This window comes from Procambarus clarkii, chromosome 31 (assembly GCF_040958095.1).
Source record: "Procambarus clarkii isolate CNS0578487 chromosome 31, FALCON_Pclarkii_2.0, whole genome shotgun sequence".
NCBI lineage: Eukaryota > Metazoa > Arthropoda > Malacostraca > Decapoda > Cambaridae > Procambarus > Procambarus clarkii.
Window position 1 is genome coordinate 10,020,500 of NC_091180.1, and position 72,089 is coordinate 10,092,588.

General features: G+C 44.9%; 2 protein-coding genes and 1 non-coding gene across 3 annotated transcripts; 2 read left to right on the forward strand and 1 right to left on the reverse strand.

Annotated features, from left to right (window-relative positions):
• The first annotated feature begins 14,720 nt into the window (after positions 1-14,720).
• LOC138370133 (uncharacterized) lies at positions 14,721-17,163 on the forward strand. The gene is made up of 2 exons (XM_069334122.1): positions 14,721-15,833; positions 17,110-17,163. The coding sequence occupies exons 1-2, from the start codon at positions 14,721-14,723 to the stop codon at positions 17,161-17,163; spliced, it is 1,167 nt and encodes a 388-aa protein (XP_069190223.1).
• A 598-nt stretch (positions 17,164-17,761) lies between these two features.
• Positions 17,762-29,846, reverse strand: LOC138370134 (prophage side tail fiber protein homolog StfR-like). The gene is made up of 2 exons (XM_069334124.1): positions 29,052-29,846; positions 17,762-17,989 (listed from the first exon to the last, which is right to left on the reverse strand). The coding sequence occupies exons 1-2, from the start codon at positions 29,844-29,846 to the stop codon at positions 17,762-17,764; spliced, it is 1,023 nt and encodes a 340-aa protein (XP_069190225.1).
• A 31,049-nt stretch (positions 29,847-60,895) lies between these two features.
• Positions 60,896-60,968, forward strand: TRNAT-AGU (transfer RNA threonine (anticodon AGU)). Its single transcript has one exon. It is a non-coding gene; the product is annotated as a tRNA-Thr (tRNA).
• The last annotated feature ends 11,121 nt before the right edge of the window (positions 60,969-72,089 follow it).

The following is a 72,089-nucleotide window of genomic DNA, read 5'->3' on the forward strand; positions in this document are numbered from 1 at the left end:
GCAATCAACAGCCAATTATTGCACAACTATATTCTACCCACCTCAAGACTCCGCTCCAATATAGAAGCATCAAGAAATATGGACCAATAGGCTTTCTACAAACACTTCTATTCAATATCCATTGTTTCGTGTTATGTCTTGTGTTGATGAAATTAATACCCTATTAATACTCTTGTTCTGTCTTGTGTTGATGAAATTAATACCCTATTAATACCACATTTTGTTCTGTCTTGTGTTAATGCCACATCACCCCTTCCACCTCACTCAAATGTAGATATAAAATCGGAGATGCGTAAGTTCTATTCAGTTGTGTATTTGTGAACTAAAGTCTTTGAAAATGTAATAAGTTTTACGAAACGCGCTCGTGTCGCGTCAGACTAGAAATAAAAATGAATTTTGGAGAATTGATTTTTGATTTACCTCCAACAGTGAAGCGAAATGTACGAAAGATTGAGAAAATTCGTGTTAGAATTATTAATTTTACTTTTTCGGTCATATTTAATAATATATGTCTACAGGAAAGACTGCTACCAAAATATACTAATATATATATATATATATATATATATATATATATATATATATATATATATATATATATATATATATATATATATATATATATATTATTAAATATGACCGAAAAAGTAAGATTAATAATTCTAACACGAATAAATAATTCTAACACGAGTAATTCGTACATTTCTTTTCACTGTTAGTGGTAATTCAAAAATCAATTCTCCAAAATTCATTTTTTTTCTAGTCTGACGCGACACTTGAGCGCGTTTCGTAAAACTTTTTACATTTTCAAAGACTTTAGTTAACACATACACATCTGAATAGAACTTACACATCTCCGATTTGTTTATATCTACATTTGAGTGAGGTGGATGGGGTGAGGTGGTATTTAATAGGGTATTAATTTCATCAACACAAGACAGAACACGAAACAATGGGTATTGAATGGAAGTGATTGTAGAAAGCCTATTGGTCCATATTTCTTGATGCTTCTATATTGGAGCGGAGTCTTGAGGTGGGTAGAATATAGTTGTGCATTAGTTGGCTGTTGATTGCTGGTGTTGACTTTTTAATGTGTAGTGCCTCGCAAACGTCAAGCCGTCTGCTATCGCTGTATCTATAGATGATTTCTGTGTTGTTTACAAGGATTTCTCTGGCGATGGTTTGGTTGTGGGAAGAGATTATATGTTCCTTAATGGAGCCCCTGTTGCTTATGCATCGTTAAATGCCTAGAAAGAGATGTTGTTGTCTTGCCTATATACTGGTTTTTTTGGAGCTTACAATCCCCAAGAGGGCATTTGAAGGCATAGACGACGTTGGTCTCTTTTAAAGCGTTCTGCTTTGTGTCTGGAGAGTTTCTCATGAGTAGGCTGGCCGTTTTTCTGGTTTTATAGTAAATCGTCAGTTGTATCCTCTGTTTTTTGTCTGTAGGGATAACGTTTCTATTAACAATATCTTTCAGGACCCTTTCCTCCGTTTTATGAGCTGTGGAAAAGAAGTTCCTGTAAAATAGTCTAATAGGGGGTATAGGTGTTGTGTTAGTTGTCTCTTCAGAGGTTGCATGGCGTTTCACTTTCCTTCTTATGATGTCTTCGATGAAACCATTGGAGAAGCCGTTGTTGACTAGGACCTGCCTTACCCTACAGAGTTCTTCACTCACTAGGCAATAGTTCTTCACTAGGCAGGTGTTAGTCAACAATGGCTTCTTCAATGGTTTCATCGAAGACATCATAAGAAGGAAAGTGAAACGCCATGCAACCTCTGAAGAGACAACTAACAGAACACCTATACTCTCTATTAGACTATTTTACAGGAACATTCTTTTCCACAGCTCATAAAACGGAGGAAAGGGTCCTGAAAGATATTGTTAATAGAAACGTTATCCCTACAGACAAAAATCAGAGGATACAACTGACGATTTACTATGAAACCAGAAAAACGGCCAGCCTACTCATGAGAAACTCTCCAGACACAAAGGAGAACGCTTTAAAAGAGACCAACGTCGTCTATGCCTTCAAATGCCCTCTTGGAGATTGTAAGCTCCAAAAAACCCAGTATATAGGCAAGACAACAACATCTCTTTCTAGGCGTTTAACGATGCATAAGCAACAGGGCTCCATTAAGGAACATATAATCTCTTCCCACAACCAAACCATCGCCAGAGAAATCCTTGTAAACAACACAGAAATCATCGATAGATACAGCGATAGCAGACGGCTTGACGTTTGCGAGGCACTACACATTAAAAAGTCAACACCAGCAATCAACAGCCAACTAATGCACAACTATATTCTACCCACCTCAAGACTCCGCTCCAATATAGAAGCATCAAGAAATATGGACCAATAGGCTTTCTACAATCACTTCCATTCAATACCCATTGTTTCGTGTTCTGTCTTGTGTTGATGAAATTAATACCCTATTAAATACCACCTCACCCCATCCACCTCACTCAAATGTAGATATAAACAAATCGGAGATGTGTAAGTTCTATTCAGTTGTGTATGTGTTAACTAAAGTCTTTGAAAATGTAATAAGTTTTACGAAACACGCTCAAGTGTCGCGTCAGACTAGAAAAAAAAAATGAATTTTGGAGAATTGATTTTTGAATTACCACCAACAGTGAAAAGAAATGTAGGAAAGATTGAGAAAATTCGTGTTAGAATTATTAATCTTACTTTTTCGGTCATATTTAATAATATATGTCTACAGGAAAGACTGCTACCAAAATATACTAATATATATATATATATATATATATATATATATATATATATATATATATATATATATATATATATATATATTTATATATATATTTATATATATATATATATATATATATATATATATATATATATATATATATTTATATATATATATATATATATATATATATATATATATATATATATATATATATATATATATATATATTTATATTTATATATATTTATATATATATATATATATATATATATTTATATATATATATTTATATATATATATATATATTTATATATATATATTTATATATATATATATTTATATATATATATATTTATATATATATATTTATATATACACATATACACATATATGCGAACAATCTTGAATGATCTCCAAGCATAGATGCAACTGAAAACTGCACACATCAGAAGTGACTCGAACCCAGACGGACAGGAGCACAATGCAACTGGTGTTCATGGTACCTTATCCACTTGACCATCAATGACCGTACCAAAGATGATGATATCTGAGGCAATTTGACCACCGTCCCGATGGCACTTTAATGGTAATCTTCTTGAGGTTATCTTGAGATGATTTCGGGGCTTATTTTTTTTAGTGTCCCCGTGGCCCGGTCCTCGACCAGGCCTCCACCCCCAGGAAGCAGCCCGTGACAGTTGACTAACACCCAGGTACCTATTTACTGCTAGGTAACAGGGGTGAAAGAAACTCTGCCCATTGTTTCTCGCCGGCGCCCGGGATTGAACCCAGGACCACAGGATCACAAGTCCATCGTGCTGTCCGCTCGGCCGACCGGCTCTTAGGCACAGTTATTTCATCAAATCACCTCATTTTGTTGGGCCACGTGAGCAACACAAATGCAAACAAGCTTGAATGGTCTCCAAGCATATATGCAACTGAAAGCTCCACAACCCAGAAGTGACTTGAACCCAGACCGCGAGGAGCACAATGCAACTGGTGTACATGTTTAGGGCTTCGATCCCTCTGACTAGTGCTCTTGTCTCTTAGTTTAATTGGAAGAGGAGTTCTCCAATTGTCATCTTTGAATGAGGTGAAGAAAAAGAAATAAATAACTGTTGAATGTATTACACCTATTATAAAATTTACACAACGTTTCGAACCTATATGGTTCATTCTCAAGTGATAAGAAAATACAAGGCGTGTTAGACTTATACCAATAAGGGGTCAGGTGAAGACAAGTAGACTTATACAAATGGATCAAGAATAAGGCAAGAAGAAGGGAAAAGGAAAGGCATAAAAGAAAAAGGCGAAAATAGGAGACAAAGCACATACAAAGTTTAATCACGTATAGTAGGCCTAGTATGTTGAGCAGTGTCTTCTATGTTGAAATCTTCATTTTCTGGTCTTGTTCCTACTCTCATGGCGGATAAAGTGAATATTTCCGTAATTGGAGTATTTATGGTGGTTTGTTCTATTTTTATGTGGATTGCTTCAAGAATTTGTAATCTTATTACATCTTGGGTTTTGTCTATTATACAAGTGTTTTTATTCAACATTTCTCTTGTTAGGGTCATGTCATGGGCTCGTCTCTTGTGATTTTTGGGGGCACCTGATTGAAGATGACAGGTCAAACGCCTCGTCAGCCTGGTCGACGTAATACCTATGTACTTAGATTGACGGCTACTTCCTTCATGGGGGGGGGGGCAGGTGTAGTACTTCCTTCATTGGGGGGGGGGGGCAGGTGTAGTACTTCCTTCATGGGGGGGGGCAGGTGTAGTACTTCCTTCATTGGGGGGGGCAGGTGTAGTACTTCCTTCATGGGGGGGGGGCAGGTGTAGTACTTCCTTCATGGGGGGGCAGGTGTAGTACTTCCTTCATGGGGGGGGCAGGTGTAGTACTTCCTTCATTGGGGGGGGGGGCAGGTGTAGTACTTCCTTCATGGGGGGGGCAGGTGTAGTACTTCCTTCATGGGGGGGGGGGGCAGGTGTAGTACTTCCTTCATGGGGGGGGGGGCAGGTGTAGTACTTCCTTCATGGGGGGGGCAGGTGTAGTACTTCCTTCATTGGGGGGGGGCAGGTGTAGTACTTCCTTCATTGGGGGGGGGCAGGTGTAGTACTTCCTTCATGGGGGGGGGCAGGTGTAGTACTTCCTTCATGGGGGGGCAGGTGTAGTACTTCCTTCATGGGGGGGGCAGGTGTAGTACTTCCTTCATGGGGGGGGCAGGTGTAGTACTTCCTTCATGGGGGGGCAGGTGTAGTACTTCCTTCATGGGGGGGGCAGGTGTAGTACTTCCTTCATGGGGGGGGCAGGTGTAGTACTTCCTTCATGGGGGGGGGGCATGTGTAGTACTTCCTTCATGGGGGGGGGCAGGTGTAGTACTTCCTTCATGGGGGGGGGGGCAGGTGTAGTACTTCCTTCATGGGGGGGGGGCAGGTGTAGTACTTCCTTCATGGGGGGGGCAGGTGTAGTACTTCCTTCATGGGGGGGGGCAGGTGTAGTACTTCCTTCATGGGGGGGGGGCAGGTGTAGTACTTCCTTCATGGGGGGGGGCAGGTGTAGTACTTCCTTCATGGGGGGGGGGCAGGTGTAGTACTTCCTTCATGGGGGGGGCAGGTGTAGTACTTCCTTCATGGGGGGGGGGGGGCAGGTGTAGTACTTCCTTCATGGGGGGGGGGGCAGGTGTAGTACTTCCTTCATGGGGGGGGGGCAGGTGTAGTACTTCCTTCATGGGGGGGGGGGGCAGGTGTAGTACTTCCTTCATGGGGGGGGGGCAGGTGTAGTACTTCCTTCATGGGGGGGGGGCAGGTGTAGTACTTCCTTCATGGGGGGGGGGGGCAGGTGTAGTACTTCCTTCATGGGGGGGGGGCAGGTGTAGTACTTCCTTCATGGGGGGGGGGCAGGTGTAGTACTTCCTTCATGGGGGGGGGCAGGTGTAGTACTTCCTTCATGGGGGGGGGCAGGTGTAGTACTTCCTTCATGGGGGGGGCAGGTGTAGTACTTCCTTCATGGGGGGGGGCAGGTGTAGTACTTCCTTCATGGGGGGGGCAGGTGTAGTACTTCCTTCATGGGGGGGGCAGGTGTAGTACTTCCTTCATGGGGGGGGGCAGGTGTAGTACTTCCTTCATGGGGGGGGGGCAGGTGTAGTACTTCCTTCATGGGGGGGGGCAGGTGTAGTACTTCCTTCATGGGGGGGGGGCAGGTGTAGTACTTCCTTCATGGGGGGGGGGGCAGGTGTAGTACTTCCTTCATGGGGGGGGGGCAGGTGTAGTACTTCCTTCATGGGGGGGGGGGCAGGTGTAGTACTTCCTTCATGGGGGGGGGGGGGGCAGGTGTAGTACTTCCTTCATGGGGGGGGGGCAGGTGTAGTACTTCCTTCATGGGGGGGGCAGGTGTAGTACTTCCTTCATGGGGGGGGGCAGGTGTAGTACTTCCTTCATGGGGGGGGCAGGTGTAGTACTTCCTTCATGGGGGGGGGCAGGTGTAGTACTTCCTTCATGGGGGGGGGCAGGTGTAGTACTTCCTTCATGGGGGGGGGGGGCAGGTGTAGTACTTCCTTCATGGGGGGGGGGGGGCAGGTGTAGTACTTCCTTCATGGGGGGGGGGGCAGGTGTAGTACTTCCTTCATGGGGGGGGGGGCAGGTGTAGTACTTCCTTCATGGGGGGGGGCAGGTGTAGTACTTCCTTCATTGGGGGGGGGGGCAGGTGTAGTACTTCCTTCATTGGGGGGGGCAGGTGTAGTACTTCCTTCATGGGGGGGGGCAGGTGTAGTACTTCCTTCATGGGGGGGGGGGGCAGGTGTAGTACTTCCTTCATGGGGGGGGGGGGGCAGGTGTAGTACTTCCTTCATGGGGGGGGGCAGGTGTAGTACTTCCTTCATGGGGGGGGGGGGGCAGGTGTAGTACTTCCTTCATGGGGGGGGGGCAGGTGTAGTACTTCCTTCATGGGGGGGGGCAGGTGTAGTACTTCCTTCATGGGGGGGGGCAGGTGTAGTACTTCCTTCATTGGGGGGGGGCAGGTGTAGTACTTCCTTCATTGGGGGGGGCAGGTGTAGTACTTCCTTCATGGGGGGGGGCAGGTGTAGTACTTCCTTCAATGGGGGGGGGGGCAGGTGTAGTACTTCCTTCATGGGGGGGGGGGGCAGGTGTAGTACTTCCTTCATGGGGGGGGGCAGGTGTAGTACTTCCTTCATGGGGGGGGGGCAGGTGTAGTACTTCCTTCATGGGGGGGGGGCAGGTGTAGTACTTCCTTCATGGGGGGGGGGGGCAGGTGTAGTACTTCCTTCATGGGGGGGGGGCAGGTGTAGTACTTCCTTCATGGGGGGGGGGGGCAGGTGTAGTACTTCCTTCATGGGGGGGGGGCAGGTGTAGTACTTCCTTCATGGGGGGGGGCAGGTGTACAAATATAGCACGTTTGACTGCTATAAAGGTTTCTCCGTTGGCTTCAGGCTGTTTTTAATAAGGAGGTCGGTAGTCTTCTTTGTTTTAAGGGACATTATTAGGTTCACGTTTTATTACGAGTTAGGCCTTTAACTCCTTTACGGATTATTTTCTTCACAATTCGTTCTTCTTTTTTATGTTCACTGTACATGGTTGATTTAAAGGTAATATTAGAGTTCCGGTAAGGTAAGAGTTGAGCGTAGACAATGGTTCAGCTAAGACAATGGTTCAGCTAAGACAAGGGTTCAGCTAAGACAATGGTTCAGCTAAGACAATGGTTCAGCTAAGACAATGGTTCAGCTAAGACAATGGTTCAGCTAAGACAATGGTTCAGCTACGTCAATGGTTCAGCTAAGACAATGGTTCAGCTACGTCAATGGTTCAGCTAAGACAATGGTTCACCTAAGACAATGGTTCAGCTAAGACAATGGTTCAGCTAAGACAATGGTTCAGCTACGTCAATGGTTCAGCTAAGACAATGGTTCAGCTACGTCAATGGTTCAGCTAAGACAATGGTTCACCTAAGACAATGGTTCAGCTAAGACAATGGTTCAGCTAAGACAATGGTTCAGCCAAGACAATGGTTCAGTTAAGATAAGGGATATGTTGGAAATTTCCAACACTTAAATACTAACAACTAGTACGTTAAGATGTAATTCTTGTACTAGGCATTATATTTTACTAACACTACTAACCAGTAGTAAAGCAAAATTAATTTAATTTAATTAAGGTATCGTACCGCCGGCTTTCTCCCAAGAATAATGGCTGTATTGCGTCAGCCAACCAGCCAGAGATAATTTCTACTTATTTGTGAATAGAATTAAATTCCGTCTAATATAGTATTCTTTATTAAGAATTATCCACTGGCTATAGATTCACTTACAGTTAATTAATATCTCATCGTTTACTGGAAATAATTTATATAGCTGTAATCAGCTGATCCGGTAAATAAAGTGACAAGCTAAATTTCCACTCTAAATATTTCTCATTCATTTAGAATCATCTAAATTAATTGACTTGCACTACGAGAAATAAAATGTTGCTTTATAAAACCCCTTATTATGACGTAAATATTTGTCAACAACACCTCCATCCATTCGGAACTCTGTTTGAAATATTGCAAATTATACCCGGAATACTAGCATTGGCGCGAGTGTGCATGCGCCATGGGATGGAGGGGGAGAGGGGATTCACCATCTTATCAACTTGGTATCTGGGTGTTCTGGAGCTGCCCAACAACAATCGATCTAATCTGAGAGCAATCCTACTTCTACGAGCTTCTGATCGATGGTGCCGCTTTCCCAACATACGAACACCACGTTCGGCAGTAATGTATTATCTAGGTTTGTAATAATGGCCATTATTCACAGATCTATTTAATGTGCTGTCGTTATGTAGCCGGCAATACAATAAACCCAAGTAAGTGCTGATCTTACCCTCCAATTTCTTTAGATTATTCAATTAAATGCACGAATACCAGCTTTGGAGTGGAAATTACATAAGATTTGCCTTTCATTGTGGAATTAAAATCGAGAGAGATGTGTTTCTGCATCCATGATCACGTGCTCCAAGGAATAGCTAACTTGGACTGGAATAAACGTGTTGTAGAGGCTGGACGCGATCTACGATCATCCACGGCAGCTAAGCCTTTTCCAGTATTCCTATTGTACATAGGTATTTATCACTATTGATAATCAAATTATTATCTATATATATATATTATTTCATTAATAGATGTGCATTAACATCTCAATATTTCAACCCCCCCCCCCTCCCCCCCAAAAAAAAATATGTGCAAGGATTAGATCTAAAATTAATATTAATTAATTTTCAAATTCATTTATTTAGATTTATTTGATTTCATTCATACATTTATTATAGGAGATCCATAAGTCACTGGTTCTCTAATTCTATAATATATATTATTTGGTCCTTTGAACATTTAATATTGTTGTATTGTAGATCTAAATTCCCCACATATATTTATGTTCCTTCGAACCAGATCTTGTCTGAGATCCAACAAGGAATCAGTTTAAATTCAGAAATATTTCATGGTCCAGTACATCAAATTAAATTACTGGTCCTATATAATCCTACAATTCAACTAACCAATTACTAACCCTGATCATATTATACTCCTAATTAAGCAGTATTGTCAGGTATTAGGCTATATATTCATTATTATTTATGGCCGTCAGTAGACCGCCACACACATATACTATAGCCTAACCCAATTATTTACACATTAATTTACTAGGCTGAAATCTAATGTTTAAAGTGCCATTAGAGGGTCATAGCCAGCTACATACAATACTTACACCTATACTCTGCACAGAAGTGAGAATATTTAGGTCATCAGAAGCAACAGTTCATAAATTTTATAACTATCTTGTATTAATGCATGCATTAGATTGGCCACACCACTTAACCATTATATATCTTGGTGGTAATGATATCCAACCAACTCGGCACCCAGCTGAAGTCATAAATAATCTCAGAAACATTATTAATTCCTTTAAGGAAAATAATAGCACTGTTGTTTTCACATTAGTGGAACCTCGCCAACCGAGGAGTAGTAATCGTTGGGGAGCGAGTCCTGAGTATTATCAACATGCAGCAAAATACATTAAATTTCGGCCGAGGAAAAGAGTGAGGCTGGATGCCACATACATTCACTTTACTGCAAGACCATATTGTGAATACTTGGCTCCGGACGGAGTACACCTGTCACGAGAGTCTAGGGCATATGTGGTCAATAAACTAAGTAATACCATTAATCACCACAGGAGATTGTGGCTAGAAAGCCAACCTTAACTGTATATAGTTAAATTTCTTATAAGTGTATTTCTTATAAGTGTATTTCTTATAAGTATTTCTTATAAGTGTATTTCTTATAAGTATTTCTTATAATATATTTCTATCCTAAACTATTATTAGTTACTGTATTAGGTAGGATTAATACCAAACTAGTACTGTGCTAAATAGCACTGATTAATTACTATTATCTTTACACAAAATGTGTATTTATTTTATTGTATTTCTTAGTATACACCTTTGAGTGCTACTTGGTGTCACTATACTAACGGAAGGTGATAATGATGAGTTAACCCTAGGTACAATCATAGTGGCAACCAATTAATACTCAAATTTAGCTATTTCGTGTTTTGGTAGGTAAGCTAACCTCCAGACAAGGTAGAATCACGTGGCCTAATCAAGGAATATATTAGGCTATTATCAAGATACTTGCAACTAAATGAACAAGTATTCAAGTTACAACAGTTACAGCTATTCGAGCCCTACAAAGCTTGAATATATAGTCACAATGGCTACTCCCGAAAAATTGAAGAGATCACTGATAGGCCTTAAAGGTCATCTTACAAGATTGCTCAATAAGTCAGAGAACTTATATAAAGCAACACCAGTTGATTACCATTAACTTGAAATTTCTCTAATTATCTCCAACCGTAAATTTGAACAAGTCAAGACTATGGTTGAGTCTTATCTCAGTGTGTTGAATAATAGTGACACTGATCCTGATGAAATAGACCAAGTCATAGCAGAAACATCTCAGTATGAAGGATACACCCAAGATAAATTTAATCTTCTACTTAATAATTTAGTAGATACACATAAAGTAACTCCGAATGTCACTGTATCTCAACACAGTACAGTACAAGCAGAGGCATGTTTACCATCTTTGGACTTGCCCACATTTGTTGGACTGGATGAAGAAAATTGGGATACATTTTGGACTTCATTTAATGCACATATACATTCTAGAGCCTCTATAGATAAGGTAACTCAATTTTCTTATCTTGAAAGTCTCCTCAGAGGGGGAAGCTAAGAAGGTTATAGCTAATGTATCTCTTGCAGATAATAATTATGATGTAGCTATACAACTGTTGGAAGTTAATTACTGCAAACAAGAATTGAGTGTAGCTAATCTATTTTATCAACTAGTGGATATAATTCCACCTCGTAACCGACCAGACTCCCCTCAAAACTTCAGGTTGGAAGTAGAGTCCCTTGTGAAAGCATTAGGTACCAAAGTAAATGTATCAGCTTCAGAATGGTCGTTAAAATTACTCCTTCAGTTGAAACTTCCTCGAAACATTCTAGCAGAAATCTGCTCTCATTACAAGACTGAGATCCTTTCTCTTGATCAGATATTTGAGGGAATGAGAATTACTGTCAATAGGCTAAAGACTCATTATAAAATTAAATCTGAACCTAAACAGCCTAATATTGAGAATTCAGTAAAGACCAAATTACCTTCGGTAAAGTCAAATAAATACAAATCTAAATCAACAACTCCCACTTCAAGAGTTAATAGGAGTAACATAGGTACTTATACTGTGAATCCCTCTAACACTGTAGTTAATATGCCTACTAAGACGACTAATCCTACAGGAGAGAGAAATTGTTTGTTCTGTCATCAGGAACATTTAACCTACAAATGTAGTACCTACTGAGACCATAATTCCAGAATTAAATGTCTTCAAGAATTACGCACATACACATGATCCTCATAATTCTACAGTTGTCTTCCATGTGTGCAACAAGTGCCACAAGAGTCGACATCATTACACACTGTGTGGAGAAACATGAACGAAGTCTCAAAATCGTCAAGTGGAACCAAGTACTTCCACCACTGTGCAATATTTCAAAGTACATCAAGAAGTAAATGTGCTTGCTACTAAGTCAGATAATATTACTACGTTACCTGCAGCTCAGCTAAGGTTAACCAATAAGAAATCAAGTATCACTACTCGCGGTCTTTTCGACCAAGGTTCTCAGAAAACGTTTATTACACAACATCTGGTTGATCAGTTGAAACTAAAAACCTTGTGTCAAGTGAAACTCAACATTTCAGAATTTTTGACTAACACCGGACCTTGTGACTACAAGGTTGTTATAATTTTGGTACAATTGGGAGGCTATGCTAGCCCAGTACAGGCCATAGTTGTTGACAAAATTCCATCTGACATATGTTTCTGGTCTAGGGAATAGGGCTAAACTTATTAAACGTAATGGGATGAAGTTGGCTGATTACAAAATAAATTCTGACCGTCTCCCTGTTGTAGGTATACTTGTAGGGGCAGATTATTATTACAAATTTATAACTGGATGCACCAAGCAACACGAAATGAATTTTTGCCGTCAGCTGGAGGCAAATTGCTTACCGGACCAATGCTACCCCAGAAAATTTCTACACCAATAAATAATCAACAATTCAACTCAATAATGGTTGCGTGACTAGGCTTGGAAGTCACCACTCCAATTCAGAGACATGGCTTTGATCCAACCCATATATAAATTATGGGATTTAGATACTTTAGGCATTGTGCCTGAACAACTGAATCCAGACGACACTTGGACTTATCAACAGTAACTTAACTCAGTTATTTATAGAGATAATCAATACTAGGTTAAATTGCCATGGAAATTAAATCATCCACAGTTACCAGAAAATCACTTCATGGCATTAAATCAATTAAAGTCACAGGTAGCTAGATTAATCAAGCAACCTGATAAACTGTAATTGTATCATGATTTAATACAACAACAATTTGCCAACAAATTTATTGAAGTAGTTAAACATGATGATACTAAGGAAGGACATTACCTGCCTCACCACGCTATCCTGAAAGATTCGGTTACTACACCTGTTAGAATTGTATTTAACTGTAGTGAAAAGGTGAAGGCAAATAGTGTGTCACTCAATGATTGCCTACAAACTGGCCCGAGTCTAACTCAATGACATATTATTACGGTTTCAATTAGGACCTTACGCCTATACGGCCGACATTAGTAAGGCTTTCTTAAGAGTAGGTCTACAAGAAGAAGACCGTAATTTCACCAAGTTTCTCTGGCTGAATGATCCTAATAGTGAAATTATAACCTATAGATTTGCATCAGTCTTATTCGGAGCTACTTCTTCACCATTTTTGCTTCAAGCAATATCAGACACACATTTGAAGAAATCTGATGGTCCATACAAGACTGAAATTAGCAATAATATATACGTTGACAACTTCCAGGGAACTACAAGTAACAAATCAAAATTAATTGAAATTTTTCATGAGGCTAATCGCGAGTTACTGGGATCTAATATGCCTCTACAGTTGTGGGCTTCAAATAATAAGCAGATAAAATAAAATAATAGAAAGTAAATTTTCAGGGTACAAAGTACCACACAATTTAAAGGTGACATGGAAAGGAATACTTCCACTGATGAGCTAAATATTAAATGAGTGGAAACTAATAATTCTCCCTGAACCATGAGAAAATTATTGTCTTTTGTCAGTAAGCCATTTGACCCTTTAAGCTTACTTAGCCCCATACACATTCGCTGTCCTGGCACGCATGCTGCAAACTTTAGAGGTCACTTTCCCAGCGAGCGCTCGATGACACCGAAATGTGTATACTCATTTTAGTTTTCTCACCTTAATTCTCATGCTACGTCGTTTGTTTTGGTATCATTGTGTTTGCAATTAAATTCCCTGCAGGTATATATGCATATAATGTCCAAAAGCCAAAAGCATGACTCCCCACAGCAAAGCCTAAAGTTGCCCGTGAACGAGCACCAATTTGCACACAGCGGCCTAATGTCTATACTCGTTCAGTTTGATAACATCAATTTTCGTCTTACGTCTTTCATTTTGGTATCAAATTATCGCAATATAAAGGCGCGTATGTTACAACTAGTCCTGCAATAATAGAGCAATATCTGGAATTTTACCAAATATTGTAAGTTTGGACGCTCATCATCGCAAAATTATTTATATCTTACCAGTGTTCTGACATAAATATTCATGTTATATCTTTCATTTTAGTATCAAATTGTTCACAATTAAAAGGTGCGCATTTTAAAACTAATCCCATAATAATAGCACAATAAATAGAATTTTACCAAATATTTTAAAATTTTACAAAAAATGTATTTATAATCTTACAAGTGTTCTGACATCAAGTTTCATGATACATCTGTCATTTTGGTATCAAATTGTGCGCAATTTAAAGGCGCTCATTTTGAAACTATTCCAAAATTGATCGGATACAAATTGAATTTTATACAAATATTTTAATGTTGGACGCAAATGATGTCACGAGATAAGACTCAGCAGAATAATTGGTGATGCATTATGTGTCACGAGATAAGGAAAGTGTTATTAATTAATGGTAAACTCCTCATGCAGGAGTGCTAGCAAACCAACATAAGGTTGGGATGATCCATTGCCTAATTACTTGCAAGATAAATGGCAGCAATTCACGACAGATTTAAATATACTTAGTACTCTAAAATTCCCTCTTAATGCTTTAGGACTAAAACAACCCACTAATTTGCACATGTTTTGCGATGCCTCAGGCAAAGCATATGGCGCAGTAGCCTATTTAGTAAACACAAGGCAATCAATGTTACTTCTAAAGCTAGGGTGGCCCCCAATCAAGAAAAGGTCACTGCCCCAAATGTATTTACCAGCTTTGTTAGTAGGTGTTCGATTGGCTCATTACCTGACCAAGACACTCAATAATATTCACTTTGGTGAGATAGTAATGTGGTCAGACAACGAGGCAATCTTACAATGGGTAAAGAGCAATAACAACAAAACTCTTTACGTTAGTAATAGAGTTAAAGAAATTAGAGAATTGTCAGCTGAATATAAATTGAGACAGTTCCCTGCCAAGGACAATCCGGCTGACTACCTCTCTCGAGGATTAACTTTGAGACAACTAGTAAAAACCGAGATGTGGTTTAAAGGACTCCATTGGCTGGTCAGTGGTCAGTGGTCTCAACAAAAGCCAGAAGTCATAGTGACCAATATCACTGTCCGCACTGAGAAACCGAAACCCCCTCGAATTTTAGCTATTGATCCTAATCACTATTCTAGCTTAAGTAAATTACTAGGGGTTACCCAAGTAATCTTTGCTTTCCTTAACAAGATGGGAATCAAATACCAATTCCCTAGTCCAATTAAATATTGGGTCAAGCAAGCCCAGATGGAGATCTATGGGAGAAATTATGAACGTCTCTCTGAGAAACTAGTAAGGTCTTTAGGCATATGGTTTGACTCTGACAATTACAACATCTTAAGATGTGGAGGACGTCTGCAACATGCAGAAATTGATTTGGAAGTAAAGAATCCCATGCTTCTTCTTCGTCACCACATCATTAGCCAACTCATAGTCGTACATTGTAATGAACATGGCACATTACATGGAGGAGTGTTAGACACACTCGTTGATTTACGACAGAAGTTTTGGCTTCCTCAAGGTCGCCAAACTGTCAAATCTATTATTAAATCTTGTGTGATCTGCCAGAGGTATGACGCTCGAGCGTGTCCTTACCCAGGACCTCCACCGTTACCCAAAGAACGAGTCGTAGACCTTCGTCCCTTTGAGACCACTGGGGTAGATTATACAGAACCTCTTATTTTAACAGGCACTCCGCACAAGGTTCCGGTGAAAGCCTATAATTGCCTCTTTACGTGTGCAACTACAAGAGGTGTACATTTAAAAGTAATTTCTGACATGAGTGCAGAAGCTTTCCAACAAGCCTTTCGAAGGTTTGCAGCACGTCGATCTTTTCCCAAATTGATGATCTCTGATAATAGGTCCAATTTTGTGGCAGGAGAAGCTTGCTTAAGAGAAATATGGAATCTTCCAGAGGTATGTGCAGTCTTAAAACAAAGACAGTGCCACTGGAAATTTATACCTCCTAGAGCACCGTGGCAGAGAGGATTTTACGAATCCTCCCTGCCTAAAAAGTTTTACGAATCCCTAAAAATGGGATTTTTATGTTCCCATAAGGACTTAGTTTCTCATCTGTTTCACAGACACGGGACATCCGTTACGTACATACTAACGTACTAATTTACTAACATAATAAATATAACTTCTGGAAGAGTAATAGGTCTGTCAGTACTGAATCATGAAATGCGACCCGCAATTTCTCGCCCCGGAGTTATGTTGGAAATTTCCAACACGTAAATATTAACACCTAATATGTTAAGATGTAATTCTTGTACTAGATATTATATTTTACTAACAGTACTAACCAGTAGGGTAGCGAAATTAAATTCATTTAATTAAAGCATAGTACCCCCTGATTTCTCCCTAGAATAATGGCCGTGTTGCATCAGCCAGTCAGCCACAGGGATAATTTCCACTTATTTGTGAATCAAATTAAATTCAGTCTAATATAGTATTCTTTATTAATTAAGAATTATCGGTTGGGTATAGATTCACTTCAAGTTAATTAATATTTAATTGTTTACTGGAAATAATTTATACAGCTGCGATCAGCTGATCCGGTAAATAAAGCGACAAGCTAAATTTCCACTCGAAATATTTCTCGTTCATTTAACGTCATCTAAATAAATTGACTTGCATTACGAGACATTAAACATTGTTTTATAAAACCCCTTATTATAACGCAAATATTTGTCAACCACACCTCCATCCATTCGGAACTCTGTTTGAAATATTACATATTATACACGGAATACTAGCAATGGTGCGAGTGCACATGCGCCACAGAATGAAGGGGAAGAGGGGATTCGCCATCTAATCAACTTGGTATCTGGGTATTCTGGAGCTGCCCAACAACAATCGATCTAATCTGAGAGCATCCGTGCTTCTGCGAGCTTCTGATCGAGGATGCAGCTTTCCCAACTCACGAACACCACGTTCGGCAGTAATGTATTATCTAGATTTTGTAATAATGGCCATTATTCGCAGATCTATTTATTATGCTGTCGTTATGTAGCTGCCAATACAATAAACCCACCTAAAGTGCTGATCTTACCCCTTAATTTCTTTAGATTATTCGATTAAATGCACAAATACCAGGTTTGGAGAATAAATTACATAAGATTTGCCTTTCAGCGTGGAATTAAAACCAAGTGAGACGTGTTTCTGCATCCATGATCACGTGTTCCCACAGATAGCTTACATGGAGTGGAGTAAACATGTTGTAGAGGCTGGACGCGACCTATGATCATCCGTGGCAGCCAGTATTGGTATGGCGGCGTCCGTGGTTCCAGTATTCCAATTGTAGATAGCTATTTATCATTACTGATAATCAAATTATTATCTATATATATTATGTCACTAGCAGTGCCTGGCCACGCATTGCTGTGGCTCAGTAACGCATGTGCGTTGCTGAGCCACAGCAACCTTTCCTGTCCCCCAGTCCTCCCCACCATTCCCCTCCTCACCCGTCTCCTCAGACTTCCAACCATTCCCCCCTCCACCATCCCCTCTTCTTTCCCACCACTCCCCTGTCCCCTCGTCATCCCCACTCCCTCATCCGATGCCTGTCCAAATGGTCTGATGTTCCCATCAGAAAATTGGGAACATCAAGTGATCTGATGTTCCCATCACTGATATATAAGAAAAAAGTTAAAAAATTAAATAAGAAAATGAAAAATAAGAATATATGCTATACCCACAATATGAACGGTATGGTAAACAACACAGCTCAATTTCAACGCAATTCACACAAAATAATTAAATCAAAATGAAAATATATCAAATTCTATGAAAATTCCATTTACCAATACAATCAGAAACATTGAAATGTAATTGTAACATATTTAGTAACTGTTAAGAACCAGTAGAGTAACTGTTGCTTCACCTGCTGGCAGCGCTGCAGCTGCTGCTGCTGCTTCAGCTGCTGCTGCTTCACCTGCTGCCAGTGCTGCTGTTTCACCTGCAGCTAGTGCTGCTGCTTCACCTGCTGCCAGTGCTGCTGCTTCACCTGCTGCCAGTACTGCTGCTACTGCTGCTTCACCTGCTGATCTTATTGTGCAGGAGGTGTCCTCCTGCACAATAAGATCAGAAAACTCAGAAACTCAGAGATGAGAGAGAGAGAGAGAGAGAGAGAGAGAGAGAGAGAGAGAGAGAGAGAGAGAGAGAGAGAGAGAGAGAGAGAGAGAGAGAGAGAGAGAGAGAGAGAGACAGAGAGAGAGAGACAGAGAGAGAGAGAGAGAGAGAGAGAGAGAGAGAGAGAGAGAGAGAGAGAGAGAGGGGGGGGAGAGAGAGAGAGGGGAGAGAGAGAGAGAGAGAGAGAGAGAGAGAGAGAGAGAGAGAGAGAGAGAGAGAGAGAGAGAGAGAGAGAGAGAGAGAGAGAGAGAGAGAGAGAGAGAGAGAGAGAGAGAGAGAGAGGGGGGGGAGAGAGAGAGAGAGAGAGAGAGAGAGAGAGGGGGGGGGAGAGAGAGAGAGAGAGAGAGAGAGAGAGAGAGAGAGAGAGAGAGAGAGAGAGAGAGAGAGAGAGAGAGAGAGAGAGAGAGAGAGAGAGAGAGAGAGAGAGAGAGAGAGAGAGAGATGGAATTTAAAGGATGGAATGTATTCGACACGCGTGCTGGCCGCGTGTCGGATACATAATATTGTCAAATGGCTGTCGATCGAGCGCCATAAATGCTTGAAGGAGGTGTTAAACAGCCGTTAAACAAACATGAAACAAGAATCAAACGGGCATAAAACGAGCATCAACCACGCGTCACACAGACGGCTAACACGCAATAAACAGCTCCTTGTTCTCATATCCCAGCTCCTTGTTCTCATATCCCAGCTCCTTGTTTTTCCCTATCCCAGCTCCTTGTTTTTCCCTATCCCAGCTCCTTGTTTTTTCCTATCCCAGCTCCTTGTTTGTTCCTATCCCAGCTCCTTGTTTGTTCCTATCCCAGCTCCTTGTCCCTCATATCCCAGCTCCTTGTCCTCATATCACAGCTCCTTGTCCTCATATCCCAGCTCCTTGTCCTCATATCCCAGCTCCTTGTCCTCATATCCCAGCTCCTTGTTCTCATATCTCAGCTCCTTGTCCTCATATCCCAGCTCCTTGTCCTCATATCCCAGCTCCTTGTCCTCATATCCCAGCTCCTTGTCCCTCATATCCCATCTCCTTGTTTTTTCTTATCCCAGCTCCTAGTCAATCCTATCTCAGCTCCTTGTCCTCATATCTCAGCTCCTTGTCCTCATATCCCAGCTCTTTGTCTTCATATCCCCACTTTGTCACATATGCCAGCTCCTTGTCCTCATATCCCCACTTAGTCTGTCGCATATCCCTTCTAAGTCTTAAATAATTATACTGTCTTAGAACTTTTTCCTCCTAATTAGCTTATCGTTCTAGAAGTTGTGACAGTAAAGCGTTGGTGTTCGGCTGTTTCAAAAGCTAGGGGCAGGGCCTCGTCACATAATAGAAAAAAAAAGAGAAAATCTGGAGCTTTCGTCTGTGGTAAGGTAATGGGAAGACACACAAAACACAAGTAAATTAACAATGAAATTTTAATTACTTTAGTAAAACAAGACATGAATAAAGTTAAGCACATAAAATATGAAAGACAAGTCAACAAACAAAATAATATGAATAATCACTGGCAAATGAAAAGTTACGTTAAGGCAAGTGAGTTACAGCGATAGCAAAATAAAATATTAGTGATGCTGGAATATTGGCTTCGAGCTGCCACCTCCCTTAGTACACGAAAGCCAAGCCTTAGTCTACCAGCGAGAGATGTCAACTGCTTGGAGCACTGAGATATTCTGACGATATTAGCGCACTGCAGCCCAGACGTCAACTTGTGGCGGAGGCGGAGGGCAGGTGCGACGGGACACCAGCCAATCAGCGACAGGCAGGCAAAGGATGAGCAGTTTGCTGGTTACGGTGGCTGGTAGCAGGTGACACTGTGTGCTGGGTACGATTTGCTCTCTGGGCAAAACGTTTGGCGATACTTGGTGGACGTATCTTCTATAGCATCTTGTATATTGACGTACTTGTGTAGGGAAGAGCAGGCTCAATATCTCTTGAAAGAGATTATCGTCACAAAGTACATACTAACAAGGCTAGTTTTTAACAATTAGGATCCAGTCCTGTTTAATTTGGGATCCAGTCTAGTTTAATGAGTTGCACTTGAATCGTGGCACTGAATCCTTCTATGATATGATTCGATAGGATAGAACAGAATATGATCTTTAGACCATGACTCGAATTAATATTATTCAACCAAGAATTATTTTTTTAACTTTACTGGTTATGTCGAGGGACTCTGGCAGTTGTTTGGAGTTTTCTTCTTGTTTGATTCGTGTTTAACACCTGTTTCGTTGCACTTAAATGCCTGTTGACAAAAAGATAATGAACGTTCGGACCATACCAAGTATCTGTTGGGTTCCTGTTAAACTTCTGTTTTGTTCCTGTCATTCGCCTCTTCAATTCGTGTTAGACGTCTGTCTGACATCTGGTTGATGCTTGTTTTAAACCTGTTTGTTTCCTGTTTCATGCTTGTATAATATTCATACAAGGTTATCCATTCGTCGAATTAATGTTATCGACGTGTAATTAATGCTATCAGCGTTGAATCAACGCTATCAACGATAAATTAATGCTATCGATGTTGAATTGACGCTATCGACGTTTAATTAACGACATCAACGTTGAATTAACAACATTGACTTTGAATTAATGCTATCGACGTTGAATTAACACTATCGACGTTGAATTAACACTAGTGACGTCGAATTAACACTAGTGACGTCGAATTAACACTAGTGACGTCGAATTAACACTAGTGACGTCGAATTAACACTAGTGACATCGAATTAACACTAGTGACGTCGAATTAACACTAGTGACGTTGAATTAACACTAGTGACGTCGAATTAACACTAGTGACGTCGAATTAACACTAGTGACGTCGAATTAACACTAGTGACGTTGAATTAACACTAGTGACGTCGAATTAACACTAGTGACGTCGAATTAACACTAGTGACGTCGAATTAACACTAGTGACGTTGAATTAACACTAGTGACGTCGAATTAACACTAGTGACGTTGAATTAACACTAGTGACGTTGAATTAACGCTATCGACGTTGAATCAACGCTATCGACGTTGAATTAACGCTATCGACGTTGAATCAACGTTATCGACGTTGAATTAACGCTATCGACGTTGAATTAACGCTATCGACGTTGAACTAACACTATTGGCGTTGAACTAACGCTATCGACGTTTAATTATTCTAACGACGTTGAATTAACGACATTGACGTTAAATTAACGTTGAATTAATGCTATCAACGTTGAATTAATGCTATCGACATTGAATTAACGCTATCGACGTTTAATTAATGGTATCGAAGTTGAATTAATGTTATCAACGTTAAATTAACGCCATCGAAGTTGGCGGTAACGCGTTGGTGTTCGGCTGTTTAAGGCTAGGGGTATGGCCTCGTCACATAGTTATAAAAAAAATAGAAAAAACTGGAACTTCGTCTGTGGTAAGGTAAGGAGAAGACACACAAAACACAAGTAAACTTTAACAATGAAATTTTAATTACGTTAATTAAATCAAAACATGAATAAAATGCACAAACAAATTCTTATAATAAAATCAATGAATTAAAATAATAAGAATAATTAGATGACACAATGAAAAGTTACGTTAAGGCAAAATAACAAGAAGTGCAATACAAAAGTAAAAATGGGAGGTGCTGGAATATTGGCTTAAAGCCACCACTTCTCTCAGTACACGCTAGAGTCTAGCTGGGAGGAGTGGTGACAACGAGAGCACTGAACATTCTGAAGTCCGAGGTTGGGGCGACCCCAGACATCAAGTAGTATGGGGGGGCGAGTGCAGGTGCAGCCAGACCGGCGACCAATCAGCGGAGCCGGCAGCGATCAACATGTAGTTTGGTGGTTTGGGTCCGAACAGGTGGCTGGCTGCATACGTTTTGCTCACCCTGGCAAGCCTTGCTGGTGTTGTTGTCATTGTTGGACATGTCGTCCATAGTCGTTTTATATAACCACAACGACGTAATTGTGGAGGGAAGAGCAGGCTCAATCTCTTGAAGGAGATTATCGTCACAACTCTCCCCCGAAGCCTGCGGTTCTGGAAGAAGTACGTCGTTATGTGGTGGAGTAATGGATGGAGTCGCTTCTACTTCATAAACTCTGGAGAGATCAGGGCTAAGATGTTGTCAGACTCTTGGTATAGCGTGTCTCCAGGTTGAATTTCTGCAGTTAGCAAGCCCATAGTAGAAGACGTTGAGATGAGAAGGGGGCGTGCTGCAGGAGGTGTAGGGTGGTGTGGTCCGTGTTGATGGTGGACCGAGCACTTTTCAGGGGTGGAGTGAAGTGCTGAAGCTTCAGGATGAGGAAGAGTAGCTCCTTGCCAATTGTTCCGTCGTTCCTTGTAGCAGTAGTCGCTGACAGGTGTATTCTTCTCGCCTCGTTGCTGCATCACGACACCACCATCGTCGGTACCATTGGCGTCGACATGGAGGATGAAGGGCTTATCTGACGAGGTGAGAGTGGAATTAGAAGAGGGCATAGGAGCACGATTATTATCCTGAAAGCATTTGGGAAGATCATTAAGGATTTCGGAATTAGAAAGCGCCGACTCCTTGTCAGTGCTTTCGGGAGAAGAAGCTGGGAAGGTCTCACTGTGGATGTAGGGTTCTGTGAATGTGGAATAGTTAGTCAAGACAGTGGGAGGAGTACCATTATATTGCTTCAGGAGGTTGACGTGGCACAGCTGGGTCTTCCGCCGCCTATCTGGAGTCTCTATGACGTAAGTGTTGTTGCTTCTGCACTCTTTGACGCAGTAGGGTCCTGAAAATTTGTTTTGTAAAGGTGAACCTGGGATAGGGAAATAGGCAAGGACGAAGTCTCCCGGCTTGAATTTTCTTACTTTGCTGGTCTGGTCGTAATGAGTCTTCATTCTCACCTGGGCTTTCAATAGATTATCATGGGCAAAGCGGTGGACTCTCTCTAGAATGTGTTGAAGGTTTTGAAGAAACTGGGGCACATTCTGATGCTCACTGAAGGTGGCATCTCTGAGAGAGTCTTTGAAAGCCTTAAGGGGAGTACGGCACTTACGGCCGTAGAGCATCTCATAAGGAGATACTCCTAGGGACTCATTGGGGAGACTTCTGAAATACACATTATTAGGTCAATCTGCTTATCCCAATCCTTTGAGGTTTCACTACAAAACTTTTTCAAGAGTGCTTTGATGGTCTGATGACTACGTTCAAGAGAACCCTGTGAAGCAGGATGATAGGGGCTGGACAATACCTGTTTGATGTTGAACTCCTCCAGTGTCCTTTTGAAGAGATCACTGGTGAAGTTGGTGCCACAGTCACTTTGAATCTCCCTCGGAAATCCGTATTGAGTGAAGATCTTCAATAGATGTTTGATAACCGTAGCAGCCGTGATGTTCTTCACTGGAACTGCTATGGGAAATCTGGTGGTAGGACACAGGATGGTTAGGATGTAGGCGTTACCTGAACTGGTCCGAGGTAAAGGACCAACACAGTCTATTATGAGTCTGTGGAAAGGTTCCGCAGGCACCTGTATGGGAATCAGTGGTGCTCTGGGAATGGAGAGGTTCGGTTTGCCTGCCATCTGACATGTATGACACTGTTTTACGTACTGTTTGACGTTATTTACCATACCTGGCCAGTAGTAGTCTTGACGAATCCCATGGTAAGTCTTGTTGAAGCCGTAGTGGGAGAATGCTCCGTGGGCCAGGTGTAGAATAGTGGGCCGCAGGCTGGTGGGAATCACAAGTTGTTCGATGTTGGCCCAATCGTCCTCCTCCTTCAGTTTACTGGGTCTATATCTGCGGTAGAGCAAGTCGTTCTCTAGGAAGAACCCAGGAATACTGTCGGGTTGAGTCTCAGCCTGGAAAAACAATGGTGTTAAAGTAAGATCTTCCCTCTGCAACTTACGGAACTCCAACTTGGTCAGATGCGGGGGGAGTTTCTGAGGGTCTTGAGGGACAGCGGTAGCAGTAGAGTCAGCTGGCTGTGGACGTGCGGCTTGTGCACGGGTGGTCACGAGAACCGGAGGAGAAACTTCATCACTCTCTTGAACCTCTGCTGGAACATACTCAAGAATAGGGTTCATTGGCACAGAGTTACACACCTGGGGTTTGTCCATGACGATCAGGTTGGTCGGTTGCAGGTCTTCTGCCAAGTCGTTGCCTAGGAGAAGTTGCACTCCAGGCATGGGAAAAGGCTTTTCCCTGACGGCGACTTGGACTTCTCTGTTCACGTAGGGACAATCCAGGTGGACTCTGGCGAGAGGGTATGGAGTGGTAGCAGTGAGGTCAGTGATGAAGACTGTTTCCCCGGTGTAGACTATGTTGGGCACAGCCGACTTCAAGATGATCGATTGTAGAGCCGCTGTGTCCCTCAAGATCTTCAATTTGAAACGTCCCTCCGGATTTGAACCGTTGGCAGAGACAGTTCCAGTATACAGGTGGTTACTGAAAAGAGAAAGATCATTAACATTAACACCAACATTCATCACAGGCTTACCGGACTTAGGAGGAGTTGGTTTGGGTCTTTGTTGGTCAGTGGTTCCCTTGTATTGAGACTTACCACACTTGTCTATGGTATGTCCATAGAGTCTACAATACTTGCAGTACAGTTGTGAACCAGCTTGATCGGGGCTCACCTTCTCGTAACTGTACCACGACTTCTTACTGGAGGATGGTTCAGGTGTCAGCCGGTGGATGAGGCTGTAAGTGTCAGCCGACTTAGCACACTTCAGGTAGTCGGTTTCTTCTTTATCTGCTAAGTAGAGGCGGACAGGAGGCGGCACACGTCTGAAGAATTCTTCAACAAGCATCAGGTTGACGAGTTCTGTAAAAGTAGAGACATGTGCTGCTTCTAGCCATTTCATGAAATACCTCCGTTTCGTGTTAGCAAACTCGAGGAAGGTAGTGGTACTTGCCTTCAGGTGGTCACGGAATTTCCTTCTATAACTTTCAGTGGAAAGTAGGTAGGCGTCCAACACTGCTTGTTTCAGAGTGTAGTAGTCATTCTCAGACGCCAAAGTACTGAGTGTGACTGCAGCTCTACCTGTAAGATGGACTCTGAGAAGTGTGGCCCATTGGTCGACAGGCCAACTGAGTTGATTAGCAAGGGTTTCAAAGGTGGTGAAAAACACATCAACTTCTGCTTCTACAAAGGATGGCATTAACTTACTGCATGTGATATATTAAACTGACGGGAAGATTGGCAGTAGCTTGCTGGCGTTGAGTGAAGTGTGAAGTTTCCAAGGCGATTTCGCGTTGACGACACTCTAGAGCCAGAGTCGCTTGTTGCTTGTCATGTTCGCGTTGTATTTCCAACTCGCGTTGTTTTGTTTCAAGCTTGTACTCTCTCACGTTCATGGAGCAAGGCGACCTCACGTTCGTGGAGGGCGAGTCCACGTTCGTGTTTCTTCTCTCCTCAAGGCAGCTTCGCGTTCTTGTTCTTCCCTTCGTATGGCAGCTGCTTCTCTTTGCTGCTCACGTTCAATCTTGGCCAGCTCTAGTTTAAGTTTCATCGTTGCCAAGTCAGTTTCTCTGCAATATAGTAAGTTTCATGAGTTTCAGAGTCTATCTTACCTTGCTCTAAATAGTAATCCAGCAACAGGTTGTGTAGGTCATTTTTGTTGGCTTGGTAGGGAACTTCTAGTTGATACTCATGTGCAAGAGTTTGTAATTCAGTCCTCTTGGCACGACTTAAAGTCCCTATTTCACCTGCTGGATTTGCACGGAAAGTTTGGAGACGAAACATTGTGAAATTAGCAAATAAAGGTACACGAATATTCAATAGCGAAATGTCAGAAACAGGACAACGTGGCAACTGGTACCTATCCTGTGTGATCTTTAACAATTAAAGTTAAGTAAAAGATGTTAAATGATTAAATTAAATCAAGGGCGCAGGAAATCTTGTACCGGTACTCATGTAAGAGAATAAGGGCAAGAAAATCCTACTAACAAATGAAACAGAGTTTCGAAAACAAATGAAAGTTAAATGCTTCAAAAGTAAAATTGGTAGTCCAAGGATGTAGGCATACCTTGCCAAGTCTCTATAGGACATAAAAGCAAGTTTTTCCTACTGAATTTAATATGATACTTACAGAATTAGCGAACTTTTGTGCTCTGAAAAAATAAGCTAATTCCCTACCGTTGTATGTATCATCATCTCTGACTGACGTGTAGGGGTGCGAGGTGTCAACTGGTGACGAGAACTGCCTGCTGAGGTCCCAATTCAGCAACTAAAGTTCGAGCTAGAGGAACTATGGCCCTCTTTGTCCTCCTACAGTCAGATTGCAGAAGATTGGGTACTCTTGACCCGGGGCAGACCACAGTACCAGGGTACCAATATGATGATCTGTCAGAATGAGAAATATTCAAGGGACATAGATGGTAAACACGAGTAATAACAAGGAGGGAGAGATGACCAATTAAGAGTATGACTGCGGCCTACAGTCACCACGTAATCCAAAGTTGTCTCACCTTCACTATATGTTACTCTCGTAATGCACAATACACCGCACCTTATAAAAAATGAAATTGAATGAAAAATAGTAAAGCTACGTTAACAAAGTTAAATACGCTTACCATAAATTACCACTTGGCACCAGTACCTGAGTGAAGCTCCTAGGACAGGCCCCCATATAACTTGTGACGGTAACGCGTTGGTGTTCGGCTGTTTAAGGCTAGGGGTATGGCCCTCGTCACATAGTTATAAAAAAAATAGAAAAAACTGGACTTCGTCTGTGGTAAGGTAAGGAGAAGACACACAAAACACAAGTAAACTTTAACAATGAAATTTTAATTACGTTAATTAAATCAAAACATGAATAAAATGCACAAACAAATTCTTATAATAAAATCAATGAATTAAATAATAAGAATAATTAGATGACACAATGAAAAGTTACGTTAAGGCAAAATAACAAGAAGTGCAATACAAAAGTAAAAATGGGAGGTGCTGGAATATTGGCTTAAAGCCACCACTTCTCTCAGTACACGCTAGAGTCTAGCTGGGAGGAGTGGTGACAACGAGAGCACTGACCATTCTGAAGTCCGAGGTTGGGGCGACCCCAGACATCAAGTAGTATGGGGGGGGCGAGTGCAGGTGCAGCCAGACCGGCGACCAATCAGCGGAGCCGGCAGCGATCAACATGTAGTTTGGTGGTTTGGGTCCGAACAGGTGGCTGGCTGCATACGTTTTGCTCACCCTGGCAAGCCTTGCTGGTGTTGTTGTCATTGTTGGACATGTCGTCCATAGTCGTTTTATATAACCACAACGACGTAATTGTGGAGGGAAGAGCAGGCTCAATCTCTTGAAGGAGATTATCGTCACACAACGCTAATGCTGGAAAAACCGACACCATTTACTAACATTTAATACAATAGGCAGATAATCTTGCTGCTAATTTACCACCAATAAATTAAATATATCATATCATTGTCATATGTTGGTATTAAATTCTTCCCTTAATAATGGGAAACATTCTTAATACAACAGTTTTTCGACTGTAAACATCATAAAAACATTTCTCTTGAACCAACTTCATTAACAGTACTAAAACAACATAAATGTAGGACCTCTTTTTCTCTTCTTGACGACATCTGGACAAGACAGCTGAGGCGTCAGTGGGAGGAGAGTCAGTAGCAGTCGCTATTTGAGGCGTCAGTGGGAGGAGAGTCAGTAGCAGTCGCTATTTGAGGCGTCAGTGGGAGGAGAGCCAGTAGCAGTCGCTATTTGAGGCGTCAGTGGGAGGAGAGTCAGTAGCAGTCGCTATTTGAGGCGTCAGTGGGAGGAGAGCCAGTAGCAGTCGCTATTTGAGGCGTCAGTGGGAGGAGAGCCAGTAGCAGTCGCTATTTGAGGCGTCAGTGGGAGGAGAGCCAGTAGCAGTCGCTATTTGAGGCGTCAGTGGGAGGAGAGTCAGTAGCAGTCGCTATTATAATTTTAACACCACAACTTTCGCTGGAGCTCCGGATGCTCCACAAATTTTCCCTTTGTAATGGGTTGTAAAGTGCTCCCCTCATCGACACAATTCGTCGTCAACAATCAAGGGAAGTATCCTAATTCCGAAACCTTTTATCTTTCATTCCTGATCAATGAAATGTAGGCATATTAAGGCAAACCGGTTAGGACGCAAGTACAAAACAAACGAGGTAATTATTAATTAAACCTCATTTAATTAATCATTACAATATTCCCCCCTGATATAGCTGTCATATTCGGTTCCTATCATTATTGTGTGTGCCGTTTGACAGGTGAAATTGAAGTTTTTTTTTTTATTTATTTTTACATGCGTACATGCGAATAAATACAATAAAACAAAAACAAACAGAACACAAACAAATTACAAAAGCACAAAACACAGAAATACAAATTCACTAATTACCGGCCTGAAGGGCCGACAACAAAAACACAACAATGAGCATAAACACAATGCAACACAGTACAAAATTAACAATACAATACAGTAGGGTAATGTAAGCGTTACATGTTAGCGTGCGTACAAGGACAGTAACACGAGAACAAACACAAAACACAAAGTACACAAAATCACAAAAGTACAAAATTACAAACATGCAAATTACAGCCTGAAGGGCCGACAACAAAAACAATAAGCACAACAGTACAAGTACAAAGAACTTAAACCCGTGCCCAACAACCCAACCATTGAAACAACACAACAGCCTACTGGCCCCAGATACCACACGGAGAGGCATGAACACATAACTACAGTAAAAATAAATGAAACACAAAAATTAACACAAAACTAATGGAAAATATCATCGGCAAACACTACAGCTGGAACAAAAACAGGCAGGGCCACACATGCAGCCCGAAGGGTAGCAACAACCACACAACGAGCACGGAGCACACAAGAACCGGGGAAACAAACCCGGCCCACTCCCACACCCGCAGGCAACCGCACCCCACACCCACACACACAAGCAGACATAACACCACAGCACATAGCACACACACACACACACAAAAAAAAAAAACACTCGAAGGGAGAAAACACCTCAATGGGAGATGAGGGCGCCAGTAGGAAGGGCAATCAGGACCCCATTAACCTCACAGTCCCCTGCGAAGGCGCACCAGAGCCCTCCACAGAGAAGGCAACAGGAACAGTAGGCGCATCATCTGGCAACCTTGCAGCGGAGGGCGCCACAGGAACGTCGGCAACCACACTCTTCGTAGACTTCGCAAACTTCATAGTCAGCGCATCTCGTCCAATACCTTCCACACCAGTGGACATCACCCACTGAGCATCCTCAACCGTCATTGGGGCTTCACTGCCCCCAGAGGGAGCCTCGGGAGCAACAGACCCCAGCAGGCCACCAGAGGGAGGAGCAGGAGGAGGGGCGTACGCCACAGCAGCCCCAGGCGTAGACCCCCCTCGCTTGACGGGAGGACCTGTGTCCGTGGAACGTGTCCGTGCCTCCCGCTTCCGACGGGGCTGATCCGACGCCGCGACCGGGGAAGGCCCTCTAGAGCCACGAGAGGAACGCAGGACCACTGGAGCAGCAGCAACCACGTCGGATGCACGGCCACCAGACGAGGGAGCAACACCACACTGAGGACCCGCAGGATCGCCACTCCCATCTACACACGACGGAGCAGCTGCTATAGGCGTACCCGACTCCACGTCAGTAACAGTTAAATCAAGATGAACCTCCGCAGTGATTACGAACACAGGAAGCGAGGCCGCCGCATCAGACACCAACGGGCCAAGTAGGCCAAACTGCTGAATAGCCGGAGTAGGATCAATCAAATCAGAAGGCACAATCGACGGGGAGGGGTCGCGGGGGACAATCACGGCCTCCGCCACACCTGACTTGGCCCCCCCAACCCCCAAGGGGGGGCAAATCATCCTCCTGAAAGAGGGCTGGCTCCCACACCCGAAAAGCAGTGCAACCGGCCGCAAGATGCCCTCGCAATCCACACCTAAAACAGGGGCGAGGTTAATCCTCATAGAATACCCGCATGTTAAAGTCGTAGAACTTGACCTGAGAATGAATATCACGTGTCAAGCGCATGCCAAGGGTTTGCACATTGGTCCTCAAGCCCGACAGACGGCCTGAGCGGAGACTAGTTATACGGTGAGTGAACACATTACCGTACCGAGAGAAGCAGGTGCGAAGGACCTCCTCGGGAAAGTCCAAGGGAACTCCATGGATGCTGACAAACGTCGGCGCCACACACCAGTCCGACACCTCCACAGTACCAGCAGAGCCTGGGAGCTGGAGAGAACGCCCAGCAAAATCCCTCACGAAGCGCTGATATGGACCAGGGGCAGAGAACTTGACCACCACACGCCTGTCAGAGATCTTCTCAAGGCCGTAAATAATGTGCAGATCCACCCGTAAAACATCCAAAAGCGTCACTTCCACCAACGCCCAATCAGCAGCCGCCGAGAACTCCAATCCTGTGGAATCCACCCTCCGAATCCGGGTTCGAATCCTTCTGGGGTGTTGAGTTTTCAGTTGCATATTGGCTTAAGGACCATTCAAGCTTGTTCGCAAATTATTATTAAATAAATAAATATAAATCCCATGAGTCATTTTCCCCACGGCTAACGACGTTGAATTAACGCTAACGACATTGAATCAACGTTATTGACTTTGAATCAACACTATTGACGTTGAATCAACGCCATTGACGTTGAATGAAAGTCGATAAAATGCATGAAATCTGTTTTAACACTATGGACAATCAAACCCACATTTAATAATTCACAGGAGTCTAAACTTGGAAATAGTAACCAAACCTTCTTCAAACGACTGTGGGAAGCGACATCCTCCATGGGGGAACGATGGGGGGGGGGGGGGACCCCCCCTCTCCTCGTCCACAACCAACCTAATATGACACATAGCCTAATGGGAGTTGTCCTTGAGCCAGTGGACTGGCCGGTCAGGCTGTGCCTCACGTCCTATCTGAAACAGGCTTAGTCCTAAGAACTTGCCTTTACTGTGCCTAATAGATCAGCTGCAGCGGTACTAAGTCTTCAACGCCCTGACTACGAACTGTGGGATGGCTAGATTGGCCAGAAATTAAGGCAGACGTTACTTGTGTGGCGGTATCTGAGCTCACCGTGAGGACCAGTGTGAAACCACTGGGTCGTCGTCTTTAGTACCTGGCCCCAGATTCCCCTCATGCGTAAAATAGTCCTTATGCCCTCCTTCCCGCACGTCGTGGTTAATGTGTGCAAATGGTATATTTATATGAGGTGGGTAATAGTGTGCTGGCCTGGACGAGTAGTGGACCCCCTGGGCATCTGCCCTGCGCTGTGCCTCGTGACCCGTTGTCTTGGCAACCAGGCACACCAATCTACCTTAAGCTGAGCTTGATAATCCAAAGGATCTCCAAGCAATGGAACCTGAGTCCATTGGCGAGGAATATGTTGATGCTCGAAGTGTGTTGCAATCAAACGATGAAATAGAATTAAATGTAAATTTGGATAACGACTGTGAGTGGCAACTGCAACAATCACGGAAAGCGAGAAGAAATTCTAAACGTGAAGACTCTGTTCATGGGGAGGAGATCATTGGCGATGCTGACAGGAACACCGGAAACCATGTGAAGAATGTGGAGGTGAGCGGTGGTGGGCCCCACACAGCAAGGGGATCACCCAGCACTTGCTCCCCGAGCTCACTATGTATGCCTGGCATTCCCAGCTGGAACAACCACCCACGCTAAGCTGATAGGGTTCGAACAACTTTATAATGACTTTTCCAAAACATAACTCGATTTAGTCCGACCTAGAGTAACATTATTCTACATCTATGTGTCACGTAAGCAAGAAGATATCATCACTCAACTGGTTGACGGTGAGACTGGTAATATCGTTTTCACCAGAGAAGACGTCATCAATCGCCCTACAAAATTTAAGAAATATCTTGTTACCAGTTTTCCCAAAGAGTTTCCAGTTGATAGAGCTTCTAATCTTGAAGGGGGTCTACAAGGCAAGGCGAATATATAAGGGCGGTAAACCTCTCAACAGGATCATCATTGTCTGGAAAAGCAACAAGCCTCCCCCTCAACAACACACCTTCTTTGGACGTTTCATCCCATCAAGTTCTACCAGATCTTGGGTGTCCTCTCATGTTGTCTGTTATAATGGCAACGGTACTCATTATGTTTGCAAGTACTGTCGACGTGACCCCTGTGTGTGGGCTCTGTGCTCAAAACCACGATACAAGGCTGTGTCCTCTCAGGGATCCCCTATCCTTGAGGACGGAGAGGAAGCCTCTCCTCTGGTCAGGAAGTGTCCCTGGTGTTTGCCTGAAGGCGTAAATGTTTGGCATGGTGACTGCGCTCGACGCCCAGTCTTCCCTAACATGAGCAGGAAGCCAGTGGCGTCTGGTCCAGCAGCAGGAGGCACCCAGCAAGACGCTCCTCATGTCACCTCTAGTAAGCAGTTTCCACACATCGAATTAAAGCAAACAAACAGAGATACAGAAGAAATTGACTGGTTAAAAAAGAAATTTATTGAATTGGAAAGTAAAATAAAAACATTAGAGAAGAATCTGCCCGTCTATAGTGAAGTCAATCATGCTAGCGATAGTGATAAAGTAAATTCTCCCAGCACCAGTAGTGCAACCCGTTCTCGCAAATTTAATAAGTCAGTATTGACTTATTAAATATGTGCATAGGTGACATACTTAACATAATAGTTTCCCTTGAAAAGCTTCATGGAAAATACCGACCTTACCTAACCTACTTAGTATGTTAAGATAAGCATCTTATTGCTTCGTAATTACAATTATTACCTAACCTATACCTATAATAGGTTAAGTAACAATTGTAATTACGAAGAAATAAGATGCTTATTTTAACATACTAAGTAGGTTAGGTAAGGTCGGTGTTTTCTATGAAGCTTTTCAAGGGAAACTATTATGTTTAGTATGTCACCTATGCACGCAACTAATAAGTCAATATTGACTTATTAAATTTGCGAGAACGGGTTGCAGTGTACCAAAACAAAGACACGAGTGTGCTCCCCTGAGGTCATAGCGACACGCAACACAAACCATAGACCATTGCTGACCAAACCACACACTAGAAAGTGAGAGGACGACGACGTTTCCCATTCCCATTCATAGACCATTCTATGCCTCAGTGTATTGCCACAGCGATCTCTACAATAACAACGGGAGTACCATAGTATCCGACTTGTATTATGTCTAGCTTTAGAAGGCCTGATAATCTTAGATAGTAACTTTTCGGTTAAGCTATGGGCGAAGCCCAAAAATAAGGTAAGCAGAGTCTTTGCACATCATGACACTTTATTTCACATGTCACACCTGTAGTTTATATGTTTGTGCTATTTTTACAGCCCATTCATTTGACAGGTACTCTAGTGACCATGAGACATCAGTTTAGCTGGCCACCTTCATAACCTGTGATGCTTCCAAGCACGGGCTGCCTCACAGACGCCTTTACAGAGCCAACCACCATTTTTCAGCATTACCAGACACCTTAACATGGCCCAGGACCTGGACCATATGTGCCATACCTTAATTTGATGTTTAAGGTCCAACTCTCTCATTCAACCATATCAGCTGAGGATCTCCTTTAAGTTATACTAACATATTTATAATACTGTAGTTTGTTATTAACCACCATATGTGGTATAATTTATATAAAATTAACAGTATATGTACATGGCTTATTTATCACCACCAATTGTGGGATAAGCTGTGTACATTTATCAACACCCACTACGTGTTCAGGTGAAACCTGGCAGGCTGAATCTTAATAAAATACAGTCCACTTGGAATTATAGTCCAGTATTACTAATTAAACAAAAAAGTTATAAAGTAAATATAATATAACAAAATAAATATTCAAAATAAAAAACATATTAATGCCTGTTAGGATTACCCTACAATTATACACCCATCTGTGTAAAACAAATGTATAACACTGAAACTATGAGATGTATAACACTAAAAGCTATTGACAGTCATCTTCAAAATCTCAAACCAACTAAATCCTATGCCTTTACTGATGGTTCTGTGCAATTAGGCACTGGTAGAACGGGTTGTGCATGTACAATGTATAAAGGGAATGAGTGATCATGTCTAGTACACAGAGATTGAACGAATAGGCAAGCACGACACAGACTTGAGCTATTGGGTATTTATCTAGCCACTGAGTACCTTAAGCTCATTATGGGTGGAGTGATATTTTGTGATTCTAAAAGTGCTCTGCAGTCCTTAAATAACCCATCACAATTTATGTGTGAAGTAGCTTGTAATATTAAATGGAATGTAATTTTTGTCAATGATAATAACTATTGTATAAAATATGCATGGGTCCAATCCCATGTTTGAGTTGGAAAACATGACTTTGTAGATCGATTGGCCAATGAGGTTTGCAGGAAAGCAAACACTGATTATGAATTTGGACTATCTAATGCAATTATTAGAAACATACAAATTAATTAATTTACTTCTGGTTATGAAGAACTAAGAAATGCCCAGAGACCTGAAAGCTGCATTATTAAAAGCTATGACAATTTTCGTAATAATAGGTATTTGTATGGTCAGCACAGTAGCCGGACTAGGCAATGTGATGTAGTCATTGCGCGAATTCACTTTAGCTATAGACATATCTGGTAGGTTAGTGAGGCTGAGCCACTACCAGAATATTCAGATTATAAACTCTATGACAAAACTTTAATACATTCACTAGAACACTATATTGTTGAATGTGAAACTGTAAAATTTTTAGACATCCTGGCCTATTGAACCACCAACTGTGTAACTATTTCATTGAATCAGGTGTTCTGGATGACATCCTAACTATTTATCCAAAATTTGCTTGTCCATTTTGAAGAATGAAGAACAATTTTATTTATATATTTTTTTAAGCTGCATCTCTTACGAACCCATCCCTGCCCTTGTGTGGCAGTGCACAGTAGAGAGGTTTATTTACATATTCGTACATTGAAACATTAATTTTAACCATGATATATATGTGCTTCAGCCTACAGTTTAGACCTATTGTCTTGTGAATGATCCTCTGTCCTATGTGACAGTGAATACCAGCATTATCCTCACTCTAATAAGACAATTGAATTCCTCAGATTAGGCAAAATTGTAATTAACTTGTCAATAAAGATGTTAATAATAATAATTGGTCTACTAGCCTCTTCCTGCAGTGTTTTGTGAGGCTAGCTCTGGATATCTGGCACAAACTTAGAGAAGACTAAAGAAATCACCATACTCCCCCCCCCAACTCTTCCCCTCCTTTCCTCCACCCCAACCTTCTTCCTCCCCAACCTTCTTCCTCCCCACCCTTCCTCCTTTCCTCGTCTACCTCATCCTTCCCTCTCCCTCGTCCACCCTACCCTTCCCCTTTCCCTAACCTTAGCCCTCCCCTCGTCCACCCCACCCTTCCCCCTCCCCTAGTTCACCCTACCTTTCCTTCTCCCCTCGCCCTCCCCACCCTTCCCCTCCCCTCTTCCAACCTACCCTTTCCCCTCCCGTCGTCCTCCCGCTCCACCGCTTACCTTTTCTTCCCTTTTATTAGCTATAATATAATATTAGGGGGTACCCGGGGAAGTTGGGGAGGTATTCTGTCTCTTCCCCTACCCCACTTAATCCAATCTTCCCTTTAAACCTCCCGTCCCCATCCCCTTTGCTCCCCTCTTTCGTTCCCAGGGCTCCCCTTGGCCCTGAGGGCCACCTCTAGTGAGTGTGACGGGATCTGGAAGCCCTGAGGGCCAATTCTAGCAACAGCGACGGGGTCTGGAATCCCTGAGGACCACCTCAAGTGACAGCGACGGGGTCTGGAAGCCCTGAGGGCCACCTCTAGTGACAGCGACACGGTCTGGAAGTCCTGAGGGCCACCTCAAGTGCGTGTGACAGGGTCTGGAAGCACTGAGGGCCACCTCTAGTGACAGCGACGGGGTCTGGAAGTCCTGAGGGCCACCTCTTGTGAGTGTGACGGGGTCTGGATGTTCTGAGGGCCACCTCTAGTGAGTGCGACGGGGTCTAGAAGCCCTGACAGCCACCTCTAATGACAGCGACGGGGTCTGGAAGCCCCGAGGGCCACCTCTAGTGAAAGCGACGGGGTCTGGAAGCACTAAGGGCCACTTCTAGTGAGTGTGACGGGGTCTAGAAGCCTTGACAGCCACCTCTAATGACAGCGAGCGGGTCTGGAAGCCCTGAGGGCCACCTCTTGAAACAGCAACGGGGTCTGGAAGTCCTGAAGGCCACCTCTAGTGAGTGTGACGGGGTCTGGAATCCATGTGGGCCATTTCCAGTGACAGCGACGCGGTTTGGAAGCCCTGAGGGCCACTTCTAATGAGTGTGACGGGGTCTGCAAGCCATGAAGGCCACCTCTAGTGACAGCGACACAGTCTGGAAGTCCTGAGGGCCACTTCTAGTGCGTGTGACAGGGTCTGGAAGCCCTGAGGGGCACCTCTATTGACAGCGACGAGGTCTGGAAGCCCTGAGGGCCACCTCTTGTGAGTGTGACGGGGTCTGAAAGCCTTGAGGGCCACTTCTAGTGACAGCGACGGGGTATGGAAGCCCTGAAGGCCACCTCTAATAAGTGCAAAGGGGTCTGGAAGCCCTGAGAGCCACCTGTAGTGAGTGTGACGGGGACTGGAAGCCCTGATGGCCACCTCTAGTGAGAGCGACGGGTCTGGAAGCACTGAGGGCCACCTCTAGTGACAAAGACGGGGTCTGGAAGCCCTGAGGGCTACCTCTGGTGACAGCGACACGGTCTGGAAGCCCTGAGGGCCACATCCTTTGCGTGTGACGGGGTTTGGAAACCCTGAGGGCCACCTCTAGTGACAGTGACGGGGTCTGGAAGTCCTGAGGGCCACCTCTTGTGAGTGTTTCGGGGTCTGGAAGGTTTTAGGCCGACTTCTAGTGAGAGCGAACGGGTCTGGAAGTCCTGAGGGCCACCTCAATACACAGCGACGCTGTCTGGAAGCCCCGAGGGCCACCTCCAAAGAGTTCGACAGGGTCTGGAAGATCTGAGGGCCACCTCTATTGTGTGTGACAGGGTGTGGAAGGCCTGAGGGCCACCTCTAGTGACGGCGACAGGGTCTGGAAGCCCTGTGGGGCCACCTCTAGTGACGGCGACCGGGTCTGGAAGCCCTGAGGGCCACCTCTAGTGCATGTGACAGGGTCTGGAAACCCTGAGGGCCACGTCTAGTGACAGCGATGGGGTCTGGAAACCCTGAGGACCATCTCTTGTGAGTGTGACGGGGTCTGGCAGCCGTGAGGGCCACCTCTAGTGACAGCAAAGTGATCTGGAAGCCCTTAGGGCCACCTCTAGTGACAGCGACGAGGTCTGGAAGCCCTGAGGGACTCCTCGACGACGTGACAGCGACAGGGCGTGGAAGTCCTAGGGGCCACCTATAGTAAGAGCAACGCGGTCTGGAAGCCCTGACCACTTCTAATGGGTCACTTCTAGTGCGTGTGACGGGTTCTGGAATCCCTGAGGGCCACCTCTAATGAGTGTGAAGCTGTCTGGAATCCCTGAGGACCATCTTTAATGAGTGTGACGGGGTCTGGAAGCCTTGAGGGCCACCTCTAGTGACAGCGACGTGGTCTGGAAGTCCTGAGAGCCACTTCTAGTGAGTGTGACGAGGTCTGGAAGCCCTGAGGGCCACCTCTAATGAGTGTGACTGGGTTTGGAAACCCTGTGGGCCACCTCTAATAAGTGCCACGGGGTCTGGATGCTCTGAGGGACACCTGTAGTGACAGTGACTTGGTCTGTAAGCCCTGACGGCCACCTCTAGTGAGTGTGACAGGGTCTGGAAGCCCTGAGGGTCGCTTCTAGTGAATTTGACCGGGTCTGGAAGCCCTGAGGGCCCTCTTCTTGTGCCAGCGACGTGGTCTGGAAGCCCTGAGAACCACTTCTAATGAGTGTGACGGAGTCTGGAAGCCCTGAGGGCCATCTCTAGTGAGTGTGACGGGGATCTGTAAGCCCTTGGGCCACCTCTAGCGAGTGCGACGCAGTCTGAAAGCTCTGAGGGCCACTTTTGATGAGAGCGACGGGGTCTGGAAGCCCTGAGGGCCTCGTCTAGTGACAGCGACGGGTTCTGGATGTTCTTAGAGACACCTCTAGTGAGAGCGACGTGGTCTGGAAGCCCTGAGGACCACTTCTAATTAGTGTGACGGGGTCTGGAAGCCTTGAGGGGCACCTCAAGTGAGTGTGACAGGGGTCTGGAAGCCCTGAGGGCAACCTCTAGTGAGTGTGACGCAGTCTGGATGCCTTGAGGGTCACTTCTGGTGAGAGCGACGTGGTCTGGAAGCCCTGAGGGCCACCTCTAGTGTCAGCGACGGGTTCTAGAATTCCTTAGGGCCACCTCTAGTGAGAGCGACGCGGTCTGGAAGCCATGAGGACCATTTCTAATGGGTGTGACGGGGTCTGGAAGCCTTGAGGGCCACCTCTAGTGAGTGTGACGGGGTCTGGAAGACCTGAGGGCCACCTCTAGTGAGTGTGACGGGGTCTGGAAGCCCTGAGGACCACATCAAGTAAGTGTGACGGGGTCTCGAAGACCATAGAGCCACCTCTAATGACTGCGACGCGGTCTGGACGCCCTAAGGGCCACTTCTAGAGTGTGATGGTGTCTGGAAGCCCTGAGGGCCACCTTTAGTGACAGCGACGGGGTCTGGAAGTCCTGAGGGCAACCTCTAGGGAGGGTGACGGGATCTGAAATCCCTGAGGGCCACCTCTAGTGAGTGTGACGGGGTTTGGAAGCCCTGAGGGCCACCTCTAGTGACAGCGACTTGGTCTTGTAGCCCTGAGGGCCACCTCTAATGACAGCGACGGGGGTGTGGAATCTCTGTGGGCCACCTCTAGTGACAGCGACGGTGTCTGGATGTCCTGAGGGCCACCTCTAGTGAGAGCGACGCCGCCTGGACGCCCTGAAGGGCCACTTATACTGAGTTTGACGTAGTCTGGAAGTCCTGAGGGCCACTTCTAGTGAGTGTGACGAGGTCTGGAAACCCTGAGGACCAACTCTAGTGACAGCGACGCGGTCTGGTAGCCCTGAGGGCCACCTCTAGTGAGTGTGACGGGGTCTGGAAGCCCTAAAGGCCATCTGCAATGAGTGCGCCGGTGTGTGGATTCCCTGAGGGCCACCTCTAGTGACAGCGACGCGGTCTGGAATCCCTGAGAGCAACTTCAAGTGAGTGTGAAGGGGTCTGGAAGCCCTGAGGGCCCATCTCCTGTGACAGCGACGCGGTCTGGAAACCCTGAGGGCCATCTCTAGCGAGTGTGACGGGGTCTTGAAGGCCTGAGGGCCACTTATAGTGAGTGTGACAGTGTCTGGAAGCCCTGAGGGCCAATCTCTTGTGACATCGAGGCGGTCTGGAAGCCTTGAGAGCCACTTCTAGTGAGTGTGACGGGGTCTCGAAACCCTTGAGCCTCTTGTAGTGAGTGTGAAACGGTCTGGAAGCCTTGAGGCCCCACCTGTAGTGAGTGTGATGGGGTCTGGAAGCCTTGAGGCCCCACCTCTAGTGAGTGTGAAAGGGTCTGGAAGCCTTGCGGCCCCACCTCTAGTGAGTGTGAAAGGGTCTGGAAGCCCTGAAGGCCAACTTTAGTGAGTGTTAAAGGGTCTGGAAGCCCTGAGGGCCACCTCTAATGAGAACGACGCAGTCTGGAAGCCCTGAGGGCCACCTCTAATGAGAACGACGCAGTCTGGAAGACCTGAGGGCCACCTCTAGTGAGTGTGACAAGGTCTGGAAGCCCTGAGGGCCACCTTTAGTGAGTGTGACAGGGTCTGGAAATTCTGAGGACCACCTCTAGTGACAGCGACGGGGTCTGGAAGTCCTGGGGGCCACCTCTAGTGAGTGTGACGGGGTTTGGAAACCCTGAGGGCCCACCTCTTGTGACAGCGACGCGGTCTGGAAGCCTTAAGGGCCACTTCTAGTGAGTGTGACGGAGTCTGGAAGCCCTGAGGGCCACCTCTAGTGAGTGTGACGGGGTCTGGAAACCCTGAGGGCCACCTCTAGTGAGTGTGACGGGGTCTGGAATCCCTGAGGGCCCACCTCTTGTGACAGCGACGCGGTCTGGAAGCCTTAAGGGACACTTCTAGTGAGTGTGACGGAGTCTGGAAGCCCTGAGGGCCACCTCTATTGAGTGTGACGGGGTCTGGAAGCCCTGAGGCCCCACCTCTAGTGACAGCGACGCGGTCTGGAAGCCTTGAGGGCCACCTCTGGTGAGAACGACGCGGTCTGGAAGCCCTAAGGGCCACCTGTAGTGACAACGACGGGGTCTGGAAGCCCTGACGGCCACCTCTAGTGAGAGCGACGGGGTCTGGAAGACAGCTGACTGTCAAACGTCCCTCCATTAATTATTCCAAGGATTTTTCAGACAGAAGTTTTGACATCTTGTATTGACTTAGCATTTGCTGCTTCAGTGGAGCATAATACGTTGCTTCAGTGGAGCATAATGTAGCTTCAGTAGAGAATAACGTGGCTTCAGTGGAGCATAATGTGGCTTCAGTGGAGCATAATGTGGCTTTAGTGTAGCATATTGTTGCTTCAGTGGATCATAATGTTGCTTCAGTGGAGCATAATGTTGCTTCAGTGGAGCATAATGTAGCATCAGTAGAGAATAACGTGGCTTCAGTTGAGCATAATGTGGCTTCAGTTGAGCATAATGTTGCTTCAGTGGAGCATAATGTTGCTTCAGTGGAGCATATTGTTGCTTCAGTGGAGCATAATGTGGCGTCAGTGGAGCATAATGTGGCTTCAGTGGATCATAATGTTGCTTCAGTGGAGCATAATGTTGCTTCAGTGGAGCATAGGTGTTATACTCAAATTCTATGTCAGTTGAAATATAACCAATCACAGGCAAGTAGGCCTCTGACGTCATGCCAGACAGAGGAGCATCAGCCATGCTCCCAGCAGCCTCAGTTCTCTAGACAGACCCAGAGTAGGTGGACCTCGGCTGGCCAGATATATACCTTGTTGTCTCGGTTAATAAATATATACAGAAGCGACTACTGTGTCTACATTCAACCCGAACAAGGCAAACGAATACTGGTAGCAGCAGTGGGATCCAGAATTTTTTTTTTCTGGAAACGAAAATTCAAGTACCCAGCATCGCCTCGTGTTTCACAGTACAGCCGCCACCGCCGCCATAAGCCGCCATCCTGCCACCCACGCATCAAATATTGTGCCAGACCGGGGTTCTGCAATCAACCACTACTCCAGGCCAACGTCTCAGCAGTAAGGGTCAATAATTTCCTGTTTGAACGTTAATTCATCAGTAAGGAGGAAGGAAGCTTCCGCGCCAGCCATTTTTGAATCTCGCGCCACCACGTGAGAACCTGCACCCACCACCACCACCACCGCCGCCCAAGCTGACAGTATCAAGCTTTGTGAGTGTTCAAGCTACTGAAATCGTCGTCAGCCATCGTCGCAAGTATCAACTGATTATTGTGGGTGTTGTACAGTTATTCAAGAGGAATTGGTGAAAAAAAAGACTACAATTGTTTGACTAAATGTCGCCACCTTGCCTCCCTCCTCGAGCTTCGCGCCAACACCGCCAGGAGCGCTGCCGTCGCACCAGTTTGCAAACATACCTCACATATGGGCCTCTTCACACGTCTCGTCAACGTTTTTCGTTTTGGCCATTGTTATATTGCAAATCCTGCAGCACTGAGTTAAGTAATTATGAGCTAAGATATCGTGTGCTATGATTTAATGAGGTTTAACGTAAATATATCCAAAATATCTTATGAATTAACCTTTCAGTGACTTGTTAAATATTGGAGCCGGTTTAGTACTCCAGGCCCACAGTTTCTCTGAGACATTTCAATATTTCCTGCATTGATTCCATTATTCATTAATTGTTACTAGTGTCATTAGTGAATTCAAAGGTGAGAGAAGTAAGAAATAGTTGTTTCTAGCAGTTTATTTTGCATAATAGAAATTTGTTTGAGATTTCCATAGACAATAGAACATAGAAATTTTTTTATATTTCTCCAGACCTAACTTGAAATTTATCCTTTAAGCATTTTATTTTAAATTTTTACCATAGCAGTTATATACATTCCTGTGTCCAGTTTATGTGCTACATCCATATTTCTTGCATTGCCACTTGTTGTGTTGAAACTTTTAATGAAATTTTGCAATTGCATTTTACAGTTTTATTTTAAATTGCTGTGCTTAGTCTGGTTTAATTAATTTACATACATCTAATTCCAGTCATTTTTTAATGAAAGATTGCTAAATTTAGTTTACAATTTGCTTGTTCTTAAATATTTTCTTGCCTAGCCCAATTTAATAATTTTATTTCTGCCATTTTTTTACTTTAGCCAAGTTGATATTTTTTTGAGTGTTTATTTTTGTGTATACTATTTCTGATGCCAGGTGCACTTAATTATAATCTGCGTTCTAACATTACTTCCACGGCTGTGACAATGCCTACCACTGTTGAAACCCCTTCAGACTCAACAGGAGCAGTTGCTCATCCCGATGGCCAGAGATCAGCTCAGGAAATGGCTATTCCTCTTTTTGCTGGGGAATCGCGCTTATTAGAATCATGGTTTAGTAAGGTTGAAGCGAAAACTGTTGCACGTTTTTCTAAGCCTACTGATGCCGAATACTTAGCAATTGCACGGTCAGCTGTGGACACAACCAAAGGTGATGCACGTTTCGTTGTTGACGAGAAAGCCATTGTTAGCCTCCAGTCTTGGCCTGAATTTAAGGATTTCTTTCGCCGTCGCTTTGTTAATAAAGGAGACCTTGACCCGTATAGGTTAGTCAAGAAAATTGCCAATGCCACCATGCAGCCTGGTGAATCTTTTAATGCGTTTACTAGCCGTCTCGATCAGTATCTTTATGCCTTAGTGTCTGCTATGAATAATTCGACTTGGTTAGATAAAGACAATAATCTGTCCCCTGAGGCTATGGGCAAAATGATAGCATTTGGTACTTTAATGCATTTTGCCCCAGAGCATACTAAACCAATCGTTGAGCAACAAAATTTTGGTGTTAAACATGAAATTGGTGAAGTGTTTGAGGCTATTAACAATGCCGCCGATAAACTAGCTCCTCGAAGTGCTCAACTGTTGCCGCCCTCTGATACTGTAAATGTAGTAACAAGCTCTCAGCATCCTCCCACAAACTCTCAAAACTCTTGGTCACAGAAGCGTACCCATGCTCGTAGCCCCCAGTCAAATTCGCCGCCTCATAAATTGCCGAAACGCCATAGTCCACAACCATCCACTCCCTCATGTTGGCATTGTGGTAAGAGTAACCACCTCGCAAGGGACTGCTGGTCCGCCCCTAGATCATCACCTCCTAGACAATTCTCTCGGTCCCCTCGTCAATCTAATCATTCTAGGCTCCCATATTGCACGTACCATAAACAAGTTGGTCACCACACTGTGGATTGTAGAGCTAGGCAAAGGACATCTCCACCTCGTAACTCCCACGGTCAGTCTTGGCGAGGCACACAGTGTCCAAGACATTATCAGAACCCACATAATTACAACTCCCAGCCCAGCTATAATGCAACTTCAAATTATAATACTCGATCACAGAATGCTGGAGTTCAGAACGTTCACCCCATGTCGGGAAACTCCCAAGGCCATCCGCTACCCAAAATAGATTTGGACACTTGACAGAGGAGGACACTGACTCAAGACCAGTTGTAGATGTTGACGGATCTACAGTAAATTTGACCCAAACAAGACGCAGATATCCCAGACAACATAAGTCAAAAGTAGTAACTTGTCCAGTCTCAAGTGATGGTCCCCTTGTCTCAGCCATTGTACATGGTAGAGTTTTAAAAGTTTTTCTTGATTCAGGTGCAAAAATTAATATTGTCAAGCCCTCAGCTCTTAGAGACATTGAAAGTAAGCACTCTACTACTTTAAAACAGTCACACATACCTTTTCTAAGTGGTATTTCAGGAAATAAAGTAAAAGTTCAGGGTGAAATTGACCTCCCACTCAAGTTCAATGATGTCACATTGTCTATAACATGTTTAGTTGTTGACATTATTCATTTTCCTGGAGACATTCTCTTAGGTCTGTACACCATGATTGATGAAAATATTGCATTGTTTCCCCATCGTTGGAACATAAGTATCAAAGACCACGTCATACCCTTGTGTAGCATGTATCGACAGGGCCACGAGTTCAACCTTCAATCAGATTACGTTAATTTTGTTGACACCCGCCTTGCTAGCGTAGGTTTGTCAGATCATTGTCGTGGTAGCATACCCGAGAAAACAGGCACTCGATTGAAGCATAGTAGTTGTGCAGTTGTTAAGGAGAATGAGTATCGGGACTTTCTGGAAGGGGACGCCCTAACGGATTCTCGTTGTCTCGCTTGCCTGGCAGCTTCCATCTCTGAAGTCGGTGGTTCCACGGCTACTGACACCGTGCTACACCCTCATTCTCTCACCAGAATAAGAGTTAAGGTTCAGGGAGTGCCTGAGTTGTCGGATGTGATTGCGGAAAGTGAAACATTTAAAGTGAATGGTACATTTGTTGAACCCTCCTGGCACACAGTGCAGGATGGTACTGTTACATTATTTATTGCAAACACTAGTAATGCCGACATCCATCTTCAGTCTGGTACCCATGTTGTAGATTTGGCCCATTACTCGTTACCGGTGCGAGTTGTGGATGATGTCTCCATGGATCATACTGTTTGTACACTCACACCAGGAGAACAGGGATCTCAGCCAGAGGTGCAAGCGCAACACCTCAGTCCTACTGATTTTCCTGACTCTGTGGCTCAGCTTTTAGAAATTTTGACAGGAATAGAGCCGTTGTTGCTCTACCAGGAGAAAAGTTAGGCCTCACTCCTCTTATTACAAATAAAATTCCCCTTGAACAAGGAACTACGCCTTTTTATGTACCAGCTTACCGTCTTCCCCATTCTCAGAGAGCAGAAGCAGATAGACTTGTAGAGGAAATGTTACAGAGTGATGTAATTGAATCGAGTAATTCGCCATGGAACGCTCCATTGATTCTTGTACCAAAGCGAGATGGGACTTGGAGACCTGTAATCGATTATCGCAAGCTTAACAGAGTAACAATACCTGATCGTTTCCCACTTCCAGTTCAAAATTATTTGTTGCAAAGTATTGGTAGAAACAAAGTATTCTCAACGTTAGATTTGTTGCAGGGATTCTGGCAAATCCCCCTTGATAAGGAAAGTAAACAATTGACAGCCTTTAGTACTCCCAATGGTCATTTTAATTTCAAAAGAATGCCATTTGGTTTGCGCAGTAGTCCAATAACCTTTTCACGCTCATAACAAATCTATTTCGTAGATTGATAGGAAGTACTCTTCTAGTTTATCTTGATGATCTCATAATCATGTCGCAAGATGTTCAGACTCATTTCCAGAACCTTGAGAAAGTACTTGCAAAGCTCGCTGAAGCTAATTTAAAAATAAAACTTGCAAAATGTTCATTTTTAAAGCAGAAGTTTAATTTCTTAGGTCATACAGTTACACCTTCAGGTATTACATTGAATGAATCAAAAATTATTGCTGCCCGTGATTTTCCAACGCATCGTACCGCAGAAGCCGTAAGACAGTTCACAGGTCTTGTAGGATTTTATCGTTCATTTATTGCTGGATTCTCTATTATAGCCGCTCCGCTTTACAAGTTGCAAAGAAAAGATGAACCCTTTGTTTGGGGAGAGGCCCAGGATCAGTCATTCAAAAAACTCAAAGCAGCCTTGATTTCGTCACCTGTCCTTAGGTACCCAGATTTTTCTAAACCTTTTACGTTGGTTACAGATGCTAGTGACATTAGGTCTAGGTGCTGCATTACTTCAAACAGAAGGTCACAGAGATCACGCAATAGCTTATGCTAGCCGCACATTATCTAAAGAAGAGAAAAATTATAGCGCAACAGAACGAGAAGCCTTGGCAGTTGTTTGGGCACTTAAACATTTCAAGGATACAATTTATAATTACCCAGTTCATGTTCTTACAGATCACCAACCATTAATTCCCTTGTTCAAAAATAAGAATCCAGTTGGAAAGTTTGCTAGATATTTGCTCACAATTCAAGAATTCAATCCCACATTTGGATATATTCTAGGGAAGCAAAATGTTGTAGCCAATGCGTTTTCTCGACATGTAGCTGCGATTCAGTTAAATTTGCCAGCATTAGATGCTACAGTAGTAGAAACGGAACAAAGACAAGACCCCATATGGGCACCCGTCATTAAATTTTTGACTAAGCAAGACACTCGCCCGATTCATAAACTGCCAGTACCATTGAAAGAATTAGTTATGTTGGACAATTTACTGTGTAGAGTAGTAAAGCTAGGGACAGCCCCGAGGAAATGTTGTCAGTTAGTTGTTCCAGCTGTCTTGGTACCAACTGTGTTAAAAATTATCCATGATGCTCCTGCAAGTGCACATCCAGGAAAGGATCGTACACTCCAACTAGGTCGATTGAAGTATTTTTGGCCAAAAATGGCTAAGGAGATTGCTCATTATGTTGACAGATGTTTAACTTGTTTACAGCACAAGGGACATGTTTCAGGGCCTAATCCAATTCAGGTGTACCCAGCAACTAAAGCTCCTTGGGAACGAATATCGATGGATTTATTGACAAATTTTGCGGAAACAGAGAAAGGGAACAAACATTTGCTTGTAATGGTCAATAATTTTTCACGGTTTTGCGAACTAGCTCCTATCCCGAACAAAACAGCAGAAACTATAGCCAGCGCATTCCATGACCAAATAATTTGTAGATATAGTATGCCTAAAGTAATCCTTTCAGATAATGGTCCAGAATTCAGTAATAGTATTTTAACTAGCTTGTGTGATTTATATAACATCAAAAAATGTAGCATCATGCCTTATCATCCGGCAAGTAATGGACTAGCCGAACGTACTAACAGGAAAGTGTTAGATGCCTTGAGAGTCACGTTGAATTTTGATAACAACAATTGGGATGATTTTATACCCTTAATTCAGTGTGCTATAAATTCTTCAATTAATGTTTCTACACGTGACACACCTCACGCTATTCTTTATGGTACAGATAAGATCCTCCCTAATGAATTGATTAATGTACCTCCTACTCCCTTATATAACGTAGATGATTTTGTTCAAGTGAAGCGTAGACAGATGCAATTAGTATTCAAGAAAATACGAGAACAACTGTCCAAAGCTACAGCCGAGTTCACTCTAGCAAGGAATGCACGAGCTAAACCCAGTAAAATAACTATTGGATCTGTAGTAATGATACTTAACCAACACAGGTCTGGTCCTATGTATAAGTTAACTAAGAAATTTTTGGGTCCATATAAGGTAACCGAGCTTATCAAAGGTAACAAATACAGACTAAAGAACTTAGTAACAGGAGAGTATATAAATGAACATTTAGACCACATGAAGTTAGCTAAAATGACTGTTGACGAGACTGATGAGGAAGATGACAATGAACTTACCCAGACAGATACTCCTACTCGTACACCACCTTCTGTGGTTGACAGACCACTTGATGTTCAGCAACCCCATACTAGCAACTATAATCTTAGATCTAGACCTCTCGTTTCAACCGTGCACTCACCACATGTCCATTGGCTAGATGTTAACGAGGATATCTCTCAAGATGATAGTTTGTCACATGAAGTTTCATCTGTTCCGGACCTTCAGTCAGAGCCAGAGTTGTATAGTGCTCTGGATGAGCTAGGTGTAGATGTCCACAGAATTTATAATTGAGTGCACTCTGCAGTTATTCTGTTTGTTTTGAAAAAAAACAAAAAAATCATTTGCAGTATTTCTACCACATGTGTCTTATTATTACCATTATATATAATGTATAGTTTTTCTGAACTTTACTTTGTTATAAATTAGATGCCATTGTTAAGTCTACTATCATTTGTATTTTTACAATGCTTGTCATAAGAGTTCATTAATGTTCTAGCAACCACATTGTGGCCAGTGAATCCTGACTGCTATCACGCAGATGTTAGTCTTCTTGTTCCAGGTCTTGTATATAGCTTGTAAATATATTGAACATTAAATATATTGTACATTGGTCTTGTAAATATATTGTATATTTCAGAGAAAAAAAAGAAAAAAAAAGAAAAAAAAAATCATTATCTACCTTGAAATTCATTTGTGGTTGTTAGGTCAGAACTTTGTTCCATTAATGTAATAATTGTTTAATTTTGTATGGTTTTCAAGCACATGCCATTGACACATGTTAATAATTTTGTTTAGGCAATACCTTGAGTTGTATTGTTCATATCTGATCAGTAGACATCCACATGTTCTTAATACTCTGGTTTAATCAAAGCATTGTTACCATGATTTTCACCTATTATGATGAATTTTTTTTTGGTGCATATGCCGAGTTGTTAGTATTACGCACACCTGATCTTCTTTCAATGTTTAATTATGCAAATTTCACATGTAAGCCATTATTGAATGCCACCGAGGTCCTTTCAGTATCATTGTAACTATATAGCTAGCCAGAGCTTGTCGACAAGGGACGTCGACTTGGTAGCGTGTCCGAGCGGTGTTATACTCAAATTCTATGTCAGTTGAAATATAACCAATCACAGGCAAGTAGGCCTCTGACGTCATGCCAGACAGAGGAGCATCAGCCATGCTCCCAGCAGCCTCAGTTCTCTAGACAGACCCAGAGTAGGTGGACCTCGGCTGGCCAGATATATACCTTGTTGTCTTGGTCAATAAATATATACAGAAGCGACTACTGTGTCTACATTCAACCCGAACAAGGCAAACGAATATAATGTTGCTTCAGTGGAGTATAATGTTGCTTCAGAGGAGCATAATGTTGCTTCAGTGGATCATAATGTTGCTTCAGTGGAGCATAATGTGGCTTCAGTGGAGCATAATGTGGCCTCAGTAGAGCATAATGTGGCTTCAGTGGAGCATAATGTGGCTTCAGTGGATCATAATGTGGCTTCAGTGGAGCATAATTGTAACAGGGGCGGGGGGAAATGGAAAAGAAAAGTAATGAATATTGTAGTAATGAGTGAGGATTTAGGGTGAGGAAGGTAGAGAAGGGTGAGTGAGGTGTGAGGCAGGAGGATGTGGAATAGCGAGGAGTGGTCAGGTAGAGAGGTTGGAGGGAGGGGAGAGAGAGTAGGAAGTAGAAGTAGAAGGTAGATAGGTAGGCAGTAGAAGTAGAAAAGGTAGAAGTAGAGGCAAAAAGAGCTGCCACCATCATTTCTAGTTCAGTACCTCCAAGACAAGGAATGGAACTGATCTGTATTCTAGGCTGTTATCAAATGTTAACATGTATCATATTTTATCTGCTGTAAGCATGTACTCATACTCTTTAATTCAGTGAACTCAGAGTGCTCCACACTCTAGTTGGTAATATATCAGAAAATCCAAGAGCTAGGGAACACAATTAAAGTCAGATTAAAAAGTAAGTTAATCAAGTATATTTAACATGATAAGTATCATAAATCAGGCAATTTAACTTGATGTGCACTATGTCAGGATTACTTTACAATGTGAGTCATTACACAAGACCTTGAGGACACTACAACTGTCTTCCTCTTATAATCACACAACACCTTCAGTTTGGGAAACACGAAATAAGTCAACTTAACGTTCAAACTAACCAAGGACTGAGCCTAATCTCCATAAAGAGGGGGGGGGGTGTCTACAGTTGACAGGCAGAATCTCCCCGTCCGGCCGACAGCCTGTCTCGGCTGCTGTCTGCGGATGCTCAGTAGTCTGCTGATCCTATGCTATCCTCTCGAATATACAGTTCCCTGGGTATGTATTGCGAATCTGGGAGCTAAACTCCGCCAACATTTTTTTTTTTATAAAAGAAATACACAATATACAAAACAGACAATAGAAAACAACAAACCATGCATACAAACAGGACAAATATAACAAAGTACGGAAACACGGATGCAAACTAAACATACCCAACAAAAAACAAGAAAGAAAACACATGATACAAGGCACAAAATGAGAAAACCCCGAAACCGGCACCGGAGTTTACACACCCACACACACACACACACCTACTCAGGTGTGTGTGTGTGTGTGGGAGTTTCACAAACACCTACTCACAAACAAACACCTACTCACAAACACCTACTCAGAGGTAGCGAAAATTACTACAACGTATTTATTGACAAATTCATGACGAAGGAGGAACAGATTGCCCACAGAGCAAGCAAACAACAATACGACTCTTCCCATTTGAGCGCAGCTACACACCCCAGTGCTAATCCACCCCATGCTAACCAGCTCACACGTGCTTCTCAGGTCACCCCTTCCCCAAATCAGCCGCCCCTGCTTATCTCCCCAGCACATCCCTTGACCCCTCTGACCCCACTGGAGTCAAATTCATCCCACATTCCAAGGACCCCCTCATCACCTCAACCCCCAAAACCCGTCCAGCCCTCATCCCCTCAACCCCCAAAACCCACCCAGCTCTCATCCCCTCAACCCCCAAAACCCATCCAGACCTCATCCCCTCAACCCCAAGAACCCACCCAGACCTCATCCCCTCAACACCCAAAGCCTACCCAGCCCTCATCCCCTCTCCTTCCATGTGACCCCCCACCCTTGCGAGGGAGGTGGGAGGTCCCCCCCACCCCCTCTATCCTTCCCCCTCCCAACCTCTCAACCTCTATCTCTCTCCCAACCTTACGCTATCTCCCAACCCCTCTATGCCCTCCCTAATCTTCAGACCCAGTATGCCCTTCCTACTCCAGACCTACCTACCCAGGCCCTACCCCAGACCCTCCTACCTACCTTCCTAGAAGCCCAGCCCCCAGTAGCCCCCAAGAACCCCTCCTGAACTCTTTCACCCCCCATACACCCCCCGGACCCCCCCAGACACCCCCCGGATCCCCCCGGACATCCCCCGGACCCTCCCCGCCCCCAGTCATCCCCCAGACACCCCCCAGATCCCCTAGATCCCCTCTGCCCCCAGTCACCCCCCAGACATCCCCCAGATCCCCCCAGACCCCCAGAGAAAGGGAGAACTCTGGTACAAGAGTTTTCATGAAGAATCTCAAGGTTTGGTACACCAATGCTGATGGGGTATCTAATAAAGCAGAAGAGATAAAAGAAAGAGTGAGTGAAGCAGATCCTGACATAGTTGCAATTGTGGAAACTAAAATTAATGACATGATCTCAGATGCAATCTTTCCTGAAGGGTACCAGGTGATACGAAAAGAGAGGACACAGAGACAGGGAGGGGGAGTAGCACTCCTAATAAAGCGGAAATGGAAGTTTGAAGACCTGGGAAATCGAGTTACCAATGAGTGCACAAGCTTCATACATGGAACTCTGACAGTAGATGGGAGGAAGATTGTGATCTTGGTAATCTACAATCCCCCACCAAACAGTAGAAGACCCAGGCAGGAGTATGATGACAACAACAAAGCATGTATAGATGAACTGCAGAAGGCAGCAACACTAGCCCACAGAATGAGAGCGAAGCTGCTGATCATGGGGGACCTAAATCATGGAGAGATAAATTGGGAATCAAGGAATCCCCATGGAGGGGACGAAACGTGGGGAGCAAAATTAGTAGATGTTATAGACAGGAATTTCCTGACACAACATGTGAAGGAAGACACAAGGGAAAGAGGAGGAGATGCACCGAGCCTATTAGACCTGATTTTCACCCAGAACGTAGAAGATATCGAGAATTTAGAGCATGAAATACCTCTAGGGGCCAGTGACCATTGTGTCCTAGTCTTTGACTACATGATGGAATTCAAACTTATGACCATGGGACAAGAGATCTGGGAAAGGAGAGCTGACTACAGGAAAGGGGACTATATGAGGATAAGGGACTATCTGGGTGAAGTGCAGTGGGAGGAAGAAATTAGAGGAAAAACAGTCCAAGATATGATGGACCTAGTCATACAGAAATGCCAGGAGGCCGAAGAGAGATATATACCAACGGTAAAGGGAAAAAATAAGAAGGAATATAATAACCCATGGTTTAATAGACAGTGTCAGGAAGCAAAAATGGCCAGCAGGCGGGAGTGGAGGAAGTACAGAAGACAAAGAACAGAGGACAACAGAAGCAGATACAACAGAGCTAGGAACGATTACATTAACATAAGACGAACATCGGAAAGGGACTATGAGAACGATATTGCAATCAAAGCGAAAAAACAACCTAAGTTACTACACAGTCATATAAGAAGAAAAATGTCAGTGAACGACCAAGTGACAAGACTAAGGAAGACAGAGGGGGCATATACTGAAAGTAACAAGGAAATCTGCGAGGCACTGAATGCCAGTTTCCATGGAGTGTTCACTACCGAGCCTGAGCAGCTCCCATTGTTGGAAGGGGTTACCCTAGATGAAAGACTATCAGATATAGAGGTGACAGCAGAGGAGGTAATGAAACAGTTGACAACTCTAGATGCAACTAAAGCAGTTGGACCAGACAAAGTATCACCGTGGATACTAAAAGAAGCAGCACAGGCCCTCAGCGTGCCTCTGGCAATGATCTTTAATGAGTCACTTATGTCAGGAGAATTGCCCAGTTGCTGGAAGAAGGCAAATGTCGTGCCGATCTTCAAGAAAGGAGATAGGGAGGAGGCACTTAACTACAGACCTGTATCACTGACAAGCATCCCCTGTAAAATACTGGAAAGAATAATTAGGCTACGACTGGTTGCACACCTGGAGAACATTAGGTTTGTGAACAAACATCAACATGGGTTCTGGACAGGGAAATCGTGCCTAACAAACCTTCTGGAATTCTATGATAAAATAACGAGGATAAGACAGGACAGAGATGGTTGGGCAGACTGCATATTTCTGGACTGCCAAAAAGCCTTTGATATAGTACCGCACATGAGACTGCTGTTCAAGCTCGAGAGGCAGGCGGGGGTGGGGGGAAAGGTCCTAGAATGGATAAGGAACTACCTAACAGGAAGGAGCCAAGAGTTACGGTAAGGGGCGAGAAGTCGGACTGGCGAACAGTAACAAGTGGAGTACCACAAGGATCGGTGCTGGGACCAATTCTATTTCTTGTATATGTTAACGACATGTTTACAGGCGTAGAGTCCTACATGTCGATGTTTGCGGATGATGCAAAGTTGATGAGAAGAGTTGTGACAGATGAGGATTGCAGGATCCTCCAAGAGGACCTGAACAGATTGCAGAGATGGTCAGAGAAATGGCTACTAGAATTCAACATGAGCAAATGTAAAGTTATGGAAATGGGACTAGGAGATAGGAGACCAAAGGGACAGTACACAATGAAGGGGAACAGCCTACCTGTAACGACGCGTGAAAGAGACCTGGGGGTGGACGTAACACCTAATCTATCTCCTGAGGCACATATTAATAGGATAACGACAGCAGCGTACTCTACACTGGCAAAAGTTAGAACATCATTCAGAAACCTAAGTAAGGAGGCATTTAGGGCGCTTTACACTGCCTACGTAAGGCCAGTCTTAGAGTATGCCGCCTCATCATGGAGTCCCCATCTGAAGAAGCATATAATGAAACTGGAAAAGGCTCAGAGGTTTGCAACGAGACTCGTCCCAGAGCTACGAGGGATGGGGTATGAAGAGCGCCTGAGGGAACTGTGCCTTACGACACTAGAAAAAAGAAGGGAGAGGGGGGACATGATAGGAACGTATAAGATACTCAGAGGAATTGACAGAGTGGACATAGACGAAATGTTCACACGGAATAGTAACAGAACGAGAGGACATGGATGGAAGCTTGAAACTCAGATGAGTCACAGAGATGTTAGGAAGTTTTCTTTTAGCGTGAGAGTAGTGGGGAAATGGAATGCACTTCAGGAACAGGTTGTGGAAGCAAATACTATTCATTATTTTAAAACCAGGTATGATAGGGAAATGGGACAGGAGTCATTGCTGTAAACAACCGATGCTCGAAAGGCGGGATCCAAGAGTCAATGCTCGATCCTGCAGACACAACTAGGTGAGTACAACTAGGTGAGTACACACACAAAAAAAACAGAACGTTACAAATAAATAACACAAGATATAAATAACATAAAACAGTCACATCCACAAAAAACGTAAGTACAGAAAAACAGAAAGGAAACGCACAAAACAAGCCCATCCCAACAAGCCAAACACAGGTGTAGATTAGTACATAACAACAACAGGCCTCCTAAACCACCGACACAGAGGCAAAATTACAAAGCTACAGAAAACAACAAAAAATAAATACAGAAAAACAGTTAAATACATAAACAGGGAAATACAAACAGAGATAACAAACACAGAAATGCTGCACACATAATAAAGCAATGTCACAAGGACAAGAATATAAACACACGCACACAAGTGACATACACAACCACACTGCCCGCCACCCCAACACAACGACACGAAAGAAACAACACCAAACACCCACAACCGCACACAACCACAACACAAACACACACACCAAAGGCAAAGCACAAAACATACAACAAAACAGGCCACGCAAGGGCAAGAACAACACCCACACGCACAGACAAGGACACCCACCTGTGCACGCAGGCACCGGGGAAACATCACGCACAACACAGAAACCAAACGCACCAATAAACCAATCACTCATACTTCTCCGGGTACTCCCGTGCTGGAAACCGTAAGCAATAAGCTTCCCAAACAAGTTGATCACTTTCAGGAATCGGACACCCAGGAGTCTCAGTAGGCCGAGGCATCGAATTCGGCACTCCCGAGACAAAACACTGCGCTCGTGGAACCCAGATGGTAGAGGGACACCAGGGAACAGAATGCACCAGGTCATCACACTCAAAAGTCGCAGTTGCCGTAGATCTGTCGATCATCTCGCCGATCGAGAAGACGAAAGGGACGGGTTTCCCCCGAGGAAGCTGGTCACAGGGCCGCACACTTGGAAGCACACCTGACTGCATGGCAGGCCGCACACCAGCCCGCCCACTAAGGCGTGTACTCCGTTCGGTGCCGGGAACTACACCGAGACCCGCGGAGGGTGGCTCTGCAGGGGGCCCCAGTACCCCCACCAACCAGAACAGGAGCAGAGGCCCCCCGCCGCACATCCCTCGACAACACCACCACAAGGTCGCGATCACCAGGGGCAACTGCCCACTGAGGGGGAGCCACCAGCAGGAGGCACAGCGTCGAACGCAGAAGGCACCACAGGAGGCACGACCGGCGAAGTGAAGCACCCCGAGCGCGAGCGACGGCGCTTAAAAAGAGGCCGCTGATCGTCGGAACTGTCACCCCCAGCAAGCGGTGTCCCAGAAGAACCATCGGCAGGCGGCCCCAAAGCCAGGGCAGCACGATCACACAGAACAGCAACCTCAACAACGCGGGGCAAAAAGCCACCACCAGGAAAGGAGTGTTACGGACATGAGTCCAGCATTGGAGCACGGAGCAGTGACGACAATGCCATCTGTGAGTCTGCTCCCGAAACCCACTCCAAATGGACGCCGCCATCTAGTGAGTACGGGATATACCGGCCACAGGTGCGGGATTCCCGTCTTAATCAGCTCATACCGTAGCCGCTGCTGACCTCTGGTGAGGTGGCGCTTAGACAGCAACGCCATCTATGGAGTGAAGAGGTGGACGTATGTGTCTAAGCCTGTAAGTGAGGTTCCCTAGAGCGTCTCAGTATTAATGATGTGTCTGATTGCAGAGTCGACCTGGGACTGCTGTATTAGACGATGGATCAGTCTACCCAAGGCAGCCAAGGTCTCTTCACGAGTCTGCTGAAAAAGCTGTGAGTCACCCCCGGACGAACTCTGTTGAGAGTATTAGCCTGCCTGTGACGTGGCAGTATCAGGAATCACCTTATCCGGGGCTGGCTGGTGGAAGAGACTAGCCACTGTGGTGCTTAGTGAGGAGAGTGATCAGCGGGATCACACGAGGCTCCTGCCTAGGGCTCGCAACCCTAGTATCGGTCGTGGAGTGGCCTACACAGCGGAGCTGACCGGTACCTGCCAGCTACAGGCTGGATTGTGGTTGAAGGCCTCCACGACGGAGCACCCAGTGGGACTGTGATTTGGCTGGCCTGTGGCCAGGGTAGATTCGCCAAGAGAATCATAGAGGATTCATCGTGGGCCACGGAAGAAGGAACCAGGGCTACCCAGTGTGAGCACCGTGGAGCATCCAGTGTCTTCGGAGGAAGACAACCCTGTACATAATAGTGTAGTTATAACCCCCGTGTGTGACTGATATTTATTTATTCTTGGTGATGAAAATATATATATAAATCAGAACATATGTATCCCTCCCCCTTTAATTTACCTTGCGTTACGGAACACACCCCTTGAAAGCCTCTACTAACTTGGGGCCGGATTCCCAAACTCTACTAACTCCAGAGAAGAACCCGGTTGTGTCCCAGTAGGGCCGTAACACGGAGACTGGAGTCGGAGAAGGAAGAGAAACAGCAGGCGGAAGGGTAGACTCCAGCACACGTGAGGTATCCAGTGACAGCGACGGAAGCTGCTGAAGAGAAGAGGTACTCGGCAACGAGGAAACTGCCAGAGGCGACGAGGTAGAGGACGTGGGTGGAAACATACATACCACCGTCCCGCCAGCCATGGAAAGCACATGGCCTCCAGCAGGAGATGCAGGCGCCACCCCTACAGCATCCCCCAAGGCCACCAGATGCGGATGCACCTCCGCAGTTATCGAACGATGAAGGTCCGAAACAGGCGTCCCCAGGTCCCCCGAGCTCACCGGCGGGGCAAACATAACATATCAGGTCCAGACATAGCGACATCCGGAACCGCCGCGGGATCCACACCAGGCACCTGCACAGAGCGAGGATCCACCGGGGAGTCCACACGCACAGATAAGTGAGGAAAATCATCCACTAGGAAAACTGAAGGGGCTTCAGCATGAGGAGCGTCGCAACCAGCCACTACGTGGCCCTTAGCACCACACTGGAAACACGTGCGGGTTTGACCCTGATAGAAGGTCCTCAGAGACAGCCCACGATACGAGACCCTGGACGGTATAAGGCTCGTGAGCCACATGACAAGCGTGCGTGAACCCAGCCGGACCCCCTTCAGCCGACCAGCACTCAAAATGTTGAACCGGTGCTTCACCACCGACCCAAACCGCGTAAACAAGGACATGAGGGCCGTCTCGGGGAAGGTCACCGGCACGCTGTGAACACTCACAAACGTCAAGGGCCCCCCAGGGATCCGAGATCTCCACAGACACAGCCGAAGCCGGAAGAGGAAGCGTGCGGCCATTCCAGCGAGCCACAAACTCCCGGTAAACATGTGACGTGGCGAACGACACCGCAACACGGGTGGCCGACAACTTCTCGAGACCCAGGAGCTCGGGGACGTCAACACGGAGGACGTCCAGGAGGGAAACCTCTACAACGGGCCAGTCCACATCAGCAGAAAAGTCCAGCCGCACTGTGTCGATCCTCCGAATGCGGCTAGTACCAGCCGCGTCCATACCGGCAGGTGGGGCCCCGACCAGCTGGCGCTCCACACCCCCTCCCCCACCCCCCCAACAGCAACCGCCACTCAGCAACGGCAGACGACTACTGACAGCCGGAGCCCGTCGTCTGCACCTTCTGGTGGCGCAGTCAGGAATCACTCCGCCTACAAGTAGATATCCCCAGGCCATCTACCATCACTTCTTACACAGCGGTTTGTTTGAGGGATACACCCAGCTACCTCGCTGCAATTATTACCTTAGCAGAAGCAAGGTCAAGTCACACGACCTGGCCACTGGTCAGTTTGTGGTCATTAACACTCTAGAGGTGTTAGTTCTTAATTACCAGGGCCGACAACCTGGCGCCTCTCAAAATCTTTTCTGGCTAACTCATGTTGTATGTTGATATTAAATACAAAACACCGTTGTGGTGTTACATAATGTTGCTTCAGTCTAGCACAATGTTGCTTGTGCGGAGCATAATGTTGTTTCTGCGGAACATAATGTTATTTCAGTGGAGCATAATGTTGTTTCAGTGGAGCATAATGTTATTTCAGTGGAGCATAATGATGCTTCAGTGGAGCATAATGTTGTTTCAGTGGAGCATAATGTTGTTTCAGTGGAGCATAATGTTATTTCAGTGGAGCATAATGTTGTTTCTGCAGAGCATAATGTTGTTTCAGTGGAGCATAATGTTGTTTCAGTGGAGCATAATGTTGTTTCAGTGGAGCATAATGTTGCTTCAGTGGAGCATAATGTTGTTTCAGTGGAGCATAATGTGGCTTCAGTGGAGCATAATGTTGTTTCTGCGGAGCATAATGTTGTTTCAGTGGAGCATAATGTTGCTTCAGTGGAGCATAATGTTTCAGTGGAGCATAATGTTTCAGTGGAGCATAATGTTGCTTCAGTGGTGCATAACGTTGCTTCACTGGAGCATAATGTGGCTTCACTGGAGCATAATGTTGTTTCAGTGGAGTATAATGTTGTTTCAGTGGAGCATAAAGTTGCTTCAGTGGAGCATAATGTGGCTTAACTGGAGCATAATGTTTCTTCAGTGGAGCATAATGTTGTTTCAGTGGAGCATAATGTTGCTTCAGTGCAGCATAATGTTGTTTCAGTGGAGCATAATGTTGTTTCAGTGGAGCATAATGTTGTTTCAGTGGAGCATAATGTTGTTTCAGTGGAGCATAATGTTGCTTCAGTGGAGCATAACGTTGCTTCACTGGAGCATAATGTGGCTTCACTGGAGCATAATGTTGTTTCAGTGGAGCATAATGTTGTTTCAGTGGAGCATAATGTTGTTTCAGTGGAGCATAATGTGGCTTCAGTGGAGCATAATGTTGTTTCTGCGGAGCATAATGTTGTTTCAGTGGAGCATAATGTTGCTTCAGTGGAGCATAATGTTTCAGTGGAGCATAATGTTTCAGTGGAGCATAATGTTGCTTCAGTGGTGCATAACGTTGCTTCACTGGAGCATAATGTGGCTTCACTGGAGCATAATGTTGTTTCAGTGGAGTATAATGTTGTTTCAGTGGAGCATAAAGTTGCTTCAGTGGAGCATAATGTGGCTTAACTGGAGCATAATGTTTCTTCAGTGGAGCATAATGTTGTTTCAGTGGAGCATAATGTTGCTTCAGTGCAGCATAATGTTGTTTCAGTGGAGCATAATGTTGCTTCAGTGGAGGATAATGTGGCTTCAGTGGAGCATAAAGTTGCTTCAGTGGAGCATAATGTTGCTTCAGTGGAGCATAATGTTGCTTCAGTGGAGCATAATGTGGCTTCAGTGGAGCATAATGTTGCTTCAGTGGAGCAAAATGTTGTTTCAGTGGAGCATAATGTTGTTTCAGTGAAGCATAATGTTGTTTCAGTGGAGCATAAAGTTGTTTCAGTGGAGCATAATGTTGTTTCAGTGGAGCATAATGTTGCTTCAGTGGCTAATGTGGTTATGTGAAACAACAGGAATGAATACACCAGAATGAGCCAGAAATATCATATAGAATGTCTACAGTGTCGGGGAAGTTGACCAGTTGATTAACGGTGAGAGATGGGACCCATCAACGACTGCTCGACACCTTCAAAGGATATCTTGATGAGTAGTTAGATAAGTGAGAGAGAGAGGGGGGGAGGGAAAGAGTGAGAGAGTGCGAGAGAGAGAGAGAGAGAGAGAGAGAGAGAGAGAGATAGAGAGAGAGAGAGAGAGAGAGAGAGAGAGAGAGAGAGAGAGAGAGAGAGAGAGAGAGAGAGAGAGAGAGAGAGATAAAGAGATATTTACCAGAGCCGACTAAAGTTGGATTTTCAGTGAGAGTTTGAGCGAGCCTCTGAGCTTTCATCCTTGAGTTGAAATCACAGGAAGAACCTTAAGTACACACACTGGTGTGAGGTGTGTACAGAGCTGTGGTGGCGGTGGTGTTGATAGTGTGGCGCTGGTGGTGGTGGTGGTGTGGTGTTGTATGGTGGTGGTGTTGGTGTGGTGTGGTGTTGTATGTTGGTGGTGGTGGTGTGGTGTTGTATGGTGGTGGTGGTGTGGTGTGGTGTTGTATGTTGGTGGTGTTGGTAGTGGTGTGGTGTGGTGTTGTATGTTGGAAGTGGTGTGGTGTGGTGTTGTATGTTGGTGGTGTTGGTAGTGGTGTGGTGTGGTGTTGTATGGTGGTGGTGATGGTGTGGTGTTGTATGGTGATGGTGGTGGTGTTGGTGTGGTGTTGTATGGTGGTGGTGATGGTGTGGTGTTGTATGGTGATGGTGGTGGTGTTGGTGTGGTGTTGTATGGTGGTGGTGGTGGTGTGGTGTTGTATGGTGGTGGTGGTGGTGTGGTGTTGTATGGTGATGGTGGTGGTGTTGGTGTGGTGTTGTATGGTGGTGGTGGTGGTGTGGTGTTGTATGGTGGAAGTGTTGTTGTTGGTGGTGGTGTGGTGTGGTGTTGTATGGTGGTGGTGTCAAACCAATCCTGGAATATGCAGCTCCAGCATGGAGTCCTTATCTAGTCAAGCATAAGACTAAACTGGAAAAGGTTCAAAGGTTTACCACCAGAGTAGTACCTGAACTGAGGGGTATGAGCTACGAGGAGAGACTACGGGAATTAAACCTGACGTCACTGGGAGACAGAAGAGTTAGAGGGGGACATGATCACCACATACAAGATTCTCAGAGGAATTGATAGGGTAGATAAAGACAAACTATTTAACACAAGAGACACAAGCACTAGGGGACACAGGTGGAAATTGAGTGCCCAAATGAGCCATAGAGACATTAAAAAGATTTTCTTAGTGTCAGCGTAGTACACAAATGGAATGCATTAGGAAGTGATGTGGTGGAGGCTGACTCCATACACAGTTTCAAGTGAATATATAATAGAGCCCAATAGGCTCAGGAACCTGTATACCAGTTGATTGACAGTTGAGAGGGGGACCAAAGAGCAAGGGCTTAAACCCCACAAGCACAACTAGGTAAGTACAACTCGATAAGCACTCACACACACACACACACACACACACACACACACACACACACACACACACACACACACACACACACACACACACACAAATGTGTGTGTGTGAAGGCTATTGAGAGCCTTCATAGCTCAGTGGCTAGAGCGCTGGTCTAGTAAACCAGAGGCCGGGAGTTCGATTCTCCCTGAAGGCAAAGTTATTAACATTATTAACTAGAATGTGTCGCTTCGTTTTTTTGTTAAGAAAGTTAGAAAGAAAGAAAGAAAGAAAACCAAGAAGAAAGTTAGTCTTCTTCAGTGGTAGACGGGTAGAACAAGTTAAGTGAGAAGGTGGTGGAGGCCAAAACCGTCAGTAGCTTCAACGCGTTATATGACAAAGAGTGCTGGGTAGACGGGACACCACGAGCGTAGCTCTCATCCTGTAACTACTCTTAGGTAATTACATACGCACACACACACACACAACTTCTTAAGCCAGCATGTCAGGGAACCCACAAGGATGAGAGGAAACGATGAACCAGCGAGACTTGACCTAGTCTTCACTCTGAACGACACTGACATAAGGTATATCGGTGTCGAGGCCCCAGTAGGAATGAGCGAGCACAGTATACTGACGTTTGAGTATCTGGTTGAAGAAGGATTAAGGAAATCGAGGAGGGGTACTGAAAACAAAAGTCTGGCATTTCGAAAGGGAAACTATGAGGAGATAAGAAAATTCCTAACAGACATAACATAGGAAACTGAGCTCAGAGGAAAGACGGCCCAATTCATGATGGACTACATCATGTAGAAGTGTAAAGCGGCTGCAGAAAAGTTTGTCCTGGTCCAAAAGGTAAACAATGAAATGAAGATGAGAAACCCATGGTTTAATCAGTGATGTAGGCTAGCTAAGCAGCAAAGTAAAAGGGCATGGAGAAGCTATAGAAAATACAGGACACTCGAGAGCAGAGAAAGATACCAGCGTGCCAGGAATGATACCAGGATACCATTGTCAGTTTGAGAAGAGAGGCAGAAGGGCAATATGAAAATGACATCGCAAGCAAGGCAAAGACTCAACCTAAATTGCAGTATAGCCAAATAACGAGAAAAAAACAGTAAGGGAACAGGTAATGAAATTGAGGATAGGGGCAGACAGATTCACTACAAACGACAAGGAAGTGTGCGAGGAACTGAATAAGAAGTTCCAGGAGGTCTTTACATTAGAGCAATTGGAAATTCCAGAGATGAGAGAAGGAATAATTAACCAGGAACCACTAGAAGAGTTTGAGATTATCAGTGGGAATGTAAGGAAGTTCTTCCTAGAGTTGGATGTGACAAAGGCTATAGGCCAGGATGGAATATCATCATGGATACTAAAGGAAGGAGCAGAAGCACTGTGCCTGCCACTCTCCATGGTGCATAACAAATCACTGGTAACAGGTGAACTGCCAGAAATTTGGAAATCGGCAAACGTAGTCCCGATATACAAGAAGGGGGATAGACAGGAGGCACTGAACTACAGGCCAGTGTCCCTAATTTGCATACCATGCAAGCTAATAAAGAAAATAGTGTGAAAAAAAGCTAGTCGAACACCTGGAGCGAGGGAACTTTGTGTCACAACACCAACATTGTTTCAGGGATGGCAAATCAAGCCTCACAGGATTAATTGAATTCTACGATCAGGCAAGAAGAATCAGACAAGAAAGAGAGGGGTGGGCAGACTGCATATTTTTGGATTGCCAGAAAGCCTTTGACACAGTGCCACACCAAAGACTAGTGCGAAAGCTAGAGATGCAGGAAGGATTGAAAGGGAAGGTACTCCATTGGATTAGGGAGTACCTAAGTAACAGAAGGCAGCGAGTCACTGTGCGGGGTGAGGTCTCAGATTGGGGAGACGTCACCAGTGGGGTCCCGCTGGGTTCAGTCCGTGGACCCGTACTGTTTCTTAAATATATGTAAATTATCTTCCAAATGGTATAGAATCATTCTTCTCAGTGTTTCCTGACGATGCAAATATTATGAGGAGGATTAAGACTGAGGCAGACAGTATGAGACTACCAGATGACCTAGACAGACTGCAGGAATGGTTCAACATATGGCTACTATGGTTCAACCCGAGTAAATGTAAGGTAATGAAAATAGGCAGTGGAAACTAGAGGCCAGACACAGGATATAGAATGGGAGATGAAATCCTTCAAGAAACGGACAGAGAGAAAGATCTAGGAGTTGATATCACACCAAACCTGTCTCCTGAAGCCCACATCAGAAGAATAACAACTGCGGCGTATGCGAGGCTGGCTAACATCAGAACTGCCTTCAGTAATCTGTGTAAGTAATCATTCAGAACCTTGTATACCATATATGTCAGACCAATCCTGGAGTATGCGGCCCCAGCATGGACCCCATACCTGGTCAAGCACAAAGCGAAGCTTGAAAAAGTTCAGAAATATGCCACTAAGCTAGTCCCAGAACTAAGAGGCACGAGATACGAAGAAAGGCTGCGAGAAATGCACCTTACGACACTAGATGACAGAAGACTAAGGGGAGAAATTATCACTCCCTACAAAATTCTCGGAGGAATTGACCGAGTAGATAAAGAAAAACTGTTTAACACGGGTGGTACGCAAACAAGGGGACACAGGTAAATTGAGTACCCAAATGAGCCACAGGGACGATAGAAAGAACTTTTTCAGTGTCAGAGTAGTTAACAGATGAAATGCATTAAGCAGTGATGTGGGCTGACTCCTGATGGCAGTGATGTGGGCTGATGGGAGACAGATTCCATACACAGTTTCAAATATAGATATGATAGAGCGCAGTAGGCTCAGGAATCTGTACAACAGTTGAGACGCGGGACCAAAGAGCCAGAGCTGAACCCTCGCAAGCACAATTAGGTGAGTACACACACACACACACACACACACACACACACACACACACACACACACACACACACACACACACACACACACACACATACACACACACACACACACACACAGTACCTAATGAAACGGACAGAGAGAAAGATCTAGGAGTTGATATCACACCAAACCTGTCTCCTGAAGCCCACATAAAAATAATAACGTCTGCGGCATATGCGAGGCTGGCTAACATCAGAACAGTGTTCAGGAACATGTGTAAGGAATCATTCAGAATCTTGTACACCACATATGTAAGACCAATCCTGGAGTATGCGGCCCCAGCATGGAGCCCGTACCTTGTCAAGCACAAGACGAAGCTGGAAAAAGTCCAAAGGTATGCTACTAGACTAGTCCCACAACTAAGAGGCATGAGTTATGAGGAAAGGCTGCGGGAAATGCACCTTACGACACTGGAAGACAGAAGAGTAAGGGGGGACATGATCACAACCTACAAAATCCTCAGGGGAATCGACCGGGTAAACAAGGATGAACTATTTAACACTGGAGGGACGCGAACAAGGGGACACAGGTGGAAGCTGAGTACCCAAATGAGCCACAGAGACATTAGAAAGAACTTTTTCAGTATCAGAGTAGTTAGTAAATGGAATGCACTAGGAAGTGATGTGGTGGAGGCTGACTCCATACACAGTTTCAAATGTAGACATGATAGAGCCCAGTAGGCTCAGGAATCTGTACACCAGTTGATTGACGGTTGAGAGGCGGGACCAAAGAGCCAAAGCTCAACCCCCGCAAGCACAATTAGGTGAGTACAATTAGGTGAGTACACACACACACACACACAGCGTAATAGAAAATAGTTGATGAAGTACTGTGGCAGTGTACAGTGTGGAGCAGACCTCACCAACCTTTGACCGTGACCTCACCCCCGGCAGCAACCCTCCTACCACCACGTGGGGAGACGCTTGGAGATTCACTCACCTATTGTGTTAGCAGGACGGTAAGATACTTGGAACCCCTGTGGGTAAGGTTGCATTATAGCAATGACTAGGTCAGGAAGGGTGTCTAGGTCCAACAGTATTATGATTGAGGAAGAAGATAGGTTTGTGGAGAAGATGATTGGGAAATTTGTAGAGAAGAGGGATGTTTGGATAGATGATCTAATCCAGGGGATTAAAAGTGAAGTCTTTAATAAGATACAGGGCGAGGTTCAAAGACTCAAACAAGAGTTTATGGATTATATTCAAGAGGAAATCAGGAAGAGCAGGGTAGAATGGCAAGGAGAAATATCTAGGCTTACTAATGAATTTGGCAGGAATAAGGGAAGCTTGGCAGGGGAGTGGGGAGTAGTAGTAGGTGGAGTAGCGGGAGTGGGAGGGGTGGGGGTCAGCCAAGGAGGGGGCCACCAGCATGACCCTGAACTGAGAAAGAGGACAATCATAATCCATGGATTGCTTGAAGCCAGGGCACCATCGAGGCAGGAAAGGATGGAGATTGAGGATTTGGAGCTACAGGGGATCTTGAGAGACATGAGAGCCCAGATGACAGGGAATGAGGTGCAAGTCCACCGACGCATTGGGCCATACAACTGTAACAGGAAACGACCTGTCCTGGTACAGTTCACTAACGAAGAGGCAGTGGATTACATACTGCATCACAAACACTTACTCAGAAGTAGCGAAAATTACTACAATGTATATATTGACAAATTCATGACAAAGGAGGAGCAGATAGCCCACAGAGCAAGCAAACAACAATACAACTCTTCCCATTTCAGCGTAGCTACACACCCCAATGCTAATCCACCCCATGCTAACCAGCTCACACCTTCTCAGGCCACTCCCTCCCCAAATCAGCCCTCCCTGCCCCTGATTATCTCCCCAACACCTCCCTTGACCCCTCTGACCCCACTGCAGTCAAATTCATCCCATATTCCAAGGACCCCCCTCATCACCTCAACCCCCAAAACCCATCCAGCCCTCATCCCCTCAAAACCCAAAACCCACCCAGCCCTCATCCCCTCAACCCCAAAAACCCACCCTTCCTCATCCTCTCTCCTTCCATGTGACCGCCCACCCTTGCGAGGGGGGTGGAAGGTTCCCCCCACCCCCCTCTATCCTTCCCCCTCCCAACCTCTCAACCTCTATCTGACTCCCAACCTTACGCTATCTCCCAACCCCTCTATGCCTATCAGACCCTCCCTAATCTTCAGGCCCAGTATGCCCTTCCTACTCCAGACCTACCTACCCAGGCCCTACCCCAGACCTTCCTACCTACCTTCCTAGAAGCCCATCCCCCATTACCCCCCCAAGCACCCCTCCTGACCTCTTTCACCCCCCATACACCCCCCGGACCCCCCCAGACACCTCCTGGATCCCCCCGGACATCCCCAGGATCCTCCCCGCCCCCAGTCATCCCCCAGACACCCCCCAGATCCCCTAGGTTTCCCCTGCCCCCAGTCACCCCCCAGACACTCCCCAGATCCCCCCAGACCCCTAGAGAAAGGGAGAACTCTGGTACAAGAGTTTCCATGAAGAATCTCAAGGCTTGGTATACCAATGCTGATGAGGTATCTAATAAAGCAGAAGAGATAAAAGAAAGAGTGAGTGAAGCAGATCCTGACATAGTTGCAATTGTGGAAACTAAAATTAATGACATGATCTCAGATGCAATCTTTCCTGAAGGGTACCAGGTGATACGAAAAGAGAGGACACGGAGACAGGGAGGGGGAGTGGCACTCCGAATAAAGTAGAAATGGAAGTTTGAAGACCTGGGAAATCGGGTTACCAATGAGTGCACAAGCTTCATACATGGAACTCTGACAGTAGATAGGATGAAGATTGTGATCTTGGTAATCTACAATCCCCCTCCAAACAGTAGAAGACCCAGACAGGAATATGATGACAGCAACAAGGCATGCATAAATGAACTGCAGAAGGCAGCAACACTAGCCCACAGAATGAGAGCGAAGCTGCTGGTCATGGGGGACCTAAATCATGGAGAGATATATTGGGAATCAAGGAATCCCCATGGAGGGGACGAAACGTGGGGAGCAAAATTAGTAGAAACACTAGAAAGAAGAAGATAGAGGGGGGACATGATAGGAATGTATAAAATACTCAGAGGGATTGACAGAGTGGACATAGACGAAATGTTCACACGGAATAGTAACAGAACGAGGGGACATGGATGGAAGCTTGAAACTCAGATGAGTCACAGAGATGTTAGGAAGTTTTCTTTTAGTGTGAGAGTGGTGGGAAAATGGAATGCACTTCAGGAACAGGTTGTGGAAGCAAATACTATTCATAATTTTAAAACCAGGTATGATAGGGAAATGGGACAGGAGTCATTGCTGTTAACAACTGATGTTCGAAAGGCGGGATCCAAGAGTCAATGCTCAGTCCTGCAGACACAACTAGGTGAGTACACACATACACACACTGGTAGTTGAACAGACAGCGTGCAGGACTCGTAATTCTGTGGCCCGAGTTCGATTCCCGGACCAGGCAAAACAAATGGACAAAGTTTCTTTTACCCTGATGTATTGTTACCTAGCAGTAAATAGGTACCTGGGAGTTAGACAGCTGTTATGGAGCTGCTTCCTGGGTGTGTTTACTAGTTGTGTTTACTAGTTGTGTTTGCGGGGGTTGAGCTTTGCTCTTTCGGCCCGCCTCTCAACTGTCAATCAACTGTTTACTACTTTTTTTTTTTTTTTTTTTTTCCCACACCACACACACACACACACACCCCAGGAAGCAGCCCGTGACAGCTGACTAACTCCCAGGTACCTATTTACTGCTAGGTAACAGGGGCACTTAGGGTGAAAGAAACTTTGCCCATTTGTTTCTGCCTCGTGCGGGAATCGAACCCGCGCCACAGAATTTCGAGTCCTGCGCGCTATCCACCAGGCTACGAGGACCCCAACCCGAGGTGTATGTGTGTGTGTATGTGTGTGTTTGTATTCACCTAGATGTGTTTGCGGGGGTTGAGCTTTGCTCTTTCGTCCCACCTCTTAACTGTCAATCAACTGTTTCCTAACTACTTTTTTTTCCCCACACCACACACACACACACAGGAAGCAGCCCATGACAGCTGACTAACTCCAAGGTACCTATTGTCAGGAGTCATATTTTTTCCTGCTCTCTCGTGCACTGAATGAAGTACGAAATTGCATAGTGCACCAGTGATGTGCACCGTGATTCAACTTCCTGAATATAACTTTTCCACAGTCGTGTTGGGTGTCGTTGGACAGCCCGTGACATTTGCTAACCATTGATGTCATTCTGATCGCTGTATCTGGTCTGTGAAGGAAATTACAAGAGGGAGTTGATTTCAGGGAAATTTTTGTACAAGTGTAGAGAGGGAGGTATGGGGGGTTAATGGCTATAGACAACACTCCCTATCACGCGTCCTCCTCGTGAGAGAGGGGGTAGCATCGTGAGGCAGGTGCGCCATTGGCCAAGGCTCCTGGGCCTCAGGAATGCTGAACCGTGATTGGTCAAGACGCTGAGGGGTGCCGCATGATATCCCTGGGGCCGTCTTGGCGAGAAAAAATATTCTTACCTAGAACGTTGCTATGGGAAGACGTACTTTTCCGTGCTAGGCCAAGCATCGGGAAATAAAGCCTGCAACGTTACTAAAGTCACGCCTATCATCTTGCTATCTTTCCGTGTGCCGTCCGTTAGAATCCGGTAGATCGGAAAGGGCATGTACCGAACCAGTGTGAACTTTTGTCATCTAAGCCGCGTGATTGTGAGACGCCATCTCAGAGCAACTGTATTGAGTGAGGCTGTTAATTATCAGCATAGGTTAGTGACATCCGCCGTCTAAAGGTATCTGTGCTTAAATGCACTACAGTAAGACTATTATAGTTTTGTGGGTTGGTGGTGTTGTCGTCGTTGTTCCTTCTCTACGGACAACCCAACCCACAACTCGGTAGAGTGCTTATACCTCACTAGATCACCCTTGGCGCTTCTGGCTCTTGGAGAGGGGCTCAACGTCACACGTTTAGGGGATGCGGCTCCAACACTTAGCCTCGTTGTCATGTGCACACACCCACTCGAGCTGCTGTGACTCCCCACTCTCTCCTTATGAGATATGATCTCCTCAATCCCCTTTTGACTTATTAGTATTACCTTCTACCCCTGTCCACAGCAGTGGTTCTTGGTTCTTTCTCTCTCTCTCTCCTTCTTTACTACCTCCTGGGAAGCCTCACTAGGACAAGGGCAAACACCAGCAAATTGGGATACATTTACTGGACAAAGCACATACACGATACTACACACACATAATAATAATGAATCCTATTCTCTATAATATTACAATCAGGTTGCTCTCCAACACCATCAGAACTCTATTATCAGTTTACCAAGTGGTATCCTATCTTCTGATTCACCACCTGATACTATCACCCTCCTCAAGTAGATCAAGTCTACATACACTGTTGCACTATCAACAAGAGAAATATATATATATATATCTATAAATGTGTACAATGAAAATCAGCATGTGAATGCAATAACATATATCAACATAAATGTTCCTTGGAACACTGCAATGATCAATCGATCACTCTATCAGTCCTAGAACACATACATCTGTATGTGTAGGGAGGGTCTTCCACCGTCAGGAGCCGGGCTCCCTCAGTTGCCTGCCAGCGCTCAGAGGTGGCGGATGTCGCTCCGTGTTCCTCCCTCTCCACTCTCTTATTTCAGGCCTTCTGCCTTATTAAAACATGTCTAACTTATCAATAAACATTGCTACTGTCGCTGGGCACACGACCAACTACAAGCAATCACTATGAACTGGCTTATATCGTGCTTACCACAGATTGTCTAGCCGAGGGCGCTCCTCCCTCTGACGAAGCTTGGTCAGGGCGCTTCCAAGGCCCACAATAATGCCTCTGGGCGGGTTAATACTCTCCTCTTCGCCCACGACTTAAGACCACACGTCCTCAGCTCGATTCCACAGCTGGTACGTCTGCACACTTCTCTTCTCTTCAAGATATATCACTAGGGGTTCCCTTCTGACGGGAGCTCAACGGAGCGCGGCTTTCCCCGTGCGATGTCTGGCCTCAAGTGAGGTCAAAGCCCATCCAGAAACGAGCCTCACGCCTCCAGCAAAATGTCCACATCTCCTAGCCAGTTATTTATCTGTTTTCTTCTTCACTGTCCATAATCTTAAATTGTTATTTATATCCAAGCAAATATTTTACATATGGGTTATCACCTCAATATTTGCAAGACCTTCTAATCAGGTCAGGCTTGATGAATAACTCTCAAGAAGGGAGACTCGTTTCTCCTGCAGGCTGAGATCATAACAGAGACATGCTAGAGAAGGTTTCAGTGTTATGAGAGAAACCTTAAAATTCCTAATTCCGAGGAATTAGAAAGGAACAGTGAAGGACTCCGTCTCATGTCTCGTGTACCGTGTAATACTATGTACCGTCGTATCCTGGGGTACCGTGTCAAGTGGATTGGGCTGGTACCGCATCCCCGCTGTGTAATCTGTTGTGAGCGCACCCTGGTCTGCCTGTAACACCGTAAGGTGTTTGGTTTAGTTTTATTTAAAAATGCATAGAGATACATGAGTCAGAGACAAGGATCTGAGAAGCGCCAGTTTGTCGGCCTGAGTTTCATACCTTTAAGTGTTAATGACCACCAAGTGACCTGAGGTCAGCCATGAGAATTTCACCTTGCTTCCGCTAATCTGATAATTGTCCTTGAAACATGCCGACGTTTAAGGAGTGGCTTGGTAGAGTGCCTGAGGCTATCTACTTGTGGGCGGAGTTAGCTACTAGGTTTCCCAATATATACTGAAGGAGAGAGCACAGGAAAGATTTTTTTTTTGAGATATATACAAGAGTTGTTACATTCTTGTACAGCCACTAGTACGCGTAGCGTTTCGGGCAGGTCCCTGGAATACGATCCACTGCCGCGAAGAATCGTTTTTTCATCCAAGTACACATTTTACTGTTGCGTTAAACAGATACGCTACAGTTAAGGAATTGCGCCCAGTAAATCCTCCCCTGCCAGGATACAAACCCATGACATAGCGCTCGCAGAACGCCAGGCGAGTGTCTTACCACTACACCACAGAGACTGTATACAGATACATAGATAGAATAGAATAGGAGATAGAATAGGAGACCAGACAGCAGAGCAGAGCAAAGGTGAGCCGTTGAGATAGGCTGTCGCCGGACGGGGGGTGACGTTGCCTGACAACTGCAGACTCCCCCCCCCCCCTCTATCCAGCTATAGGCAGACACTTGGTGAGTTGAACATTAAGGTGACTTGGTCGTGCTTACAAGGGTTGTGTGAGGATCAGGGAAAGTCACGTTGTAGGGTTCTCGAATTCTTGGATGATGACTCACTTTGCATATTAATCTTGAACATTTGAATTGCTTAAATTATGATACTTATCATGAAAAATATAATTGTTGAATTTATTGTTTAATTTGTCTTTAACTTTGTTCCCTAGAGTTTTTGAGTTGAGGTGAGAAACGCTCTGTGGTTACTGGGTTCGTGATTTTAATGAGTACATGATACAGATGGAACAGACTAATAATGACCTCGTGTTAACGTCTTTGAGAATATTATGATACAGACAAGTTCCATTCCTTGTCTTGTATTTAATGGTCTTGAATAGATGGTGGCAGCATTTCTACTTCTACTATCTACTCTTCTACTTCTACTTTTCTACTTCTACCTATCTACTCCTCTCCCTCCACCCCTCTCCGAACTCTCCCTTTCACTTGACGACCCTCCTCGCTCCTCCCACCTCTCTACCTCTCTCACCCCAAACCCTCAGTAATTACTTCATTATTCATCTCTTCCTTTTCGTTTCTCTTATACGTTTGTGGCAGTGAACTGTATTCTAGAGTTCTCTAGAGTTTCGGGTCGCTGATCCAGTTATGGCGCCTTGTAGTCCCAGCACCTAGGTAATCGAATACCTAGGTTACATAATGTTGAACGAGAGAGGTTGCCATAGGGACTCTGGAGGGTGCTCTAGAATAGTTAGCTAACTAGGGATGGGGTAACGGACTAGAGAAAGCTGTTTCCTCCGGCCTCGTTAGTTAACTGGGGGGTGGAATAATGGACAAGAGAGAGCCATTCCCCCCCCCCCTCCCCCCCTCCCCCCCCCCTCCCCCCCTCCCCCCCCCCCCGTTACATGCCTAAGCCGGCGTGTTCGCGCCACCTGGTCACTGTGTGTGGAGCTAACCCCGTGGTCTAGGACCCTGTGCTCCAACTGACCACGTGTAGGAAGTGAGGACGCCTACGTCATCATCCAGCAGCAGCAGTGGGAATGAGGGTGACGTGTATGTATGTGAGTGTATGTGGCGGGCCCGCGAGATTGATGTAAGTACACTGTTTCCGTTTTGGGTAATAAAACTCTGAAGCTGGTTTCGCCCCCCAGTGTTCCGTCTGTCCTCTGTCCCTGGGACCACCTAGTGAG

Coding starts and splice junctions, on each gene's coding strand:
- LOC138370133 (XM_069334122.1), top strand. CDS start 14,721: ATGTGGTCAGACAACGAGGCAATCTTACAATGGGTAAAGAGCAATAAC. Junction 15,834..17,109: donor AAATATGGAATCTTCCAGAG/GTATGTGCAGTC, acceptor GTGTTCCCACAG/ATAGCTTACATGGAGTGGAG.
- LOC138370134 (XM_069334124.1), bottom strand. CDS start 29,846: ATGATTTGCCCCCCCTTGGGGGTTGGGGGGGCCAAGTCAGGTGTGGCG. Junction 17,990..29,051: donor GTGCGCCTTCGCAGGGGACT/GTGAGGTTAATG, acceptor CTTATTGTGCAG/GAGGACACCTCCTGCACAAT.